We start from the raw sequence: 72,089 nt of genomic DNA on the forward strand, positions 1-72,089 counted from the left end.
ATTTAAAACTGGATATGAGCATGTCACTGAATTGCCACTCTCTTAAAAAAGGTCTGATTAAACGTGTTTTTCGTAGCATGCGTTTGGAAGTTATCATGTGCTGTCTCATCTTTTATCCCATCCATTTTCTTTTCCTTGTCGTGTTTTCCATAGACAGTTCTGTTTTACGCTAATAGTCGTGACAGTATCATTTCGCGGTAAAAAGATTTAATTTCTTTTTTTAGACTGCACCCAGCTGATCCGTAATCTGTTTAAACCGCCTCCGCTTAATCTTGAACTGACTGTAATTTCATCCTGTTATCATTGTCAAAAAAATTCGTGAAGATGATAATGATGTCACATAAAGGTTGAATATAGTCCATATCATGTTTCGAATAAGGACTTTGTTCACAATGAGGAAATTGAGCTATCATATGCAGGTGGATTTTCTCTGTTTTGTTTAAAATTACAGTTAAAAGCTTATAATTTACCTTAGTTAAAAAATACTTTAAAAAGTTGTAGAGACATTAGGTTAATTGGAAAAGCCTGAAAGATGAAAAATGATCAATCATCTTCGCCGGTAATCGAACCGCGTATCTCTAAACACCGACGTGCAGAATCACTACACAACGAAGGCACGCTAGAAAGGCGGGAGAAAATACCTTTTAAAGGTATAAATAATTGTCATGATTTACAGGAATTGAAGCGAATAACGATACTAATGCGTAGTTCGAAAGGCTAGTAATAACTTGACGATTCTTGTTCGAACGCTAATTTTGTTTCGACGAATTTGCATCAGTGGTAAATTTGATCTTGATTTGGATACAAAACATTCATGACGATATCTTTCATTTATATTTAATGAAAGCACCAAAATATATCACAGCAATACCCATACATCGCAATGGCGAACCACAGTTACATAATGTAAAAAAAAAAAACAGAATTCCTTTGGCGCAACAGCGCCCTCTATCCTATGAAAAGTTCCAACACACCCCACCTGTGCTCTTTTAAGAGCACATTAAATTTACATATGAATAATATATTTAGATATAATCAAAACCAATATGCACAAATTAATACTGAAAACTACATTGCAAATTAAATACAATACATGAAACAAACATATATATATAACTTTAAACTTCAAAAGGATAGATTAATTGGACGGGTCTTCGATAAAGTCCTTGAGAAGTACGAATCAAACATGAACGCACATACCCATCCCTACCTTTATAAACTTCTTCTATAATTCCAATAGGCCATAAAATTTTGATTTCGTCGACCCCTCCAGCAATACAACCTCACCCTTTTTAAGATTTCTTTCAGGAGATGGATTTAGAAAAGTATGCGCAGACCGTAATTCGAGGAGATAATTCTCCTTCCACTTTTTCCAAATTTGTTTCAAAAGATTAGTTTGATACAGTTTTCTCTTAGTCAAAGTCTGCCTGTTCAATGGTTCATTCCTGAAAAGGTCGGCGAAATGTACAGGATAAGAAATATTTTCTTGCCCTGGAAACAAGAAATGGGCAGGTGTAAGAGCTTCTGGCTCTTTTATTTCATTATGGACATAAGTAAGAGGTCTATGATTTAAAACTAACTCAATTTCTGATAGAATAGTCATCATTTCCTCAAAGTTAAGAGCCCTTCCGAGAACCTTTCTCAAAGGATCTTTGATACTTTTCATAAGCCTTTCATAAAAACCACCCCACCAAGGCGCGTGAGGCGCAATATATTGCCAAGTTATGCCGTTTATTGATATGAAATCTTTCAATTTTGAATCTATTATAATTTTTGCAAATTCTTTAAGAATTTCATTAGTGGCTCTAAAGCTCTTAGCATTGTCGGAAATGATAACTTTACAATTTCCTCTCCTAGCTAAAAATCTCCTTAATGACAAAATAAAATTTTTTGTTGACATATTTTTGATTAATTCTATGTGCACAGCTCTAGTAACACTGCATGTAAATAATGTTATGTAAGCCTTTTGAGGCGTATCCTTTCCTGATTTTATTAAAACTGGGCCAGTGAAATCTATGCCAGTTACAGTAAAAGGAGGGTTTTCAGTAATTCTACATTTAGGTAGTTGACTAGTTATTTGTTTAGCTGGTTTCAACTTATACTTTCGACAAATTAGGCAGTTACCTAATACTCTTTTTATAATTTGTCTACCTCGTGGAATCCAAAATCTAGACCTAATTTTGGCTAGCGTAAATGTAACTCCACCATGAAAAATTTTATTATGTTCTCGAATAATAATTAACTCTGTAAATTTAGACTGCTTAGGAAGAAGTATAGGATGAGCTTCATCCTTTGTAAACGCTCCTTGCTCTAACCTTCCTTTTATGCGCAAAACACCGCAACTGTCGAGAAATGGGGCTAAATTTGAAAGTGGTGAGTTTTTAGGAATCGATTTACCATTTTTAAGGTTCTGCAATTCTAAGTTGAACTCTATGTTTTGCTCATGTTTTATCCAGTCTATTTCAGCATTTTGAAGTTCTTCTGCTGTGAGGGGACCTGCAATCGTTTGTCGTTTTTGAAGTTTATTAACAAACCGTTTAACTAGTGCAGTTACTCTTAGTACCTTTAACAAACAACTATATTTCCCTAAATCTAAAATAAATTTTGAATTTTCTACCAAACAGTTATTTTGCACTGTACTTTCAAATTCTCTTTTTAGCTCTAAGTCTACGTCTGTAGATTTTAAGTTCTCTCTTTCAGTAGGCCAGTATTCAGGTGATTGGCTTAGCCACGGTGGACCGTGCCACCAAAGATGGTTTGTAGCTAAATTTGCTGCAGAAATTCCTCTGGACAAGATATCTGCAGGGTTATCCTTACCAGGACAATGAGCCCAATTATTGGTATCTGATAAAGATTGAATTTCTTCTATTTCTTGTTCTTCTTTCAACAATTCATCAATGTCACTATTTAGTATGTTAATAATTTCAATTTTACTATTCAACTGTTCTAAATATGAATCACATACATCTATGTCAATATCTGATTCATTCAAATATATGTTTATTTTTTCTACTAACTTTAATGTTTGTTCACGATGTGTGTCACGCTTAATTTGAAGCTTTAACAATTTAGCCATTTTCACAGTTTCTAGCAACAAATTTTACCCCTCAAATACTTTAACAATAAATTCTAATTCTAGAATTCTAAGAAAACAAACTGTAATTTTCAACAACAAATCACACTTCAAGCATTAACAACAAATTCTAATTCTAAGAAAGCACAACATTTTCTTATTTTCAAATACCAATGCAAATATTCAGTAAATGCGAAACCTAAAGTTGTAAATTTTTACCAAACAAGATCAACAACATCAAACAACCCTACTACTTCAACAATTACAAAATATTCTATTCAACCAAATTTTCAACAAAACTATTTACTCACCCCACCATTACGATAACTCCCGGCGACAGCACCACATGTTACGAAGCGAATAACGATACTAATGCGTAGTTCGAAAGGCTAGTAATAACTTGACGATTCTTGTTCGAACGCTAATTTTGTTTCGAAAATTCAAGAGTCAATTTTCCCGGCTGATGCACCACATGTTGCGAAGCGAATAACGATACTAATGCGTAGTTCGAAAGGCTAGTAATAACTTGACGATTCTTGTTCGAACGCTAATTTTGTTTCGACGAATTTGCATCAGTGGTAAATTTGATCTTGATTTGGATACAAAACATTCATGACAATATCTTTCATTTATATTTAATGAAAGCACCAAAATATATCACAGCAATACCCATACATCGCAATGGCGAACCACAGTTACATAATGTAAAAAAAAAAAACAGAATTCCTTTGGCGCAACAGCGCCCTCTATCCTATGAAAAGTTCCAACAAAAGGGCAACTGGGGTTTTTAGGGGACCCAATCGCCAAATCCTGGCTGAGGAGAATCATCATCCAATGGTCTTGTTTAGTTCGGACGTCACTGTAGAGACACTAGGTATTTCTGGGAAGCAGGAAAGATGAAAAATTAACAACGCCTTCGCCGGAAATGGAGCCACAGACCTCTGGAATACTGGCCCAACGTGCAGAACCACTACACCACGATGGCATGCAAGGAAGGCGGGAGAAAATACCTTATAAAGTGAATCAATTCATTAAGTTACAACACATTTTTCTCATTGGGTAGTCTCATTCATTTAGAGTAAAAGTGATTGTAATTGGTATCAGTAAATAATTATTCACATTTTCACTAATGAATTAATTTGTAACTTAAATTTTATTAAAAAGAAGAAAATTATGCAGTGTTATCTTCAATATAAAAAACATTTTTTGCTTTTCATTAAGAAAAATTTCAAATGCTTGCAAAAATATCATAATAATGCAAGGTTTTAAAAAACAGGGAACTTTTCTTACCTTCTCATCTATTGGCACAAATATTTTTAGACTAGAACTACTGTAAGGGAAACCAATTTAAACTATCACATTTAATATGAAACTTTTGTTTAATTTTGTTCTTATAAAGGGGAACAGCTGATTTAATTTTCCCTTCTCAGTTTTATATTTAAATTCGATTACATGAACAATTTTGGAGGTGATAATACAGTTTCTCTGAAACTTCACAGCAAAGATCAACAGTTTTAAAATTTACAACAAATTTAAAAGTATAAATTTTGTTTCGGGAACGGGAAATTCAGACGACAAAGTGTGCATGACAGTCGATTAACAGCAAACTTCAGCCTTTCCAAGCAAATATCAGCAATAAAGTGAAATGATTTAGAAGCAAATAATACAGTAAAGACTAGAAGACCAAGCTATTCAAAAGCCCAAAATCTATTTGGTGCTTAAACTTTTTTCTTGTGTTATTATGCAATATATATTAGGTGCTGGATTTTCCGCGCATTTTTCACTGCCGTATGTACATAAAATTCAACAAGCGATATCCAGACCTGTAACCTTGAAGAAATCTACATCACTTTGAATTACAAAAGTAATTTACAGTGATTTCCATTGCATTTCGTTGTGAGTATAAAGATCAACGAAGCGATGGATTATTCTGCTTTTACCATCCGAAAAGATTCTTCGAAAATAAATTGATAACCTTGTGTAATCTGTGCCTCTTTGGCTGTCCTGCTAGGATTCTGATGACAATAAGCTGAATTTTGTAAAACGCATCTGGCACCAAGGCCGTTTACGGGCATGTTTCTCCAGAAAACAATACTTTAATAAGACAGTTCTCTTTTTTACGCGAGAAAGTGCAATAAAACACCCGAAACAGGTCAAAAGAATTCTAAAATACTGTCAGATATATATGAACATACAAGATACGATTTAGGGGAGGAGGTGGGTGTATATTATACACCTATATATACAGTATCTGTGGGAGAAAGTGATCATTACGTTGGGGAGAAAGTTTATTTGCTTGTATTTGGGTTTTAATTTTTTGAAATGGCGAAAGCGGTAAGTAGAGTTCATCTAATTAATCTGCGTTTTATGTAAGGAGAAAGCTTGAAAGGCTATTACGTTTCAGTGAGAATTTTAGAAAATGTTAAGCATTTTCATTACAGTATCTGTTCACAAACACAGCTATTTTCGAATAGATATAAGAAAAGGATAAATAAGGAATATTAAATTTTTAATATATATATATATATAGCTTAATATTCTTTATTTGGGGAAAAATGTTCTAAATATTACAATCCATTAATTTTAAGACACATGTATGTATATACACACACTAAAAATCCACAACTATTCATTACGGGAATAATTATACTTCCCGATATTTTGTAAATATATTTCTATAACTCGTGTTAAATTATTATATATTTATTTGAATTCTGTTAAAGGTTTAAGAGTTTTTGAGTTAAGAAATCAGCTTTTATTTTAATTTTGGAATCTCTTATCTACGATGATAGCAAATAATTATTAAATACATAGTTTTTCATATTTAGAATGAGAACAAATAACTGTTCCCTGTATTTGTTTTACTGTGTCATTTATTTTCTCATGATGTTAAGAATTTATCTTCTGTCTCTTATGTTACCTAAATCATTGATTCTATTATAAATATATTTTGCTTTACCTAGGGTTAAAAAAATTCTAAAAATTTTAAAAATGCCCGCTTAAAAATTTGCTCTATTTTCAGACTATCAGTGCATAGAAATAGTATAATTGATGTTTCTTTGTTATTTTCTTTACATGAAGAATATAATAAGGCCATGAAATATTTTTAATACAACTTCTAAAGAATTTTGGTATGCGGTGAATCTATTTAACTTTAACCATTTATTTATTATCCAGGTTAGATTGTTTATTATGACAAAATACTTCCTAATTATTTACTTCAGAAAACATACCTTCATGGACGATCGTCTAGAGAAAGTTGACTTATATTAGCTTTGCATATGAAGAAGCTCTGTGTGCATTCGCTTTTCTTGTTTGAATAAGGCAAAGCACTCGAGGGATATCTGCTTAGACGGAGGAGTGCCTTCGTGGAGAATGTTTTTATGGAAACTGGCTCGTATATATGTTTCACATGGGGAAAATCATGAAAACGCACATACAGGCAGCTCATTCGTGGGATTCGAACCTCGGACCGAACTACCAGTGTTCAGTGATTTTACCGCTTGGCCGCTGGTGGGCACTCGCTTGTTATTACCACTGTTGTGTTCCTGAAACTAAATGGATAGCGGTTTAGTCACTTGGCGTACGGTAGGCTATTTATTATACAATCTAGTATGATATTATTGGAAAACCTATCTAATTGTAAGAGGATGTTTTTTTCCTTCTTATTAATAATGGTAATTTAATTAGAATAAATTTGCTTTTCAGTGGGGTTGCTGAATCTTTACTGCACCTCTGAAAGACTAAACACTATCCATTTAATATAGAAGTTCTATAAGCTTAGGTAAATTATAAAAAATAGCTCTAGTTTAATTATGAAGTTGTGCATAAGTTTATAGTCACCATACAGTATATAACGCTTATTAATTAATTTTTAGATTTTTTTAAAGTTTTTTTTATTACTATTGCTGTTCTCATTACGTTAATTATATTTCCTGAAAACGCTTCTTTATTACTGGAATTTTAATTTTAATTTATATTTATGCTATTAGACTATATTATAAATGCTATTCGTTTTTGCTATTATAAATGCTATTCGTTTTGTTTCAGAAAGATTGATTGAGAAAGTGTGATGGGCGCTTACATATTAGCTCAACCATCTTAGTAGAAGCCACCAAATTTTCAAAATAAACCGAACTCTGGCAACCATGCGCATAACAGTTCTTCAGTTTTAGAAAGTAATATCATAATTTACGTTTGCTGTTTTGTTGTTGTATTCCAAGCTACAACGGTTTTTAAAAGCAAATCGTGATATTTTTTAAACTGAATTTTAAAGTATGCGCTTGTGGGATTTGCCCATAATCGGGAAAAAAAAACGCAATAAAACATCTGCCGGAATACAAAATTTTGCCTCAAAATCACTAAATAGAGAATTGATTTGAATTTGTTCTTCAAAAGGTCGCAACGAAATTTCTACCAGAACGAAAGAAACACGCTCTTGACTATAAGTAATAGTTTTACTAATTGAATACTGAATTGAAACGTAAAATATGAATCTAGTAATACGTTATACGTGGTAAAAAATGGGAAAATATAAACCATTATTCTTTTTCTTAAAAAATGTTTCCAACTGTGCCAACTGTGCTAATACATACGTACCGACTGAATATGATCATGCGTCATAAATGAAAACCCAAACAAAATGCTTTCTGTCAAGCCTGTGGTAGTCTACTGGTATTTCAAACTCAGCCGGCATACAGTTTTAATACACTTTAAAATACGTATTTCGATATTATACAGTAGCTGATAAGGGAAGAAGTGTATTTGTCAGATAATTAGGAATAGGATCAGAGTAATGATGGGAGAATGCAGGCTGTTGCGCGGCTTAGAAACACATTTTTGTACTCATATTTAAATGTTTCATATTTAAAAATAAGCAGGTTGGTTAGAGTTGATTAGAAGGAAGGAAGATATTTCCATAAAGGAAGTAGGAAGGCTATCAAGAATTCTGAAACAAGTATACTTTGTTTGCTTTTTTGAATACAGAAAACATAGGAAGGCTCTCTGCCTAAGCTGAAGGATACTTTTCAGAGGATGTTTCTGGAAAAACAAAACTGGCTGGTATTCATATATAGAGAAAACCACAAAAACACTCATGCAGAACAGTATTTTCTCTAGAATTCAAATCCGGATCAAACTGCCAGCATACAGAGGTTTTAACCACTCAGCTACTAATGGCTGGAATAATTGTCAGCTAATTGTTTTTAAATGGTGCACCATAATGCTCTAGACACAGTGCTCATTAAAAATTTACCGCAGTTTTTTTAACAGATAATTTCTACAACGTGCAGTGCGAAAATTATTCAAATGTAAGAAAGCAGGCTTGAAGTGAAATGTAAGAAAGCAGGCTTGAAGTGAAATGTAAGAAAGCAGGCTTGAAGTGAAATGTAAGAAAGCAGGCTTCAGCTTAGGCAGATAGCCTTCCTATGTTTTCTGTATAAATGCAACTTAAATTTGACTTAAAATAAATTTAAATTAGGCATAATTTAAAATTAATTATAAGTTATGCCAAATTTAAATGCAGTTAATTTTGAACCGTAACTGCATTATGCGCTTTATCACAAAATAAGTACAAGGAGGAAATGAAGAACAGTCTTAGACTGAGCAAAAACAAGCAGAGTATTAATTTCTGAAGATTATATTTAAGATTTTTATGTTTAAAAGAAAATGCTATATTAAGAATTTGTGTTTAATTATGTTTATGGATATTAATTTCCGATGGTTAAAAGAAAATTGTTCTCGCTGACAGTCTTATCGTTTAGCTGCTGATCAGATTTGTAATATTATGATCTAGATGGGGTATACTGAAATGTAAATGACACTGAACAACTGAACTACTACCACCACCACCCTTGAACGAAGCTCAGATCGCATAAATTTACGAGTGTTAGAGAAAAAAACTTAATCAGGATGTTGGGGTTTTAATTTTTGAATTTAATAGTTAAAATAAAACTACTTTGCTTCTTTGCGTTTTCTCTTGCGTAAAAAAAAAAAAAAAAAAAAAAAAAAAAAAAAAAAAAAAAAAAAACCGACGCACCAAGTTATCCGAATGGAACGAAAATCGGTAGAAGTGATGTACATGTACAGAAAAACAAATGATTACAGTTTGAGAAAAATTGGATGATTTATTGAAGTGATAGAGCTTTACAAAGTGAAAAAGTCAGTAACGCGTTTGTCCAGGCCAGTGCGAATTTGGCACGATATCTCTCAGGATGTCCTCCTGAGAGATATCGTGCCAAATTCTGTCCAACTGGCGCGTTTGATCGTCAACATCCCGAGCTGGTTGGAGAACCCTGCCCATAACGCTCCAAACGGGCTCAATAGGAGAGAGATCCGCCGACCTTGCTGGCCAAGGTAATGTTTGGCAAGCACTAAGACAAGCAGTAAAAACATGTGCAGTGTGAGGGCGGGAATTATCTTACTGAAATGTAAACCCAGGTTGGCGTGACATGAAGGGCAACACAACGGGCCTTAAAACTTCGTCGACGTACCGCTGTGCTGAAAGTTTCCGACGGATGACAACCAAAGGAGTCCTACTATGAAATGAATTGGCACCCCAGACCATCACACCTGGTTGTCGGTCTGTCGGCCGGAAGACATATTGGTATCACACCGATGTCCGGGGCGTCTCCAAACTCGCCTTCGTTGGTCTTCGGGGCTCAGTTCAAAGCGGAACTCATCACTGAAAGCTATTATACTCCAGTCAGTGACATTCCAGTGCGAATGAGTCCGACACCACTGCAAACGGGCTTGACGTTGTACAGAGGTCAATGGCAGTCGGCGTGACCTCACCCCCCTTTTTGTTAGCCGTCTATGAATTGTCCTTGCGGTCACTGAAGCACTAATTGCACGTACAATCGATGATAATGGTGCATCTGGGGCTGTGAGTGCCGCTCTGACGATTGCTCGGTCCTCACGTTTTGTCGTTTCTCTAGGTCTACCGTTTCCTTCTTGACGCTGTGTGCGGCCATAGTTCACCCATTCCTGCCAACATCGTCTAATTAGTGGCATCTTTCCTGCTCAAATGCCGAGCTATTCGCCGATAAGACCAACCGCCTTCTCTGGGCCCAAGTACACGACCTCTCTCAAATTCTGACGTCTGTGCATATCGTCCGCGCACCTGTATGCGAGGCATAGTTACTCTCTACCAGAGTACACGGAATGAAATTCATGAAGAATTTATGACCTGGAATCGTAATTTCTCCTCTTAAATATCCTGCCAGTTGCGCAGATCAGATGCGTTGTATCGGCAACCGTTCATTGTTGTATTGGCAGCCAAAATGTAAAATTTTACATTTTCTGTCGAACCTGTATGCATATCAATTTGTGTCCAATTTGCTTCATATCTTCTCAGAACGTCGGGGCGCGTCTTTTTTTTTTTTTTTTTTTTTTTTTTTTTGTCTTAGAATGTAGTCGGTTAGAATGTTTATATTTTATGGATTATGGACAAAAGCAACTCCTAAATAGTGTGATATCATCTCCTATCACAATTAATATTATTTTTTGTATTTTCCATAAATATTATTTTATCCTCACGGTTGAGATAGCAATTTTTTCATCGTCCCGCAATAAGTTTTTTTATTTAGACAGACCCACCCCAGGTTAATCGAGAATTGAAAGCATATTTATGATAATTTCAATAATCTCTTTGTATTGCTGAAGAATTGGAAAATAATTTATCGTGTACAGACTATTGCAATTTTATTTTACACCGAGATCTATCAAAGTTTTTGACACATATGGGGTATTTCAAGAAGATTCTAATTTATATCAAGCACAAAGTTTTCGCTGAGGTTGCTCAAATTTCACAGGCAAAGTTTTCTTTTCCATCGTTTTAATTATAACTTGGTACAACAATCACTAATGAGTTTCTTTGAAAAAATTAAATTTATAACTATAGAATTTATAACTATTTATAATTAATTTTTACTAATATTATGAAATTTATAATTATAGAAGTCTGATTACGAAAAGTGAAAATAACCTGTAGGTAAAACTAACAGAAATTGTTACGCATTTTGTAAAGAGTGTACTAAATAAGCATTTTATGAAAGAGCTTACAAAGATAACTTTTCAAACTTAACTATTTTGCTAGTTTAGAAGCAAACTCATTCCACATTAAGAATAAAAAACTATTGAATTAGTAGAGAATCGCTAAAAAACTGTATTAAAAAGCATTTAATTTGGTGTTTCGTTTTATTAAAAGTAAAGTTGTAAGACTCTCCGCAGTGTACTTTAAGTTACAGTTTAATGTGAAGAATCTTATGAACTAGTAAGCGAATAATCGCTTGAGTTCGTGAGATAGAAAACAACAAGTGAGAAGGGTGAAATAACCCTTTATTATTCAAACTAAAGTTTAACAGAACTTCGTCTTGGAATTGTACAATAAAACCAACACTCGGGCTTAGGAAACTAAGAATTAAAATTTAACTAACCTTAACTAAAAAGATATAGCCGAAGCTATCAAGATTCTAACGGAGTTGGCCCCTTAACGCTAATTGACAGCGAAGCTATTAAGGGCTTAAAGTACGGCCGAGTGTAACAATAGCTTAAGAGAGAGTAGACTAAAAAGGCTGACGCGTGCTAGCCAGAATCTCTGGTTCTCTCGCCTAAGACAGTAATTAATAATGCAGAAAATGCTCCACCCTCATTTGATAGAGGCTTTGCTCAGGGCTGGCCTGACCTTACAGTCACGTCACTTCAGCTTCAATACTAGCAGACTGGCAAGTGGTCGATCAGGAGAGCTTGAGTGACCACAGGTTCATAACCTACACCCTGCAGCAAAGAACTTCCATAACTAAAATCAAGCGTTATAATCTCCCCGGGAGAAAGCTCCCAGGCTTTACACGAACAGTCAGAAGGCAGTTGGAGAATCTCGAATCAGGATTGGAACAAGCGAGCACAATGGAGGAGCTGGAGGCCTTCTCAGTCACGCTGCAGGATGCACTGCAAGCGGTATGCGACCAAACCCTTCCAAAAAGGAAACCACAGAGACTGCAGGAATTGCACTGGTGGACCGGTGCCTTGCGAACACAACAGAGCAAATGTAGGGCCCTCAGACGAAAGCTAAAATCTGAGAGACGTGCACAAGTAGAGTCAGACACACTTGTCATCTTCAGGAGAGAGCGAGCGGTCTATAAGAAAATGATCATACAAGCGAAAGTACAATCATGGAGAGAGTTTTGCTCCACAACCAATGCAATATATGGCCTGCATCATAAGATAGCGACGGGGAAAGTTTTTAAGCCGTCACAGCTGCAAATCCCCTTGTCGCTAGATAGCAGCCAGGAGTATACGGCCGACACACTAAGAGAAATAATGGGCACGGTGTTCAGTCAGGACACTCAGGACCAGGAGACAGACGAGCAGGCAGCTCTTCGTGCAGAGGCAGAACAACTAGAAACAGTTACAGACCCTGAATTTACAGCCCTGGAATTACATAGAGTACTGGCCAGTCTTTCCCGAAAGAAAGCCCCTGGAATCGACGGGATGGACTATGCAATAGTAAAGACTGTAATCAAGACCCATCCGAACTTCTTTCAAAAGTATTTTAACAAGCTTTTCACAATAGGACTCTTCCCCATGCCTTATAAAATAGGCCAAGTAATACTGTTTCTCAAAAAGAATCGTGATCCTTCGCAAGCCTCCTCATTCCGCCCCATCTGCCTTCTTTCGGCGATGGGGAAGGTACTTGAAAAGCTTCTGATGAATAGACTGCGCCACCATCTGCATGTCACAAATTTTCTCAGTGATCACCAATATGGTTTTAGGACTGGGTCGTCGACAGTGCATGCCCTTTATGACATCAAAGAGGCAATTCTTGAAAACAGACATAGCGGCCACCACACGGCGATGGTCAGTATTGACCTTAAGAACGCCTTCGACACGCTGTGGTGGCCGGCAATAAAATCAGCCCTGAGAAGATCTAAATGTCCTAATAATGTTTATGCAATGATAAGCAATTATCTGCAGGACAGGAGACTTTTAGCAGTACACAATGCCGGCATTATTGAAAAGACACAGATGAGAGGGTGTCCTCAGGGGTCGTGCGCCGGGCCACACCTTTGGAATCTTACTTTCAATGAAGTGCTTACTGCTCCATGGCCGGCGCACACCCGGATTTTCGCATATGCGGACGACGCCGGCCTGATAGTAAAGGGCTCAACACGAAGGGAATTGCAACGTAATTGTAACGAAGTGTGCACTCTCTTTCAAGAGCGGTGCAATAAACTGAAACTGATTATTGCAGAACAAAAGTCAAAAGTTCTTCTCATCCCCAAAAAAGGAGGCTCCCTAGTACGCAGGCCCACAATAAAAATTAATGGAGAGCGGATAAAGATAGTGTCAGAACTCAGATATCTTGGCGTCATTTTTGACGAAAAAATGAATTGGATCCCCCACGTGCAAAGCCTTAAACTAAGGACAACTGCAATAGCTCGACAAATGAAGATGTTCTATGGATTTAAATGGGGACTGAACCCCCACATACAAAAGGTGCTGTATTCCACAGTGGTAGAAAGAATAGTCACGTATGCTGCTGCAGTATGGGCCTACCCAATGCAAGGGAGAAAGGTTAAACACCTTAATGCCATTCAACGACCCTTTGCATTGGGTATTACCCGGGCCTATCGCACCACTTCAAGCGACGCCATTAATGTGCTGGCAGGCTTACTCCCTCTTCACATCCGTGCTGAGGAGGAGGCGGCACGACAGTAAGTATTACAACTCAAAAAAGTGGTCACATTTGATGAAGAAATTTACTCCCCTGAGGAGTATGAGGAAAGCTGCAACCCGTTGGATGTACACCCAGCGGCTAAAGGAAGAGGGGTATACGTCTCGGTGAAGCCTAAGGATAATAACCAGCCACTTGGCCTGACCGTTTACACGGACGGGTCAAAGTTGGAGGAGAAAGTGGGCTGTGCCTACGCCGCCATGAGGCAGGGGATCATCATAGAAAAATGGAAGGGCCGGCTCAGACAAAACAACAGCGTTTTCCAAAGTGAAGCCTTGGCCATATTGCAAGCAATCCATTATGTACATTCCATAAGATGCAGGCAGGCCACAGTAAAAACTGACAGCTTGTCAACATTACATGCGATTTGGAACCCCGACCATCCCTCTGAAATTATTCAAGAGATACAGAAGGCCCTTAGAAATAATCCAAATTTTAAGATTACATTAGAATGGATAAAAGCACACGCGGGCCATGAAGGGAATGAAATGGCAGATCAGCTTGCCAAGGAGGCCACCACAGAAACAGCAATAGCAGAGACAGTTATACCATGGCCGCGTTCTTACTTCTTACTTCGTACGCTGAGATTGAAAGCCATGGGGAAGTGGCAATGTGAATGGGACGAGAGCAACACAGGGAGGAGGACCCATTACTTCTGTGGTTATGTGGGCACAGACAGAAATATAGCAAACACGCAGCTCGCAAGGTTTATCTCAGGGCACGGTCCCTTTCCTGACTATTTCTACAAACGTGGTTTCTGCAATACAAGTCAGTGCGCACGTGGAGGACCGGGCTCGCCAGAGCATTACTTGGAGACATGCCCGCTGACTGAGGGTCTCCACATTAGACTACCAGCCAATAACAGACAGCCGTTCTGTAAATATCTGATTAAGCAACGGCACCTAATTAAAAAGATTGTGCAATTAATGGACAAATTAGCGGAACTCAATCTGGATTTGTGCCAAATTTAGCTCCGTAACATAAAGCGTATGTTATCCTCAAAATAAAATACCCTATGCAACTATAAGATTTAATGTCAGCAGTACAAATTATAGACCCAGAATCAATGAGAGTATTAAGAAAGTAAATATGTAAATAAATATAATAAGCTTGCGAGTAATACTATATAAATGTGCATGAGTCATACCTTCAACAAGCAATGCAAACAGAAATGTAGAGTGGTGCAAGCAAGCAATGTACAGTGCATCCCCCTCAAAGTACAACGCTATATACATGTAAATATGCTCAGTGCAAATGTGTTTATTAAGCATGCGTGTTAATCAAGTGTGTTTCCAAGTGTACTCCAATTTACTGGCACACAGCATTATCACATATGTACCCGAAAATGTGCACTGTATACTCGAAAATGTGCATATAGTGCACATAGGCCATCCTTAATATAAGAAATCTTATGCAATCATAAGACCCAATGGTATCAGTAAAGATTATAAATCTAGTATTTAAGAGAATACTCAAGAATGTAAATATGTAAATAGATTTCATAAGCATCGCTTGTAATATGTAATATGCTCCGCGTATGTAAATATGTAAATATGATTGATGCAAAAGTATTAATCGAGTGCGTCGCAAATTGATTTCAGCATAAATAGTGCAAATATGTAATTAAACCTCCTCAGTCTAGCAAGCAACATTACAAGTGATACCTCAATGTGGAAAGAAAGTTATGTAATGGTGTAAATATGTAAATAAGTTTCTATTGATAGCAAGCACCATTACAGGTGCAAAAGCAAACGTTCACAACAGGATATGAATATAAAACTGCAGCAAATAAGGGATGTGAATATAAACTGCAGCAAATAAGTTTAGCAGGAACCCGAGGATGGACGACACTATGAATGTCTCAAAGCTTATAACACATGAACTACTACCAATGAACCGAACTAATAAACAGAAATCCAATGACTGTACTATATGTATCAGTAATTACAGACACTCATATGTAATAATCGAATAACAAAGTAACAAACAGAATTATAATGTACTAGAAAGCAATATAATGTGCCAGAAAGCAAAATCTGTATGTAAAACCAGAAAATGCATGTAATCATATGAGTAGCCCTTATAAGGCCATCTTTATATTAATTCTATGATTTAATAAATACTGGGCCCGGGCGGTAGGATGGAGTGAACTCCCGGGGGCAGTTTTGGTCAGTAGGACCGCCACCGGGGTGAATTAGGCGTTGGGTTTGGGCGCCAGGTGTGGGGCCCTTGTGTGGCTTCAGGGGTTGTTTTAGATAAAGGTGGACGTGGTGCTACACCAATTAACCTATGGTAGAGGGGTGGTGCCCACGTCCTCCGTCGCATGTCGCATGTCGCCTAAGACAGTAGAACTTCGCGGTTAAATACCGCTCTTCCTCATTTTCCATCCAAACGTGATTCTAAAACTACGTTCTGGCCGGAGGTGGTAAGTTGAAATTAAGAAGCGATAGGAAAGGAACTTTAACTCAAAATTTAAATGTTAATAAAATTAACATAATCCTTACAAAGTTATTATCAAATAAGTTTTAAAAAAATTAGATAAATTTCATCCAAAATAGAACTTAACTGCTGTAAGCTCTACTGACTTTTAACGGAAGTTGTGTGCTCTTACCGCAGCAGTTTTCCTGGCGGTGAACTTTTCCCAGAATGTCTTAACAATTTGTTTGCTTTATTGCAGTCTTCCAGAATATCAATGAATATCTGTAGTAAAATCCTTTCTGTTGGAAAATTTCTCTGTATTCGAACTTTCTTAACATCTCATAGACTGGTTTTAATATTTGACGGTCTCCACATCAGATGCCAACTAATTCGTCTGTATCATCTTTAAGAATATTAAATTTCGTAAACCCTGAAAGGAAAGTGAACCCGAATCTTCATAATGCTATCTGAATATGCTGATTGCTCTATCACTATATCATAAAAATTTTATTTTTACACTCTATTTTTATAAATAGGCAAAAACATTTTGCCCATTTATAAAACTGACCAGTTATTAAATGGATCTAGTGATACATTTAAACCCAAGAATGATTTTATCGTCCAAATTCACTAGATTTGAGAAAGATATCTGTTGCCAGATCTAATCATCTAGACATGTTATAGTAGAAAACAGTTCGAAATATTGATTTTGGTAAAGCATTCTCTAAATTTATCAATAGGCTATAATGGCGTTATTATGGTAAATTCTTACATTACACAGTATACTTTCATGTACTGTTTTTTGAGGAAAATGATATCCAAAATTATACAGTTTTAGTATAAAACATAAACACGGAAAAATTTTGTCGCTCTTTGACTTTGAAAACTCATTATTTATTGGTTGGAAAAAAAGAGAAAAAGCGCATGCGCATCTAAGTGACACAGTTTAAACTAGGACATGAAATGGATAAATTGTATTAAATTTGGTTTAATCTTCAGTATGCCCCCTTGAAAAGCATAGAATCGAAACTTGTTGACGAGCGACTGTCTGAAATTTCTAGAGTTTAGAATCTTCTTTTGTTTCTTTTCAAATTTAAATGTAGGATGAATGATCACTGACGAGCGCATACTTGTTCAATAAATAATGCATCTTAAATCAAATGAAACGTTGAACAAATTGTTGTGGTTTTGGATTATATTTATAAAGGTTCCAAAAGCCAAATTACGCTATAATGTGCCACGTGGCACATATTGCATTAGATAATTTAAAAGAATGCCATACATAAAAAATACAATTTAATTACAATTAAATAAAATAGTATGTAAACACTATTTTTCAAATGTATTGCAAAATGAACATAAAGCTGAGATGTTCAAACATTTTGCCCATTTTATGAGCTTCGTATTCATCATAGGAATTGATCCAGAAGCAAAGAAAAAAATCAAAACGCCATTGACGGTGTTTGTATGCTAATCGCATTTGCGATTTTTTTGTTTCGTTAAATTTATGATCAAAACACATTCATGATAAACATAATAAAGTCATAAATATGTTCTCGCATTATTTAAAAGAGCCTTTTCAGTTGCTTTTATTTATTTATTTATTTTTTTGTGTATACTATATTAGCATATTTGCCTTTTGCTTTTATTTCTTTGTACTTTCAGTATGTTGAAATAATAGTTCTACGGCAAATAAAAAATAGGCAGACTGCGATAAGTTGACAATATTTTAGGAAATACGAATAGAAGATTCACACAATGAATTTAAAAAATGCAACAATCCCACATAAATGAGACTTGCAACACGATTTTTGTATTCCAGCTTAATACTTTCAGCAAGAAACTTGTGAATTCATCAAAATTCCAAAATTATTTTCTTATAATGGTCAGAGATATTTTCTTCTACGTATGTGTGGTAACATAAACTAAGTTGGAACGGAACTGGAGTCATAAAGATTTCGAAAAATTAGAATAGGACACTAGATTTGTTGGTTTGTAGGACTGCAAACCAGTGGGAAATCATACGGATAAATTTCTTTCTTTAAATAAAAATATTAATACTTATTGCTGGCATCCAGCCAAATCACTTATTTGGCTTTGAAATGGGCAGTGTCCAACATGAGCTCACATGCGTAAGGTTGCTAGATGTTCCGGTTTTTCAGGGTAGGCCAGATTTTAGTAAAAGCACTTACTGTCCCGAAATAACGTTTCCGGAATGACAGTTTATTCCATTTTTTAGTTTATATATATATATATGTATATATACACTGAAATGCCACTGAATTAGGGATAGCTAGTCAATAGTTGGGCCTCATCTCGCCTTTATAATGGCTGCCAAACGACGAAGCATAGAGTCAATAAGTTTCTGGAAGTATTTTGCGGGAATGTCTTGCCAAACATCGGATAGAGCTGTCTATAATTTAGGAAGAGTCGCTAGTGTTGAGTGATGAGATTTCAAACCTTTCTCCAAAACGTCCGAAAGATGCTTAGTAGAATTTAAGTCAGGGCTTTTAAGTAGCCAATTTAAGACAGAGAAGTTAGAAGAACGCTCATCCAACCAGGCAGTAACCACCCGGGACCTGGGATACTCCATTTTCGTGTGAATGACAGGACAACATAAATGGATGGAGATGATCGCCCAGCAACTCTACGTACCGAATCATATTGAGGGAGGTTGGTAAGCCACCATGGCCTTGTATAGTTTCAATTTGCCATACAGGGTTCATGGCTCCATGAGTCTGACGCCATATTCTCAACCTCCCATCGGTATTAATTAGTCGGAATCGAGACTCATCACTCCTTGCTACTCATTTAGCTAGAGTCTATTCTCTGTATTCTCTTGCCCAGGCAAGAAGTGCAGCTCGATGGTATGCATTCAGCAAAGGTACTCTCGTGGGTCTACGACTTCCGAAGCTATATGGTGAAGCGAGCGTTGCACGATCCTTTTACTGACAGTACGACTGTCGCCCTGATTCAGCTGCATGGTAATTTAAGCTAATGTTTGGCTTCGTTGACTATGTAAAATACGGATGAGCCGTCTCACACCACGCTTGTTCTAGGTTAATTGTCTTTCGCAATTTTCCCGATCGCTAGTTCTTTTTCCCACCATCCGTGTATTGTCGGTATACTCTTGACACTGTCGAACTAGCCCGCTGAAGACTTTGAAAATTGAATGGCCAATGCATCGAGTGCCTACTATCTGTCCGAGATCGAAGCTGTCTAAATCAGAAGTTTTACCCAGACTGGTAATTCAAACGACTGATTAACAACAACCATAATACTGAATGTATGTGCATTTACCACAACTTCCTCACGTGAGCACAGATACCGAAAAGCACTATAAAATTTGCATAGCCATGTCTATCCGTTAATTCAGTGACACTTCAGTGTATAACGGATGAAATAAGAAACGATGTAAATCTAAAGTTTCTGAGTTTCAGTTGGAAAGATTTGTTTTCTCAGATTTTGCCCTTAATGGAAGCTACATTCGCTAAGTGTCTGTTCTGCGTGAATGTTGACTTTCTTGTGCACGGTTGGTGGTCTGGCTTCATCTGGTACTTCTCGACACACTCGCCTGGTGAAAAAATTTTGTTACACTGTACCCAACCGTTTTCTCGATCGTTCCTCCCGAATAGGAATTTGAATGTACGTTCTTGTTTTCCTAAAGTTGTGAATCGAATATTACGCTGAACATGCAGGTGATGCTTTCTTTCACATTCTTTAACAGCACTCCTTGCATATGCGTGCACTGATTTAAAGTAGACCCTTTGAAACTTAGATGCTACGATGTTCAACACAGTAAAAGAATATGCCTCAAATATTCCATTAAAGTTCCGTAGTATTTCAATCATATACTAGACGTTCATTTGTTTTCATATGGCAGGAATATGCCTAGAAATATCCATGGGATAATTTTCTTCTAAGAATGTTTCAGAATTTTAGACTAACAGAAATCAAATCTGTTATTTTATCAATATCTAAAGATTTTCTCTGAGCTTCTATATAATAAGCCGTTACAAAACCACACTCTTTCAAGGTCTGGTAGCATTTAAAGAATATATCAAATATTTTTCACAATGTATAAGAATATTTCCGAAAAGACATCTGGAAAATTTCAGCCATATTTCTCCCTGTAAATTAGAAGTATGTTCCAAATTGGAATATGTTTGGAACATTCTAGGAATATTCCTTAAAAATCAAAAAATATTTTTTCATGATATGCCTAAAATATTTAAAATCGCGTGGTAATGTTATGAGATGGCTGCTTTCTGAAAATATGACTGCTTTCTGAAACCAACTGAAACCAGTCTTTAAGGCCAAAAACTAGTAATAAATTACCTTTAAAAATAGAAATTAATTTAATATTGTTACAATCTCACATTAAGGTTAACAGCATAACTTACTGTGGAATTCTGTGTAAGTAAATTCTATAAAGAACGAACATTTAGAAGTATTCGTTACCATTTCGTCAAGAATCTTAAAAAGTACAAGTAAATTTCAAGATTTTGGAAAGCATCAGTTGTATTTCAATGTATTTGTTGTTCCATATTTTGTTGACATCAGACTCACCTACCAGCCTGCATAAAGAATGTATGGAGATGCTCTGAGGTATGTTATGTAAAGAAAACTTATTTAACGAGTCAGATACTCTTAAAATGTAAAATTTAAAAAAAATATAGTATATTATTAAGCTCAGTATCTTCATAATTAACTAATTTATTGTCGGGAAAAGTTTGTATACTTATTTCGCTATACTTGCTATTGTGTTTGCTCTTTTACTTTATGTTCCAGGAATTAAAATATTTTACATAAAATAGAAACAGCATACGTTCTTCGTCTTCAACATAAAATAGTAATACGCACTGCTCGCAGCCTTATGGATAAACAAATTAATAATTTTCTCTTATTTTTCTTCCAGATTAGAAAAGTATTTTTAAAAATACCTGAATTATATATCTCAAAAATTTATTTTATTCTCAGACTTTCAAATAAAATATTTTTTAAGATAAAATTAATTTTTCTCTGCCCAAAGCATAATAATTTCTTCATTTTATATTCATATAAGATACATACAATTGGTCAAAATTTCTTGAAATTCTGATCATTGGTTTCAGAGAAATCTTGCGTGAAAGCAGGAGAATTGTAGTTTTGAGAAATCTTGAAGGTGTAATTACAAATCCTGTTAAAGTTACATTATTTTATCAATATTAAACCAGAAATATAAAAATAAATTTATAAGTATGCATAATTAAGTACTCAAAAATAACTGCATAAATAATCACCATTATTTAAATCAAAACACTGAAGAGTAAGGAGTCGAAGTTTTCATGCGATTTCAACTTCAATTATTGGTTTAAAAGTTTGTATATTAGAAACACAGTAATTAGCCATTTTATACACATGCAGTGTTAGCACAACTTATCCAAATTTCTTGAAACTCTAATCAGCCGATACAGAAAATTTATCTGCGCAAGCAAGGAAATTAGATACCTAGTGTTGAGAAATGCCCAGCTTCAGTGAGACAGCTTCCTCGCAAAGCGGAGTTGTGATTGCCTGAAAGTGGCAGGGAAAGGGCAGAGTCGCCAGGTTTGGAGATAAATAGCCCATTTGGCGACAAAATTGGTGATTTGCCATAGACCAAGCGAGAACATTCTAGAACGCATTCTCAGCGGTTTACTTCGGGAATATTCTCGAAGGTAGGTTAAAGCTAAATATATCCTGCCTGTTAGCGGAGAGAGTTGAGTAGTATCTTGAGTTCAGCAGTAGAATGGTAGAGTTCGGAGATTAACTTGATAGCTATCAACCGAGTCGGGAACTGTACTTTAGTGCTTTGCCGTGAAGCTGTCTTCAAAGTTATAGCCTGAAGGCTGTGTTGCTGATTGTTTCAGAGTGTTTATCTTAGTTTTTTGACGACTTTGAAAGTGTCTTTGGAACTCTCTGTGTAATACTGGCGAATAAATTGTGCTTTTATTGTTCATCAAGTGTCATTATTAATTACTCCAAATCCACGAACTCTTAGAAAGCAACTCTATAGAAATCAATTGCATGCAATTATAGGATTTGAAAAATAAACTATCTTGGAATCTTATAAGCACAATACTTTTTTAAAATTAGTAAATTTATAGCTAGATTTCCTAATAAGTTAATTTTTCTATCATGCATTACTAAACATTTGTAAAAAATTGCACAGACAAACAGTCTGTGTAGTTCAGGAGATTTCATACCAGGAATTTGTTGAAATGCATATATAAACAAACAATATTCCTCTTTAAATGGCCAAAGATTAGAACTACTTTTTACTATGGTTCTAGAGCAAGTTTTCATGTGTCAATTACTTCAAAATGATTACAAGAAACCAACTTTTAATGTAAAAGAATGCAAAACTTTACATTTTTGATTTATTTAAAGGTACCTGACCTTCAAACAAAACTTCTTATCTTCTGGAGAGTTTTTATTTATATGAAGATATTTTTTTCAGGTTTTCATGAAAATTCTGTGTTTATGATATCTCTTTGTAAAAGCATATTTTTTTAGTAAATATTCTGCCCGTATGAAGCGGAAGAAAAGTAAAATAAGAATAAACTTTCAGGCGAACAATTTGAATATATTCTTTTCAATCGCTACCGCATCGATCAAACTATTAGATATACGTGTTTCATAAATTTGAACACTTTTTAAGAAGTTATATAATCTGAAAACTTTTCCCAAAGAATTATTTTTTGAGAGGGGTGGGGTGTATAAAATAAATCATAGTTTAAATTTCACCAACAGAAAAACTGAGAGCTCAGGATGGAATGTTACATTATTAGTATATGCTCATAATATCAGATGAATAAATGCTGTTTGATCCTAATATCTCTCATTCTGTTCTTAAAACGTATCAATTTCTCTTAGAAAGTTCTACATAAAAGCAAGCCATCCTTTTGACAAACAAATGTTACATGTTTTGCCATAATTTAGTAAATTTTGGCACTGTGGTACAAATCTCACTATCTATTTATGAAAAATTTAACTAAAATTTATTCATATAGTCTTCCCCTTTAAAAAAAAATAAAAATAAAAAATAATAAAAATTCACATCTGTGATAAGATTTTAAGTTTAAACTGCATCCTAGTAAATGAATTTGTAGTTTCGTGGCTTTTTTTTAAAGTGCCAAATATGTGGGACATTCAATATATTCACTATTCACTATTGTATAAAAATAGGCTGACACCTATATTTTAAGTTTTATATTTTCCATAGTAAATGCGCTTTAATCTAGGAAGTAAATGCAATTTTATTGAATGCAACAGTAAAATGATTTATATTGCAATAGTTGAATAGTTGAATCGAAGGAGTTGTATCCGACTCCAAAGGAGTGACATCCCACTATCCTCTAATGCCAAAATGGCACCAACCTCGAAGGAGCGACTTTTCTCTGTAGTAAAAAGCGGTCCCTTCTGACACACAAAAAACGGAGTGAACCTTTTTTCGTTCGCTCTTCTCGATAGCAAGACATCGTCCGAGATTCACGGGAAACCACACACATTATAAAGAGTTATAATAGTCTGCTCACTCCTTGATGGTACGATTTTTATTTACTTATTTTATATTTATTTTATTTGCAAACTGAAAATTGGTATTTGCTATATGTAAAGTTTACGGCTGAGGTCAAATTTTAGATTTCTGGTTTTTAGATCTCTTGAAAAAAATTTTTATACTACTTTTTAACATGCTATTGTGATTTTAAATATCGGACATATGCATCTGTTTTAGATTTGCTACCTATGTACTTACAAAAGCATTTATTGATGATGAAGACGATTACGAATCAAAGTACACCATCACTGAAATAAAAAGCATTGTTTTAGGATCATCATATCGTCATTGTTTGGACATATAGTTTTTCTTTCCAAATCTAACGAAACACACACACACACACACACACACATATATATATATATATATATATAAATTACATCAACATTAAAATATTAGAAATTAGGTGCCATGGTACAATATTTAACATTCTGAAATATTTAACACTATCACTTTCTCACAGTACTTTTGATATGAAATTACTTTGAATACACAGAATATATTTTATTTTACAGAAACATGGTTTTTGTCTTTGTCTATGTGTAGTAAGTAAAGAAAATCAATGCACCTTATATATAAAAACTGGAATAGTAAGATATTAGGACTGAAAACTTTGTTTTTAAATAAAAAATAAGGTCTTTCAGGTACTTAAAACTTTCAAAATATTTCAGAAATTTTCAAGATTTTATTTGATAAATCAAAAATGCTTAGTTTCATAAAAAATTAAAAAAAAATCATTTTAGATGAATCGTATATATATATATATATATATTATATATATATATAGTGATATACATTCTAAGTTTTGTGTAAATATTTTAATTTTAAAAAACAAATTATGCTTATTCATAGTTTTTATTCACAAGATTAGAAAATGTAATCATGTAAATTGTAAGCTAAATTTTCTAATAAATAATCATAATAGTTTGAAAAGTAATTTATTAAAAATAGTTCTTGAAAAATTTTATAATCATGAAAATTTGAATGTGTTAAAACAACTGATCATATACATATGCCTCAGTAAACCTGCATTATAATCTACTGGATTTAAATTCTTAAAATGCTACTTATAAATGAATATTTTAATACAGTTTGTGAATTGTTGTTACTGGTAGTTTGTCTACTTGAGCCTAATATTCATAAAAAGTCGAATAATAAATTTTAATATACATTGAAATAGGAGAAAAAAATGTAAATTTAATTTCTCTTACATGAAAATTATTGAGCTTTATTTGCAATGCATGAGATTCAGAAAATAAGTAACCATAAAATACTCTAATGCTATTGTTTTTAACTTCAATATATTGCACAAAATATTGCGAAAGAAATGTTTCTATTTCATATTATAAAATTATGAAGAGCTTAATTAACCTGTTTCCCCAAATTATGAATAAAGTCTTCAGTTAGCTTATAACCCTTTTTACTTTTGAGAAGTTATATGCATACGAATTCCTATACATTAATAATTACAGGTGAGTAAAATGTTTACATATACTTTTAGACGTAACTTATTTTTATATATGCTAATTCTAATTTCGAGTCTCACATGCAAAGAATAAAGTAAATTTTAAAGTGAAACAATATGGATTAGCTCACATAGGTAAAATAAAAATTAATTTTTCATAATTCTGCTGAAAATTCTTATGTATTTTATTTATTGATTAAATCTGAGTAGGAATCATTAATATAGTTACAGAATTATAATAATAAATGGATGAATTCAAAAATATGTATCCATTTCATTATCGAATTGACAAGTGAGAATTTGAAAAATCTGTGATTATTTTTTTTTTCACTCTTTGAGAAATTTCTTTACTTTTGAAACGTTTTGGAGAACTTGATTTTCTGTGATGAACTTAAGAAAGTTTGAAAATGATTTTGATTAAAATGATCAAAAACATTGTTTAATTGCACTTACAATTAATTATGTGATATCATTAAATTAGTATAAATACCCATTTATTTTTTAAGTAACAATTTTTAGTAATTTTTCAAAAATCTCAGTGCGTTAATTATTACATAAAAACACAAAGAATACAAATTTCGCCAGAATAAATCGCTTTTACGCAGCATATTATTGTTATCAAGCAGTGTATAATAATTCGTCGTAACATAAAATTTGATTTGTTTCTTTTATGCATGTCAGTTTTATTTTGCTTTCAAAACTTGTTTTATTTTCGAAACAAACAGTCTTATGCTACTTCAAAGAACGAATTTTTCCTTTAAATTCCTTTAAAATCTTTCTTTCTCAGACTATGTGGTTTCCACATCAGATTTTTTTATATCTAATATTTAGGTATATCTGATATTGTCACACTGTTGCTGAATTACATGTATGTTACTGAATGTAATCCAGTAACAGTGTAACAGTACATACTACTATTGTAAAGTGATTAGGTTATTTTGAAGCAGGAAGACGTGGAAAATGAACAATGCCCTCGCTAAGACTCGAACCTGGACCTCTCGAATACGTTTCGAGGTTGCTAACCGTTACACCACAAAGGCATGCTGGCAGGAGGGACAAAATATCTTTTACTATCAGTTACATCATTTTTGTGTAACCAGAAATGTTACCTTTATACAATCTTTACAACAGTTCTTGTGGTAGACTCAAACTTTTATTGATAATTTTTAGTAGAGCAGCTTGTTATGCTGAAATACAATTTATATCAAATACTTGTTTCTATAAAAAAGAAATTTAGAATTGAATGCACCAAAATCTTAACATAAAATTTCTATCGTAACTTTTCATTAAGAATTTACTATGCTGAATCTAGTGCAAATAGCTATTTATGTTTAAAGACTGATTTCGGTAATTTCTCAAGAATTCTAATTCCTTACTATTCTTTACATACTTATCATGTGAAAAGGAGAATGTTAAAGAAGTTTAGATGGACAAATAGTCTTTTTAATATTTTTATTATGATAAAATTGTAAGCTATTATGCAAAAAAATCTAACTTTATAGCATTATTAAATTTGAATATTTCTACAAGATAAGTAATTTTAGCTGCATAAGACAGGTAAAAGAGTGAGGAGTCAGTCAAATGTAAACTAATTCACATCAAATGACCAGTAAAATCAGGCAAATCACTGACTGGATCATTTGGGTGGAGGTCAAGCTGCATTCACTTCTTCGAAAGGCGGAAGAATATTCCCCGATGCCCGAGAGCTTGATTCCGCCACAACTAATGTTTCTTTGTTGCTAATATCTTTATTTTCAAAAATTATTTTTAAGTTCTGTTATTTAAATTTATTATAACTATCATACTTGAAAAATATGTAGTTGTTACTTGAAATACTTGAAAAATACGCAGAAAAGTTGAATCTAATCTAAGTGACTCAAAATTAATTTAAAAATCAATTAAATTGAATTTGGTTTAGCTGTTGTACTACACAAGGATGTTTGAAAACACTGACTTCACACTTTCTTTCTTTAAATTTTGATGCTGAATACGTACTTTCATTTGCAAATTTTTCAAAATTTAAGGAGATAATTTATTTTTTTAAATAGCTTAAACACTAAGAAATGGAGGATTCTATAATCATGAAAGCTACTTTTTTTTATATGTCCTCTGTAGAGCAAAACAAATCCAATATTTAACATGCTCTAATAAATTAAAGGTTCCATATGTTTTAATGCGAAATTCACAGATATATTTCTAACTGATATTTTCAAGGACTGGCAGAATTTAGAAGAGAGAGCTATAAATTTGAAAGAGAGTACTGTTTACTCAACACGGAACCATTATTAACCGAAAAAAAACAAATATCGAATTTGTAGATTTTTCCTGTGGAAATAGTTTCAGCTTCGATAACCATTGAAAAGAGACTCAAGTCAGTAAATTCTTTCTCTAACATTTCTACAAAATTTGAGCTTGAAGAACAGAGGGGATTTAAATGTAATATAATAAATAATATTGGTACTTATGTATTTTCCCGTCAGCCGTAAAAGTTGGTTCTCGTCGATCATAAAACTGGCGGAAATCCCACTAAACTTGTGTTTTCAATCATTCTGGTAGAATTTGTAAAAATAGATGACTCATTATTTAATTAGATAATCACAGGTCACTCGCAATTAAGTCACATAATAAACACATACAGATTACGAATACAGCATATAAGAAACTTAAATAACTATGACCTCAAGCTTTTAAATTTGTGCAAACAAGTTCACTAAATTTTTCTCTAGTCATTTCGACGGTCAAAAAACCTGATAACATTTAAAATAGCAATTAAACAGTTATCTTGCAAGTAACTCGAGACTACATAAATTCGCTTACGAATCTAAGATGTATCCCACCTCTTAGCGAGATTCCTTATGGCGCCATTTTGCCGAAAACCAGAGTCTTTCAGTAGTGTTTTGAATGACAGTGTTTTGAGTTGGAATCTACAAAAATATTCTGGCAATTAAACTTTAAAACGTTCAAGTCCTGCAGCTCTAAATTCATCAGTTTTATATATGCCTTAATAAACGAAATGATCGAATGTATCCACGCTGGTTAATCGAGAATTAATTGGAATTTTATAAAATCAAAGTGAAGATTTTATGAGTGGGTTGTGACTTAATTTAACCTTAACCATCATTGGCTCTAAATTTGGACAGTTTGGTGATAATTTTGTTGAAATTGTCGACGGCAAATTACATAATTACCTGAAAATTTTATTTTAAATTTTACTCCGTAAGAATCATAAAATATTAGAATTTATATTTTCAAAATCTTCTCATCAGCACTGTTAAAAAAGTTTTTATAAAATTTTTTATCTCTTTTAGAGAAACTCCGTGTTTGGATTTAACGCGTATGGCATCAAGGATTTAAATAAATAAAGCTTGCCGTTGTGTTTTATTCTCTAATGTGTAGCATATAAAAAGTAAACAAAGTGCTTTAGATCATACAATTTCAATAAGATCAGAACAAGATTCAGATTTTAGGAAATGCCTTTTGACATTTGAGACAATATACGCTTTAAGGAAGGCTTTCAGTATGGATGGGGAAAAGTAGCCATCTTTTCGATGCCGTGTGTAGGCACACATTTGTTTAAAGAAGATTATAAAATTACTATAACTAAAATAATATCTATTTCTATGTTTATGGGAATACGAGTATTGCATATATTCTTGCATGCATAACATTAAAGAATTATCTTAAACACAGAATATTTTTTGAATTTTTGCATTTCAGTGGTGCTTATTTGTATTTCAGATAGCGCTTCTGATGTTCGTGACACTTGCTTCCTTACTGGAACAAATGAGTGCTCTTGGCAGCTATGGATACTACTGGCAAACTTACCCTGCGGTCCCGGGCACTTTGAGCTATCAGCCACTGGCAGACGTATCAGCTATTCTACCGCCAGACTGCGATAAAAAGAAGGAAGGCTCTGAAAGCAGCAGCAGTGAAAGTAGTAGCTCTAGCGAAAGCAGCTCGAGTGAAAGTGGAAGTAGCTCAAGTGAAGGTAAAATAAAAAGATATTTCAACTAATTTATTTTAAACATTTTTCCAGCAACTGCCACACGAATAAAACAAAGTATGAAAATATAAGGTAAGGCCATATTATGGCCTGGCATCACATTTAATTGCACATTTTGCAATTAATATGTGTTTTTCTTTCTCTTTTTCAACTACATGAATCAGTTGTTAGAAAAAATGTGAATAGGTAGTTATAAATTCAACCATACATGATGGCGTTAATTAAGGAAGTAAACTGCGTTGGTAGAAGTCGGAGACTTCAGTCATTCTGTAAGTCTGTAGAAGTGTTTATCATACGAAGGCTTTACAAATGAAGCATTTCGCCCCCTATTAGTGTTGAATTATTATCTGGTAAAAGATGTTGTTTAAAGAGTTAATGGCATTCTTTCCACGTATCGTTGTCCAACAGTTTCGAATTTGAGTTTTCAAGCGTCCAGCTTCGAAAAGTACTTAATAATCTACGCAGTAGTGCCCAAATCAAAATGTTGGAGATGATATAGAGCAGATAGACCTTCTATATTATATAGTCTATAAGAATAGACCTCATTCATTCTATAGACCTTTCTCACTTTTCCCAACTGTGTTGTTTCTCGTCAATCACCCTTTAGGGGAAGGGGAGGGAAATGTAAGGAATTAAGGGTTTCCTTTGCATGTATTCTCTTGATGTTCCAGCTTCGTAATGACATTACCCTTGTACAGCGTAATGTCCAAAACAAATAAAAGCCCAATGATGAAATACCTGGTAAATAAGAAAATCCGTTAATATCTCACAATATTATTTCAACTTGCCTGGAAACAGATGGTCAGCCATGAATAAATGTTATCCTGTTTTGTCACAGATTCCGTTCTGGAGATTAAATTGAAACATACTCCTGGAAAGTCCAATGATATATCTAGTTGTTTGCAATAAAGATCAATGCTGATAATTTATTTTGATCACAGGTTTATTGTAATGGATTGCTCTCTTGAAAAGAAATCAGTAACATATTCTTAGCTGTGTCTGGTGTAAGAAGGACTTCATAAGCATTCTTTTCTCTTCTGTACTTCTTTCTACTCTGTACTACCTATGTACATGATATTATTACTGTAAATGCGATGTACTTTTGTACTTGTTCCGTTATCTCAAAGTCAAGCAATACACGGACTGTAGACCAGCTGAGCTAACCTCAGTATTAGGCGAGAGAAGGACCTCCAGTCAAAGTCCTCAAAGAGAGGTAAGAAGTATGCCAATCATGCTACCATCCCAAGGGGTCCAATCTCAAGATGGAAGACTTTAAAAGAGAATTCTCTAAACCACTACTGCACTGAACAACCAGAGTCACCACTGCCGCCGACCAGAGACTACAGTGATGGGAACGATGGTAACCTGGATTGGTCGTCAAAATGCTTCCGCCAGTACTACGTCGACTATGACCCATACTTCTGTGGTCCAACCCCACCGGGCGGAGTACAGAGTCATTACCTATTTCCTCACCAGACGTTCCACCCAGCCTCTGGTGGGGGAATACAGTTATTACCTATTTTCTCACCAGAGGTTCCACACAGCCTCTGGTGGCGGAGTACAGAGTTATTACTTCTTTCCTAACAGATTTGGGTCTTCGCAACCCCCCTGGTCCAATCGTATGAAACGATCTTCCTTCGGGGTTTCGGAACCGCCAGGCTCAAAATCATTCCCCCTCCCCGAGTGCTACTGCCATAGTACGGTACTAACTCAGTGTGTACACGCCGGGGGTATTGTTACGGTCAAGAGTTAAATTTTTATTTTAGTTATTATTGTACTGTAAAAATTTACTTGTTTAGAATGTACGGGGAAAAAAAAAGAAAAAAACGTATTATTTGTAATGGCAAAAAAACTCATTGTTTGTCATGATTCAGATCTGAGACAAAAGCAACTGATAATATACAATGCTTCTTTATTAACTGTATGGATATCCATATGCTTAAATCCAAATTAATTTCATTACTAGCAATAAATGCAACTGAATTACTAAGTTTATATGCGTATAATGTTTTAGTCTTCATGGGAATTATTAATAAAATAGCAGATTAATACACATTCTTCACGCAGTTTTATGTTTATTATATGTTTATTCTTGTGAAAATTTTTAAGAGAGGAAATAAATAGAGATGAGAAAACAAATACGGAATACAATACCGTATTTGGTGCCTGTCTATCAATATTTATATCTCAATTGTTCTATAAGATATGAAACACTGTAGGAAACACACAATAAATAAATTCTAAAGTCAACTGGAAAAAATTATTTTTTTTTCTAAAAGAAAGAAATTTTAAAAAAGGACAAAAAAATCTGAAAGGTTTCAGATTTTAAATTACGTCCAAAGGAGCTTTTTTTAACGTTTTCTGTATTACCTTTATTTATTAAATATCATGTTCTACGTACTCAAACTATAAAATTCAGTTCAACAGCAATATCGCAAATGAATTTTAATGAGCATATCTTTAGAATTCCCGATATAGAGTCTTGCGCACTTGGAGATGAAAATGTATTTTTCTTTTTCCGTACAGTGTTGCCATTGCTCGCTTTGAAATCCTTTAGTTTTTCAATCAAAAATTCGTTGAAGTGTTACAAAATCTGAAATCGATAATAAAACAAATTTGAAATTCAAGTTAGGGCTTCCACACGCCCAAATTCTGTGGAAGATTACGTTATTCGAATTTTGATGGTTCTAGGTACCGTTGTTTTATCATATTGCGGGAAACATACATACATTTATGGAGCTTCTTCATTATTTAATTTCTTTAAATATAAGACAGAGCGATAATATAAGGTGGCAACGATTTTAAAAATGATACAGTCTTTTAAAGTTTTCAACGCACAGTGCCAAAACGAAATTAATAGTCCTTCAGGACAAATTACCCCTTTGGATTAATAATTTTAAATGCTCTCTATTCGAATTACATTAGTTTCAGATGTGAAAAAATTATACCATGCACCCAGAATACTGTAGGCTTCCTTAGCTTTTTGAAAGTAGAGTACTCATGGGGAAAACTTTCGTAAACAGATATGGCTTAAAGTGAAGATGCGATTACCACTTACTTATAAAAGAATTTTTTTATGCATTTTCATGCATTCAAAGAAACCTATCAAATCATATCAAACTACGTTCTAAACAAAAATATAAAAGAACTGATGTAGTAGTAAATATACAGTTCAACATATGAGCTGTGTAATTTCAGTTACGTGAGCTGAAAAGAAAGCAAACATATTGGAAGACTTACAGTTAGTGGCAGTGACGATGGTGTCTTTAGTCGTCAGAGATATAGTAGTGAATGATAAAGTTTTTAATGGGTGTAGCAAAAATAAAATAAAGATCAGCTTATCGGCATTGGTATCCATAAGAGTATTTGCGTCTACAATTTTCTCACCTGCTTGACGAATCTTTTTTTTTTTTTTTTTTTTTTTGTTGTTGTTTTGTTGCGAAAGTTGAAATAATACATGTGGCAGGTAAGACATTTTTTTCCAGTTGGTATTCTTGGTAATCTTGCAAAAAATTGCTTTATACACATTTGCTATGCAACTAACTTACTGTTTGGCAGTTGTATAAAACACTGGACAAATAGTCAGTTTACTGGCGTAATACCAAGGAGGACGTCGATTATTAACTCAAAATTACTGTTAATCCGACGGCAGTTAAAAAGAAACATTACAAAAGAATAACCCATATTATAATTATCAGAAAACATATTGCTACCGTTTGACAAAAATTTTCAAGCAGTTTAATCCGGAGAATAACAGACTCTCTGAGACTCAATTAGTTAACAAACTAAATCCATATTAAAAATTTAAAAAAAAAGCATAGGAAAACTAATGGAACATTAGACCTCATCAGAAATGAAGAAAGTAAAATACAAATGGGGTTAAAGATAATTCTTACGAGACGCCTTGATAAACAATATCACTGACTTAAAATTCACGTAAAATAATCAGATGGACCTTTTGATTCTAATAGTACAATATTTATAATTTTGGATTGTGCAAATAAATTGTGCACTTTTATGGATAAAAAGAAATCTCAAATGCTGTGACATTATATGCTGTCACTACTGCTATCTACATTTTACTTAGAGGTTTTGTTTTACACTCATAAGTTCAAACAGTCATTTTCCATAGTTCTGAAATAAATAACACCATTTTTCTAGGCAGAGACAGGTCAATTCGCAATTTGGTTAATCGGGAATTAATTGTACTACAAAAGCGAAGACTCCTTTCAGATATTTTCATTAATCGGAAAAAAGTAGTTTATGTCTTCGATAAAAGTGAAATTTCGTAAAGGGAATATTAGTAACGTAAGGTATATTTATATTTAGATTAAATAAAAAATCAGCGTACTAAAAGTGAAACACACCATTCACACCAAATGAAAGCATGACACAGCAGGTGATTTAAACATGAACTTGAAATCTCCAGTTGAACCAAAAACATTAATTTGAAATCTACAGTTGAACCAATAAAACAATATATCAGATATTATCTTAATTTGAATGAGAGATTCTGAATCATTGTTTTAATTTCTTATATCCGGAACAAATAAAAAACATTTTGGAAGCGCCCTTAGTTTGGGGGATGTTTTTAGTTTGTTATTTTTGTATCAGAATTTTTCTTTTCAAAGAAGAGTTCTTCAGAGAATATGCGATATTTTATTATTAATATATTTGTGTTACATGAAGTTGTGATTTCCAGGAAGCAGCAGCGCTGAAAGCAAATCCAGCAGCGAGCAGAAAGAAAGCGGCGAAAAAAGTGAAGGTAGTGCTGAGAAAAGCAGTGCGGAAGAAGGTAGTAAGGAAAGTAGCGGTGAATCAAAGAGTTCAAAAGAATCTGGTGAAAATAAAGGTAATTTCTGACAGATTCTTTTATATTATCATTTTCTGACTGAATTAATATACTTTAAAAACGATATAAAGGAGTGCAAAAACCATTTGGTAAATTATTAAACAGTGTCACAAAATTTCCCCGATAATAATAGCAAAATACTTCTCTGAGACTCTTTCCCTTAGTGTGTGTCTTTATAAAGCCACAAAATGAATAAAACAAAAGAGTAGTTTGGGTACTTCCTCCTTTAGTGTCCATCACTCCTAGTCGACAAAACTAACAAATTTAATAACCCACCTAATCTATTCAAATGTCGCCAAAACGCTTTAACAAGGAAATGCAATAATTTCTCAAGGTAACCTCATATCCTGGAAATTTTTAATTAATATCTTCTTATCGTTTCTCATTTCATTGAGTTATTCACAATAACGTAATATCTTTAAATGAATTTGTTAACATCATTACTTGAATTCGAATTAATAAATTCCAGTGTAATATTTTTAAGACTTTGAAATAATTTTAGAAAATTATGCGAAATATGTTATGATATTATTCATGCATCGTTCATGTGCGGTTAGTGTCCTAATCTGACTCTTTTGACAGGAATATCTATCAAATACACTTATAAATTCTTTTTGTTTTGTAGCTGATCAACTAGATGATAAATATAAATCTAGAACAGTTTTAATATAGTCAACTGATGCAGAAATTTAACTTACTGATATGCTGCTTTTTGTTATACATTTGCTGTAAATCTAAATTCGTCCTTTTTTATTTTTATTTATTTATTTATTTATTTTACAATTTTTCTATCGTTATATTGATTTCTATGGCGCAGGGAAAGTTTGTGATGAGATTTTCGAAGTCCATGAAGGTCCACATTATCAAAAATGGTAGCAGACTTTTCTAGCTGTAGAGATTAACATCTAGGCTTAACGAAAATTAATAATGTAAAATTCCTCGATAAAACTAATGAATTTTCCGTGAGTAATCATTATTTTAAAAAGGAAAATGTCTTTAGGCTTTTTTACATGACTTTTGCAAAAAATAGCGAAGATTGCTCTTATTGTTGTTTTATCCTGTCGATGCTCTTTCTTTTTTTTGTTTTGTTATTATCTTTATGACCCCATTCTTAGCCACCTCTTCTGATATCGACATTTCGTCATCTATTATTTCTCTTTGATGGGCACTCTTTGTCACCACATCCGCCCTTTCGTTCTTTGTCGCTTCCTAGTGATCTGTTATGAAATTCGTATTAATTTCGTTTTTTGCTATTTGAGATTTAAGGAACAATTTATATCGATATTTCTTCTGTGGTAGACATGACAGACAGAGTGTTTCATTTTTAAGAAACTTGTTCCCACATGAAATACTTTTGCATTGCTCGTAAATCGAGCTGTTTTTTATAGATATGCTGTAATTATGCATAACACAAGCTGCTCTCACTTCTATCATTAATTTAGTACTCTGTGGTATAAATACTACTCCGTCTTCACTTTTTGAGAGTACTTTTCTCTATCGTATGCCGCGCTACTGTAGAAACTTTTTCCTATAGTTCTTTAGGCCAAGCAGTTATGTCGCCTTTTGATATTTTTTTCTTCGAAAAATATCAATGTACAATATGGAACGGTAATTCGCTTCCAAATTTATTAAAAGAATATACTTTCCTTACTGTCGAGTGAGCGGTCATTCGCCAAAAAGGCGATAGCTGTCTTAAGATAAATTTTAACTTTCTTAAAGCTTCCAATGGGAATTTTTCTTGGAAGCATGGAAAAAAAAATCCCATTTTTAGGGAAAAAAGATAATTATTCCTTTCTTCTTGCATATTAAAAGTGAGTTTAATTTTTATCATTTCCAAACGTTTTTAAATATATTTTGTTTTCCAGAATTTATTCTTAGTTGTATATAGGAAGGAGGTTTTAGGAAATCTCAAAACTACTGTTGAAGAATTCAGTGCAGGGAGTTCGTTACCACTGCTCGTTCGATTCTTTCGGCTCTTCGCTCGATCGTCGTACTCTCAAAACTGATAGAATTTTATTCAGAATCTTAACTAATTTAATATTTTAAACCTAATTTAAAATTTTACATTGATGTGTTCTTTTTCTGTTTAAAATTTAAAGAGCTGATGATTATCATAACTATAATGAATTACAATAACAAAACCGCTATTTCTCTTTCAAAATTATTAGCTGATTGCCTTATTTATTGTTAATTGCAATATTTTGAGCAACATAAAATTTTAAATCATGAAGTCTGTTACATGAAATCTTTTAACTGCTTGCTTTAGATTGAAAATTATAGTATCAGCTATTGATTTATTTTTTTAATCATATTTCATTATTTTTAATATGTATGAATATAACCTAAAGTATTTGACTGTGTGTTGAAAGAGAACTTCTTTACGATCAAAATGCATTAAAACATTATCATGAAAAGAAGAAAGACAAGTATTCATTTTATTTTATTAAGAAAAGTTTTCGGCAGTCTTAGCAGTTTTCTATCTCCCTCTTTTCTCTCTCTCTTTTTTTTTTTTTTTTGGTTTTTAATTTTTTTTTATGATTTAAAACATTGCTTAATTTTTATTCATTTAAAGTCAAAAATTTTTTGAAAGAACTTGAAATAAATCTGATAACAGATATTTCGTAAACAGGATTCTATACGACTAATTTGATTCGTCGAATTTATAAGCACTGTCGGTACTTCCTAAAAGAATTTCACATTGAATAATGAAAAACACATGAAAAGAACCAAAAACTTACTTATTCACATTGCAAATTTCTATGTGATTTCAATTTTGATTGAATATCTTTCCTGCGGCTACATAGACACATATTCAAAGAAAGATGAGTTCTCCGAGTTCTACCAGTGTTGTTGCAGTTGGGGTATAAAGTAGAAAGTGGCTCTTAATTTAACTTCAAACAAAGAAATCACATGGCAGAAGATCTTGATAGTTATGCTTTAAAATATGTAGAATTAGTATGACTTCGCTTGGATGTGCGTCGTTTAATCAGTGGGTAACAGAATATGTGCAGTGTATAACAAAAACTGAGTGAGGTTTTAGTTTATTTCATGTTATTACTGTATTTATGATTCTTTTAAAAAATAAAGTGTTTTAAAATCCGATGAATTATTTACATTGGATAATACATAAACAGCAAATATTAATCACGTATATTTGCTAAAAATAATTAAAAAGATAAAATTTATATATTACAACCTAAGATTTACACATCAGTGGTGAACATCGACATAGACCGAATGCCATATCTGTATCTATATTTTTTCTGTTGAAGGGTGTTTGTTATATTCGCCTAAAAAACTGTTACTAAGGCAATTCAATACATGTATTGCTGGAAATGCTATTTGTTGTTGGAAATTCTGTTAACATTTCTTTAACCATTTCGCATACAAACTTCAAATTACTTACACTATAGATATAAAGACATATAGTGATATAAAGACATATGCCTACAATATTTTATTTGTTTAAACGATCTCTTTCTTTTTCATACTTTTCCACTGATATTAATGATTTGAAAAGTAACTATAATTATTGCTAATAATTGCAATAGTCGTATATTTTAAAATTTATATAACTAATACATTTATTTGCCTCTCCTATAGCATCCAAGAAAAAATCTAAGAAACCAAAATACCAGTTTCCTGCTTCCTATTCCTTCCCTCCAAGGACACAACAGCAGCTGGTTTACACAGCTCCTGCACCTTATCAGCCTTATACAGCTTCCTATTCCTTAGTTCCACCTTCTGCTGCTGCTTTTAAAACGAGCTACCAGATAGTGTCTCAAGTTCCAACAGGTTATGTAAACCCTGTTGTTAAAAGCGTCATTTCTGCTCCAGTGGCAAGAATAGTCTCGAGACCTTCAGTGGTTTACCAAGCTCCAGCAGTGGCCAAAAGTATAAGTGTAAATCCTGTATCTCGTCTTGTCCAGTCAAGCTACTGGGGACCTAGTGGAAACGTAGCTTATTACAAGGTTTGAAATATTTTGCTAAAGGAAAAGATATCGAAAACAACCCGAAGAAAATAATGACTTAAAACACTGGAACATTCACAACTCTAAAATTTAAAAATATCCCTTGTATATTTATTCCTTTATTATGCATATATCATAATTAACTCATGAAGATTTGTCAAAGGCTAATATCGAAGGGGAAATAAATGATTTTTTAGCACATATGTAGTTTTTTTATAAAGTTTAATAAAATACCTCAAAGAAGAGTGTTTAAGCTTCCTCATTTCTAAAGCATTTCGGTATACGTTTTCCGTTCAGCATTTCTGTTATATACATTAAAAGAATACTTTTTTAATTCTTTTAGTTGCAGCAAAAGAAAAAAAAAGTTATTTTCATTTATTGTTGCATGAACGCATGAGCCCTTATTGAATTTTTGTCTAATCAGTTAGTTGCTCGTTCTTTACAATTGGAACTAAGATACTACTGTATGTATGATTAAATTCATATGAATTCCCTGAAAACTACTTAAAAAATCAATTGTCTGCGTTTTGATTCTGTGAAATGAGTGCAAAATTTGGAAAACAAATCGGGAGTTGTAAACAAACTTGTATAAAAATTCCCTTAATATTGTAATTTGATTTTACATAACTCACAGTTTACAAATAGTATTAGAGGATTCGGTAATAAACATAATTAAATGAGTTGTATTGAAATGTTTTCTCATAAAAATTATATGCTTTTTATTACCAGTCTCCCCTTCCAAATCAGCAAGAATTAAATGAGAATGGCAAAGACTTATGCAGGTGTCAAAATACTAAAAATCGGCCAAGTGTTTTGGATCACGATGGGCAACAGGCTGTTCACGAGCGGCTTTTGCTGTGTGGAAAAATTATTCAGCTCAATGCAAGCATTTTACATCAGTCAAAAAAATAAAAGTATTTTCCAAATCGACTCCAAAATTTAGAATTTTTAAAAGTGGTTGATATCTTATAGAAATTGTCATACCTGATATACTAAGATTCTTTTTACTTTTTAAAATATCAACTATATTATTTGAAACAAATAATATAATAAATTGTATTTTCTGTTTTCGTAAAAAATAAAACCTCTCATTGAAATTTTATATTTTATTTTATTGGAATGAAGTGCAAGCACTTTTGTAAAATTTTATAGCTGACTACTGTAGATAAATATTATGAATAGTAGATAATTTACAGGATAAATGGAAAAATTGTATTATTTATCCTATTTACTCGCATTTTTCTTTCCTCTATCTTTAGCAGCATATGATTTAGTGAATTATAATTTATGATTTATAATTTATGAAAACAACGTAAAATCTATTCACTGAAAGGAAAGTTGATTTTATAAACAAAAGAATGTTTCTGAAATACACGTTACCGTAATATTAGTATGTCTGTTTACATGTCTTTTTAATGTGTTGTGTTCTCTATATAAATGTTCTCCTGAAAAATAATATATGCCTCTCAGTTTTTAAGTGTTTAATAGTAGTAAAAAAAGAAAGGAAGAAAACGTGCACGAGTTAATATGGTATTCATTGCATTTAGTAAACACGTTTTATCTTTAGGAAATGAGTTATACAAATTATTTCGATTAAAAGGTGGTAAAAATTATAATGCAATTTATTTTTAATATTCATGCAAGTATCATAAAGCTTAATTTTCCGTTTTCTTTTCCCGGTAGAATAATTAACAATTTTATGATTCTAAAAATTATAATCAAAATGCAATATGCAATACGTTTTTGTATATTGCTCAAATAAAAGAGGATGATCGAATTTCGAATCAAACCAACCGTATTCCGTCTCATGTTTGAAATATATAATAATATTATTAATTATCTGAGACTATTTAAGAAAAATTGTTTCTAAATTGAATACTTATAATCAAATTATAATGCTTTCAAATTAAAAAATTTTACATTTCAACTTTTAACCGAAGAGCTTATTAATGAGTTAATATTTTTTGTTATAACAGTAATTTCACAGATGTCTAAAATTTATCACTTCCCTTTTTGATCTGCTATGAAGTTAAATGAAATGTAACACTGACTGTTAAAGTTTTAAAGGAAAAATATCAAACGGACAATTTTATTAAAATGTATTTCGTGAAAGACGTATCTAAGCACAAGTATGGAAAGAAATAATAATTCAAAATTGAAATAGGACTTCAGCACATGCTGAAATATTTGAATAATAATAAATTCAGAGTTTTGCTGGAATCAAACGGAATCATATGTTACGAATGAGTCTGAAATAGAATTTTTATTTTTGGAAAAATTTCAGGAATGTTCTTTGAATTATAGATTACGTTATATTTATTGAACACTGAAAGGGAAAGTTGACACTCAGTGCTATAGTAAGTTATGCTACAGGTGAATTCGAAAGTAACTGAAATATTTTAGACACTGTAACATAAAATGTGCATTTCTGGAAATAAAATCCTGATTTTTAAAATTTTTGTTCCTAATTTTATTATTTTCCCAATAGAAAAAAATATGTATGAATGTCTGTGACGAGATAGTAAAGAAATATAAAATACTACTTGAATTTATATTTCAATATTGCAATTGAAAAAAATCTTACATATTTAAAATTAATAAAAAATTACTTTCAAGATGCAAAAATAATCTCATTAGACATTCATTTAGCTATAAATATTTGATTTAATTAATTAAAATATTTGTCAATAGAAAGAATACTCACATACGTATCCCTATGCTACAATTTTATCATACGTTATTGAATTACGGATGCATAATCAAGTACATTTATAGAGAAAAGTTTTCGCTTTTATATAATATATCAATGATTCTAAAAATATGCTCTACGAAGTCTTAAGGTCCTTTTGCACACTTCTTGGGCGCTCTAAGGCGGTTCAAAGAAGATAAAATAAATAAAAAATAAATGAAATTACAGTTGCATTATAGTAGTAAAATAAAAATTGGAGTCATTTTATTATAATGAAATTGGAATCATTTTATTGTAATGAATAATAAAATCTTTGAATAAGTTATGAATGATAGGAGAGGTAGGGTGCATCCAGACGACTAGAAATATCACCTAACGATGTAAGGTTGGAAATGACTTGTGCATGCGGTAGCACACAAAGAAAATACCAGAAATGAAAGTATACCGCGTAATTTTTTTCTTTAGCCTTTATTATGTAATTTTTCCTTCCAAGGATATTGGCATTATGCCTTTACTTCCCGGCAGTCTTTAAGAGGTACGCAACAACGATGGGCTCTGGTCGATCGTGATATTGGGTCAAAGATGAAAGAAAACTGCTCATTGCATGGATGTCAATAATATCAGCAAAAGCAAATTCGATGAACATTTATGAAGCATATCAACAAAAACTTGGTAAATGAGCTGGAATCTCAATGAATAAAATTTGGTATCGGTTGTTTAGTGTTTCTGTTAGGGATTTTTAAAATGCTTCATGGAATTAATAGCCCATACGTATATTCAAATGATTCATCGGTTAATATTAACAACTACCAAATAAAAGGCTTAAAGATAATAATGTATGAGAATTTATCAAATGAACTGGTTATTATTAGCATAATTCTCAAAGATGAACAATAAAAATAATGATTTTCAATGCATTCTGTTCTAACCTCTCCACTGTCCAAGTGTATTATATCGTGTATGCACAGATACTACAGAGTAAACGTGTTTGACAATTTAGATAACGTTAAACACTTTGTAGTTTGAATTTGTTGTTTCTTTCATTGTTATTACGTGCATAAGTAATTTTACATTTTCACAGCTACCGGCAAACATAACGAATGATTTAGAATTAATAAAGACATGACTTACCTGTCATGTTAAGATGCTGAAAATGAAAAAAGGAAAGAATTATGAGTCATTTATAACTTTATTCCTTTTTAGTGAAAAAGATGATGGAAATATGAATGATGATAAAAAGATTTCTGGCAAATTATCAGAAGACAACCAGAGACTACTAAGATACTATTTTGAAAGAAATGAAAAATTAAAAAAACCTCATAGCATTAGTTAACTCTGAGAAAAACTAGTTATCTATATTCCTTAATTATATCTCAATTTTCCGGAAAAGAATTTTCAAATAATTCATAAGATCCATATTGCAGTCTGACATAAAAGGACTATAAAAGAGATTAAGGAGAGGTACATTACAGCAGAAATGATTAGGACATATCTAAATCTTTGTGAGCCTTGTCGAAAGAAACAACATTTCCAGAAAATCCTAGTTGCTAAACCAATGAAAATTTGTGAATTTAAGTCTAGATATCAAATTGAACTCAATGATATGCAGTCACAAGGAGACAGCGATCATAAATTTTTAATTGCTTATCAAGACCATCGAAAAAGATTATAGATTAATTAAAGACCTTAAAAACAAAACTAGCCAAAAAAGTTATTTACTGAAGATGTATTCACAATATTTGGAGCACCGTTAATCTCGCATAATTGAAAAAAGCCGGAAATTCAAAACAAAATTATTGAAAAGTTTGCGGAATATAAGATGAGCTCAAAAATTGTTTGTAGAAATCCAAGATGTAATTAATTTAAACGCTGAATTGAAAGTGAAAACAAAGGTATTGAAAGTATTGTTGTGTTCGTAACCGGTTCGTAATAGATTGAATGCAAACAGAACCGTTGATAGGTTAATAAAATTTATTCTACGAAAAGAAACACTTCAGATTTCTGGAACTTTCCGCAAAAGTAATTGTACAACTCTTCATAATATCACAGAGAAAGTAGTAGTTACACTTCAAACTACCTTGAATATCAAACATAACGCAATGTAAGGCGCATCTAAAGAGCGAAATTAACTCGGGGATTTCTTAATACTCTTTCTCACGCTGAATTAACAACCGAGAGCGGATGTTCTCTCTCCAGTATAGTTTTCACCCGGCTGCCGAGCTATGCTGTTTTCTGTTTCTTTAAATTACTATGAGTCATATTATGGCATATAAAGGCCAAATTATGGTTATAGCTGCACAGAATATCAATTACAGTTTTTCAATTACGATGATACGGGGACTGAACCAAAATGTCACCAAATGGTCGCTAAGTTTGGCGTCTTTTCGCGACTTATCGCCAAATTTGGCAATAAAAATTACTCCCGAAGATTGCTGCCAGCTTGGCGATATCTCGCTAAATAGCGAGATAGCCATTTACTTTAGGTTAAATGAACTTTCCCCTGTATTCTTACTTTTTTGGCAAGGTTCCCTCCTCTACATTTTCATGCTACATTATACAAAAGAAATGCAACAATTTTAGATATAATTTGACTAATTTGACTATCCATGCACAAAATTCGTAACAATTTGTTATTTACACCCCCTTAATTAAATGATACAACAAAATTGTTAGAAAAACTTAAGTTTTTTCATTTATGAAAAGCAGAACATTTCACTTTCACATAACTAGCAGTCCATGTAAAACTTTGCTTGGCTGTAAAGTTAAAAATTATTTGAGAATCTACTTGCCAGACGATAGTCAAACTTGAATTACGAGTGAAGAAAGTGTTGATCCTTTATGAGAACACCCAGTTGTGATCATCTTTTGAGATCACAGAGTAATTTCAAAGGAGGCTGGCGGTACAGGTGAAGTGAAATTAATCATGAAACTGTAAATTGATTATTCGAGAGATAACATGTTGCTGATACATCTTGGACGTTCAATCAGATATAAAAATAAATGCACAATTTAAACAGAAGACGAACAATATGCTTCTGAAACAGAAAATAATCAGACGAACAAATTGAAAAGTAATACCAATGCTGAAATGGAAAATAGTGAAAAGCCGGAGGAAGGTTTTTATCCACTCAGTGAAACCTTTGAAAAAAATTCAAGTATATCAGAGGTTTGCTAAACAGTCAATAAACAAGTGAATAATATGCTACTGTTTTCGAAGTTTAAAATCGGATAAGGCACGTTATAGTTGTTACGACTTCTATTAAAAAGAAAAACTTATGTAAACTAGGAACAGAATACGGCATTTTAATCTAACTTTTTTCATAAGGAAGGAATTCGCCATTCTTGCGAAAACATTTATTTAAGTTAAGGAAGTTCTAGCCCTCCAATCGTTAAGATTTTGAAACCTTTCAACTTCTCCAAATGATACCGCGAATAAGTGGTATTTCCTTGATTATAATTCCAAAATTACCCTCAGACTTGGCATGTTGACTCCTTTTCTTCCAATATGCATCCAACCCGAAGTTGAATCCGTCAAGAGCTAGCAGAAGTTTTCATCTGTAACGAATAGAAAAGCCATCCTTCCATGCGAAATTTTACTCCACGATTGAAAAGCTAAATACTGAAATAAGTCCAAGAGAATAGGCTCGCAAAGTCTTTAACTTAGGTGGTCAAGTATTTCAATATGTTTTTTATAAGTGTGATTCTAAAATCAAAAATTTAAATTCCTTTGAAATTCTAAATACCTTAGAAACTCCTCCTTAATTTGCATAACATAGATTAAAGCTATATATATACCCTGCCAGTACACAGAGTAGAAGTATTTTCAGTAGTATAGTAGTTGTATTTTGAATTCAGTAGTACAGTAGTGTCTTGAGTTCAGAGATTAGCTTGAGAGTGAACAACCAAGTCGGAAGCTGTACTGTAGGTTGCTTTGCCGTTGAAGCTGTCTTTATCGTTATAGCCTAAAGCCTGTTTTGCTTATTGTTTCAGCGTGTTTATCGTAGCTTCTTGACGACTATACATATGACTATACATATGGAATTGTCCTGTGTAATACTGGCAAATAAATTCTTTATCAAGTGTTGCCATCAATTACTCCAAATCCACGATCCCGTAGAACGCAACAATATATACAGCAGAATTCTAGAATTCCTTATGCGGCCTTTATTGTTTCAATCGTTGGTCATATACATTTACTTGAGAATGTTTTAAGTAAAGAAAATATTTATATTTTAGCATTTCAAATCTAAAAACACATTTTATAAAAATTACGAAATCTTACCTTTTATATGATCTCTCCGTCTCTACAGTTATATTTAGAAAAGGTTTATATTCATTTCCACCAAACAAAACATTAAAAAGTTTGTTTCCAGTACGATAAAAATTAATAGAGATTTTAATTTCAAAATTTATGTTTTTTCTTCCACTAACTAATATGCATAAGTAAAGGATACATTCTTTACAGTCCGAAACTTCGATAGTAAGTTTTCAGTGGATAAGAATGATACTGGTATCCCCAAATCATGTTTTACTTTTTTTAGAATGATGCTTTGTCTGTCTGTGTGCATGCATGTAACGATTTTTAATTCCACAATAATACTTATACGAAATTTCGGAAAGTCTATGCTTTCCGTATTTAAGCATTCAACATTCATATAAAGAGTTGATTACACCCTGGGTAAAATTGTAAACTGGAAGTGGTATTTTATTTAAAGGCCCCCGGCTGTATTAAAACACTATATTTAAAAACTGTATGAAAACATAATCCAAAACTTTTCAATTTTAGTATTTACACTTTTATATCGATGCACTCTACAATCTATATTTTGAGTAAAATGGATAAAACGAAAATGATAATTTACTTGAACAGATTTTCGTGAAACAATATATTATGATATAATCCTAAACTTCTCAGATTTGGTGTTTAAAGCTCTCATTTACATATATGATATGCATATGCAATCGTGATTCAGAGCAAGTTGAAGATTTTGTGTATGATAAACATGAAATGGTACTTTACTTGGAGTTCTTAGCAGATTTTCGTGGAAAATACAGAATTATTGCTATAAGAGTTTAATCTAAAATAATACACCACATATCAAAGCTAATATAATATCTAATCATGAAAATTATTTATATCAAGAGATATAACAGCATTATTTTCGTAACAGCTTTTCATTTGCAGAATTTCAAAACTCTTGTAATTGCATGCATGTTTTCAAACCATGCTCTTGCATTGTGGTTGAAGATGAGGTATAAAAGCAAATTCAGTTGTAATTTGAAAAACTAAGCAATGTTTATTGATACCTAAATATTGGAGGGATATACGTGTACTATATACTAGATAAAAGTTACTAGATAAAAGTTGATATTACTTAAATATAAATAACACAGAAGAATATTAAATTTTGATATTCGTTTGAAAGTACTCATTTTAATTACATGGTGAGCACTTAATTTTTTGTAGTTAAAAATAAATTAAATTATATGTTATTCAATACAAAATAAAAGAGCCAATATTTGATCACGTTGATATAAATTTAGGAAAACCTGTTTTCAGCCGCAAGTTGAAATAGATCCTTCAAGCTTTTGCGGGTTACGGACTCCGAGGAAATCTTGAGCTGACGGTAATAGACGCGGTAGAATTACTTCAATAAGTTCATTATCGTGCCTTTTCCCGTGTAATAAATTAAAAATTTGTATTTTTCGTTGAATAAATTCCGTCAACTCATCGAAATTGCTTTGATATTTACTGTACAATTCTGATTTTAGCTTCGCACGATCCTTAACAACTGGAAATGCTTTCACTAATGCCGACTTGAAATTTTCCCAGTTGTACGATTTCGATCCTGCGTTCCCCAACAAGAAGTTTCCTATACCCTTATACCAGCTGCTACCTTTTAAGGCTGTAGTGGAGATTGTTACTTTCTGCATCTGGTTCACAGGCTGCAAGGTAAAATGCAAGTCCAATTGCTCCAAAATTGTCAGAGCTTGAGCCCTTGCCGTCAAATGTTACTGTTGGCTTCATGGAGGCACGCATCGCTTCCAAAATAAATCCAAACCCTTCCATAGGATTCGTAGATGTCTGAGGGACCTGAAAGGTCGGCGGGGTCAACGTAAACTTCCCGGATTCTAACGACATGGTACGTTGAAAAACTTTTCGAGCGCCAAATGTAAGATTCTCATTAGTGTATTTCTCAGTTACTGTAGAAAGTGACGAATCTTAAGAACTAGTTAGCGATAATCGCTTAAGTTCGTGTAACAAGAAACAGCAAGATGGAAGGCTAACTAACCCTTTATTATTCCAATAAGATTTAACAAAACTCCGTCTTGGAGTGTACTATAAAAGCCGATACTTGGGCTTTAGCAAAAAGCAGACGCGCACAAATCAGAAACTCTGATTCTATCTAACTCAGCAAGCAGACATTCGCGGTTTAAATACCGCTCCTCCTCATTAAGTATTCAGAGTGATTCCAAAACTACGTTCTGACGGGAAGTAGTAAGTTGAAGTTAAGAATTTGACAGGTAAGGAACTTTAACTTAAAATTTAACTGTTAATAAAATTAACATAATCCTTACAATGGACACAAGTTTAAGGAGTGATAGCACCTGGTAAAGTAACAATTTTCGTAATACAATGTGTTGTGAACACTTAAGCACAGTGTTACCTAAAACCACGGAACATATCTAGGTGGCAGAGACGCACATTAACACAAGACTAGATTTATTGACGACCACAGCATAGACTGAACAACTCGTGCATACGCTTACTCAACTTCGAATCTTATGTATGTACTTATTTTATGTACGCCGGATTTGGCGTGAGCGTAAAATAACATACATTAAATCAACTATCATAAAATAAACATCCTTAGCACACAGTAAATACGAAGAATAAGGAGAATGACTCCCCCTTTTAAAGGGCGACTGGGGTTTTTAGGGGACCCATTCGCCAAAGGAAGGCGAGAGAAATACCTTATAATACTTTATAAAAATTTTGGTGTTCAGTACCTTTTATTTGTAAGAAAAACATATTTATTTTTTTCTGATTTCTGTACAAAAGAAGCTGACAAATTTGGAACTATACTTGAGGCTACTACTTCTTATAACAACAACAAAAAAAAAAAAAAAAAAAAAAAAAAGTTCCGTTGCATTTTTACTTCTAAAAAATAATTTTTCGACCTAATCAATTTTATTTAAATTTTGTCTGTGCTTACAACTTGCAGATAATTAGATGGTTTTCGTATTTTTACCGAAGATAAGAAAGCAATAAATTTAATTACATATTTTATCGGATATATAGTGGTTTTACTTGTAAGCCAAAATTATAAGAATTATTAATACCACTTAATAAACTTTTATAACTGCTAAATAAAGAAAATTTATTTACGATTGAATCACCTTTAGGATCTCAGTGATTCAACCAACATTTTTACCTTTACTACGCCCTGCTCTTTTGTCAAATGTTCCATCATAAACCATTAATATGAATTAAAGATTAAAATATTTAATTGAATTAGAGTTTTAAAAATTAATGCATTATTAAAGAGAAATAATTTTAAAGAAATTAAAAATTTATACGCATTATCATTATTATTCATCTCCTCTCTAGAAATCCATAAACAAAAAAAATTTCTTTCAGTTTTAGTTCTGTGAAAGACTTATTTAAGTTAACACCTTTTTTAGTAATATTTCACTTGCGGGAATGAGGAATATTTCTTTTATTTTCCTCTTGTTTAATTTTTATTTACTGCCTCTGCAAATAACTACCTGAACAAGTTCATGTATTTTGAGCTTTTTTGAAGCATTGACTTGGCATATACTTACAGCATATACTTTTTTGAAGCATTGAAGCATTGTTTGCAATATTAGTGACTTAATACACTAATGTTGCGAACAATATTAAGCCAGATGAAACTGTTGTGCTTACTTTTTCAACTTATATATTCTATAACTACATCTTTTAAAATTATGAACACATACTGAGACATATATTATTTGCTGGTCATGCAGTCACACCAGTACAAAAAGTTGAATATTACTTAAGATTAAAAGCCTTTTTCTTTCGGCAGCATTATTCTTTCTTATTTAAAGGTCATATTGCTTTTGTGAATTATCCCCCCGCCCCCCCAAAAAAACAGCTGTTCAAGTTTTGAATTTGTTGTAAAACAGACCTATCTGTTGTTATTTCGTCGGAGGAAATATAAATCAATTGATTTCCAAAGTTGTCTGTTTAACAGAAAAATGCATTGAAAATCTCGTTGTGAAACAATAGTCTTTGTGCCAGTAGGCGTTTCTTCCCAATTCATTCACAGCTCTTCTTTTCTTTAACCTTCCGCGAATTTCGTTTCGAAAGGAAATGTTATTTGCTATGTCAGAGAAACAGAGCTTCTCATTGTTCTTTAAAGCCCTTATTGTGCAGAAAAAAGGAAAATTATTTGAGCTATCGTTTAGTAACAATTTGGTAGTTTTACTTCTTTTCAGGTGAAGTCAAATGACTTAAAATCTTCAGCATCTGCTATGAAAGGCCTAATTGTTTTATCAAAATTAAAGTGCCTCGCAGGCATTTCTTGAGAGTTTCATTTATTTTCATATATAGCAAATGAAAATAAATAAACCAAAAAGTCGATCAGCCAAGGAACCTTTTTGCATTTAGGATAAACCCTACCTCGCATTAGATAAATTCTTTATTTAACCTATTATTGGTAATGCTCAACTATGACTCAGGGGATTTTAACATTTGTGCTACAAACGTGTAAATGAATATGCATTATTAGGGTATTTTCATAAACTTCTCAATATAACTAAAGCAAGAAATATTTATAAAAAGAAATATTGAAATTCTAATTATTTTTAATTAAAAAATGAATATTCCGGGTCTTTTCGCAAAATAAAGCAAACGTTAAGGGGTTAAAATTATATTGCGGTGATTCGAATAATTATACAGTGTCATAATATTTGCATTAAAGTGTTCTGCATAGAGAAATAGGACCTTGCATTCATAAATATAGCACACGTAAATACATATAGAATAGCACATATAGGACTAGCACACACACAGACACACACACACACACACACATATATATATATATATAATTTAAAGTAAAGTAGAAAGAACAAATGATAAAAGACCTATGTGGTCAAAAACTTTGCGCATTGTGCTGCAAAATTAAAAAATTAAAAGATAAATTCTAGTACAAACGTTAAAAAGCTGCTTAAATAATGTGGTTCCGTGATAATTTTAATATAAGCAAAATAAGTTGCAATGAAATGTGTTAAAAGAGAAAAATATAACATTTGATTATTTACAAGTAAAAATCAATACTAATATTAAGCAATATGCTAAACTAATTAATGTATATTTAAAACATAGTAAAAGTATTAACTAATTAATCGAGTTAAAAATAAAAATTAAGAAACGGTAAATGGTCGATTAGCCCAATTCGAAGCTCATTAAGGCACGTCAGGGGACTTGGAACAAAGCTAACTCCACTACGCGTTTCGCCGAAACAGACAGTTGAAACTGTACGCGACACGTTTTTCAATTAATTCAATAAACTTTGTCAAAATCTTCAGTCTCAATTATATATATATAGTATGCTGAAGATAAATATATTTATATGTTTGTTGAAAGCGTTTCAGAAAAAAAATTAAAGGATCTTAATATCATATCTTGACGCAAAACCACGCAAGCATGTTATTTTAAACATAAAAAAAAGTTAAGATTCAAGGGATAAATTATCTAAATGCGTTTTTAAATCTTAATTTGACCACATATGACATGTAGGGTTTTCAGAATGGCAATTCAGGTGAGGAAAATTGTTTTATAAGCGGAACAATACGGCATTTAAATAAAATTAATTAGTTATATTTTAAAGGTAAAAAATATGAAAGGAAACATTATTGTGCTACTGAATACCTGAAATCTAAATAAAAAGGTGCTAACAGTGTGTGTATTATGACAATCAGGGGAAAAAGCGAATAGGCTCTTTTGAGTATCTCTAATCCCGAATATTTTTTACAGTGTTTTCGTGCAATAATCTGAATTAATAAATCTCTTATGCAGACGAAAATTAGTAATAACTCAATTAATCACTTTGTTTAGTATTTAAATAATAGCAGTTATTTGATACTTTAAAATGGAGACTTCTCGATGTTCATTCAGTATTTCAGTTCAAAATAGTTAAAAAAATAAATCTTGCTTTTTATTAATAATTATGTATAACTCAATATTTTGATCTCAAATTTGGTTCTATAAATTTGCTAAATTATAAAACTGGGAAGCAATTATCCATTGCCTCCTAGTTTTATAATTTAAATTTACAATTTTATTTAGCATTCTCTGTTACTTACTTAATTTCATTGTTTTACCCACATTTGCTTTTCTTTCTTAAGTACTTAAACTTTTTTTTTTTTTTTGTTTTGTTTTGCCTCCAGTTTGGCAACGGTTTATCTATTAATATTGTATAATACTTGGAGAAAACATAAAGGGCGGAATCTCTCTTGATTTCATTTAAACTGTCTTTCGTTTTCCAGACTTTGTTGGGTCTTGGTTTGTACAGAAGTTTAATTTAATGTCCTTCAGACCCTACTAAACTGACAGTCTGAGTTAAGATGACAAAAAATCCTATGAAGTTTAAAGTAACATTTTTATTAACTCTTCAAATTTAACAGAAGGCACTACTCGTGCTACAGAACGAAATTCCGCCACTTGCGGGTATTTAAAAAACATAAACTGCAATTCAAATTTAATTTAGTTTGTTGGAGACTACAAAGCAATTAAAATGTACTCAAGTAATTACTATGGCAAGCTTATAAAGTCGACTGGCAAAAAGGCTAAAGCCGGTAATATACTTTGGCAAAACTGGTGATAGAGCATAAACTGCAAGTCAGACTGCCCAAAACGGTAGTTGTAAGATATTCAAACCTTCGGCTTAACTACTCTACTATAAATTTGCATTCTGGTGAAGTCTACGGAAAGAAGAAGTTACAGTAAAGTTTCATATTATAATAATTGATTAACCAACATTAAAATCGTATAAATTCCGCTCTGTTTTTTAAAGAGTTTTATTGCATTAATAAATTATTTTTTCGTTGATGTGTATGTCTTTGTAGTGACCTCTAATTTAATACTATATAAGCATACATTCTATCAAGCGTAGTGTTCCTTATCAATATTTAGTTTTGATAGTTCGCTGTTTTAATGCTGTTACTGTGTAGAGACATTAGGTATTTTTTGGAAGCAGGCAAGATGAAAAATATGCAACGCATTCGCCGGGAATCGAACCGCGGACTTCTCAATTACGCGCTGAGCGTGCAGACTACTACACCACGAAGGCTTGCCAAGAAGGCGGGAGAAATATCTTATATTCTCCCCCTTTTAAAAGGCGACTGGGGTTTTTTAGGGGACCGAATAGCTAAATCCTGAGTGAGGAGAATCATCATCGAACCTCTGGAATACGCGCCCTGCCTGCAGACCGCCACACCACGAAGGCGTGCCAAGAAGGAGGGAGAAATATCTTATAACTACACAGAACATAATTTTTTCTCATAAATTTCTCATTTAGTGTTCGTTTGTTTTTATAAACATCACTTTTTCTTATGTATTTTTTACTTTCAATTTAATATTTATATCGGTATGATCTTAGAACTGATCAGAACTAAGAATTATTTTTTATAAAATTTGGCAGGTTATGCTTTAATAATATTAGTGTAAATATTTCAGAGTACTTCATTTTAAAACTTTCGAAGTATTAATTTTAATATTTGCTTTTCAATAATATACTTTTCTATATTTTATCTTTCTTCTAAAAAATCATTTTCTTTCGTTTCATTTGCAATGAAATTTGATTTTTTTAGTCATTTCATGAATTCATATATATTTGCATAGCACTATTTCATTCAAAAATTGATTTTATTAATTTTATTATTATCTATAACATTATATTTCGACCCCTTTCCAAAGGATGATGATTTTCACATTTAATGCTTGCTTCTTTCTATTAATTTCTTTTTTCGCTGTATTTTTCACTTTAGATTTACACTTTAAATTATTATACTCTTAAGAAAAGAAGCAATATAAATGCGCATTGAAAATGCAATGAACCGACCCTATTTAAAATGGTTATTCACAGTTCTGGATGATTTTGATTTCTTGTGAATATGGTCGTGCTAGACGCTAGAGCCGTCATTTTCAATTGACTGTTGCTAATTAGATTCCTCAAAAATTTTCATCAATTTCATAGATGGTCGTCTATGAGATGATCGCCGCTAGTGGGTTGGGTGAAATGTACCATGACATTTCATGTTTTATTCTTTGCTGTAGTAGTATACATTGCACTTTGTAATGATAGACCAAGAAATGTACCACAAGAGGGCGCTCGAAGGCAGAAGAGATTATGCTAGAGATCGGTGAACATGAAATTCCGACTAAAATATTGAAATTAAAACTAAAATATAATAATAGGAATGCTCAAAAAGCTGTCATTAAACTTTATATAATGTTGTATGATCTTAAATTATATTTACTTCTGCTAACTATAAAAGTTAATAAAAATTTTTACTTTAAACTTTTATAGAAACAAGTACCCTTTTTCTGACCGTGCCACAAACAGCATACCTGTGCTAAATAAAGAGCTGTGAAATAAGCGAGATTTTTTGCTTTGATTTGAAGCAACAGTTGATTATTCTACATTATAATGGAAACGACATTTCTAGTCTCAAGATCTCACTATCTGCATATCGTATTGGGAACGTACGTTGCATCCTGAGTCTTATTTAGGAAACAGCTAAAATGTCGCGTACGTATAATATTTGAGTAATTTCTACATCAACAGAAAGGATACATTATCAGCATATTTCATTTCAATGAGAAAGAACTAAAGGTGAAATTCTAAGTGAGTCAACGCATTGTATTATGAAACAACAATGACTCATTTACTATTTCTGTGACATTTACCTAAATTTCACATCCTTCTCTTCGTTTTTACGATGCCAGAATCATGTATCATTAAAAACTTTTGTAGAATGCAAACTGGTGGATAATGCTAACGTTTACTTTATGCGAAGATTTAGAGACTTAATAAACGAAGGGAGCAATTTACTTTGAATCATTCAAGTCTTAAATTTCTTGCATCCATATATGAAATTCTATACAGTTACCATGCAGTCTTCTTAAATGATCGTTAGGTTAAAAGGCCTCACGATAGCTTCTAGCTTTCAACTATTATTTTGGTATTTTAAGGTAGTTGAAAAAAGAAATAAAATACTATTTTGCGATAGGATATGATTAATACTATTTCATTACAGAACCTTTTACGGATATTAGAATATTTCAATTGGAATAATTTGTTTTAAAAATAAATCTTACAGTACTTATCTCTTTAAACTGTAGTTTAAAACACTATAAAATACTAATAAAATGCCTAGCAGTTAAGTAATTACTATGCAACCTAAGTTTCTCCCTACAAATAATGCAACTTTGAAATATATGTGCAAATACACGAATATTAGGATGCACAAAAAGATTTAAATAAATGTACGGACAAGCATTTGGAACCCCATATACAAATCATTGTCATCCTTTCATTCTAAATCTCAAACCATTTTCTTCCAATTCTATAATTTCTTGCCATTCTATGCATCGTAAAAAGGTTTATTTACCTTTCAAATGGCAAAAGTCAGTTTCTCCAAGCAATATACTTTTTATATACTTATAATATTTTTAATAAAATGCATTTGTAACATTTTATATTATAAATCTTCACACAAACTTTAACAGAATGTTTTTATGCATTTTAGGCAATTTTTATTAGCAACAAATTTTAACAACAGCTCGCTGTTTTGTACGGTTAATCATAGAGCAGCTGTAATATACAGGAAGAAACTGGGATACTTGCGTCTTTATTTTCTTCTCTAAGTTTAAAATAGCTGCTCTCTAATGTGATCCTAGTAAGATTTTAAAAGGAGTAAATTAGAAAAACAATTACGATTAAAAATTATTTCATAATCGATATTGAAAAATAAGAAATAGTTTTATTTATATAAATAGATACTAACGTAAGTATAATAAGCTACCTATCTTATGGAGAATCTTCTTTAAATATATTCTCAATTTCGGCAGATATTAAATGTTAAAACATTCGCTTTGAATTTAAGCCGCACCTTAATTTTACGTCTTTACGAAATCTCTGTTATGAAATAAGGAAGAATCTGAATGTAGGTTTGCTCCTGGTATTGTGGAAAAAAACGGTGGCGTCTAGAGCCACAAGATATTGAACCATAATCCTCTACTATAACATGTAGCCTTCGAAGTCCGAATTTTCAATTCAATTTTTATGCTTTTTCATATTTTTTACGTACTTAGCTAATATTGGGCCAAATAAAGATTCTGCGTTTTTTTTTACATTTTTGAACAAAAATTTTCTTTATTAAAAATCAATTTTAATCAAGTACATATTGACCATTATTATGTTTGGCATTTCGCCATTCTTCAGGCAGCTTCATGATTCCATCGGTGTAGAACTTCGGTGGTTTATCGTCGAAAAACGTCGCCAAGTGATTTTCAGCGGCGCTTCAGTCAGCCAATTTTTTACCATCAAGAGAGTTTTGGAGACCCCGAAACAAATGGTAGTCAGAAGGTGCAAGGTCCCGGCTAATACGATGAATGTATCAAAACTTCCCAATCAATTTGTTCCAAGTCATCGAAGATGTGCGTGGCCACGCATTATCATGGTGGAACATAACTCCCTTTCTGATGATCAATTCTGGTCGCACTTTCTGGATTGCTTCAATGATTCGCTTTAAAAATGGTTCGATTTCGTTGCCTTTTAGCAGCATTTCACTGATGATAATTCAGTCAATCAAATTTCTGTGCGTTAATTCATGTGGCACCCAAACATCGAGCTTCTTTTTGTAGCCTGCTCTTTTTAAATGATTCCAAACTGTCATGTGGTTGAGGTTCAGTTCCTCCGCTATTTCCTGACAACTTGCGTGCTGGTCTTGCTCCACCAGTTGCAAAATTTCCTCCACTTTTTTCAGTGACTGGCCGACCAGAACGAGGGGCTTCTTTGACATCGAAATTTCCGGAACGGAATCGAGCACACCACTCCTGGATCCTTCGTTCCCTCGCAGCATTCTCACCGTACCCTTCACAAAATTTTCGGCATGTTTTTGCAGCGTTTTTACCTTTTTTTCTAGTAAAAAAGTATCACATAGCAAATTTCTTCAGTTATTTCATTCATTTTCAAATCAATATAACTTTTTACACGAGCAACAAATTAGAAAATTATCTTCCCAAACAATGGAAGATGAATGTTACCTTTAAAGCTCATGTTTGTTGTTTGAGACAATTGGGTTGAGTCTTGCCGGATATAGGTATCAACACCGTCTAATGGCAAAAGCGAAACAAATCATTCTAAATTTTTTGTTATCATTCTGAAAAATGATAAATATTAAGCTTCCAAATTTTTCTAAAATTTAAATTCCCTTTACCTGGGCAGTACTGAAAAGGAGCGGTCACTTCCCACTACATCTCGTGCTCGAACATGGCCCATTTCCCCCTACTTTCTTAAAAAATGCATGGCACTATCAGATGGAAATGACCTAGAAATGAAATATATACATGGTGTATAAAAATGGCAATAGTGGCAAAAATGTGTCTATGCGGAGAAAAGGGTGGATCCAGACCAATACATGTTCCAGTGCTCTCCACAGGCAGCAACCATATTAGGCATTTCACAGAACCTAGCACTGAATAAAAGAGATCCTTGATTAAACAGCGCAATATTCATCACAGCATTAAAGTCAACATAGAAGTGCTCCAACTCCAAGACGTCCAACGTCTTGTATTATACTATCCTTGACATTCCATTCCTGGACACCCCTATAACCAGCATCATCTGATAAACTCGCCATCAATAATCTGTGTCTGTAAGCGATAGTGTAAAAATACTATTAAAATTCGTTTATATTGTTAGTACTTTATAAGTCTGAATGTAAACCAATGATAAACTTCTGAAACATGTTTCAGGAAGTACATACAAAGAACTGTAACTCCCCCTTCTTCTTCCTATACTCTACCCGACACTGAAAATGCAACACCAAGAAGGAGTGGCCCGAAAATTATGCAAGTATGCAAATTTCAGGGTAGACGCGTGCCACCGAGTAAGGCGAATGATGTGAAATGCGCAGCTCTCTAGCACACGTTGAAAAGTATATAAGGCAAGGAGCGTGCACAATGTTCAGTTTTAATGCCGTTATTTCTGCTAGGGAAATCATCGTAGAAAATTTGTTCTTGTCTTATATGGCGCGGGTAATAGCAAAGAATGCCAGGAGTCAGAGAATGCGTAGTCAACGGAGGCGATTCCAGCAGACAGACGATTTTACGAGGGGCATGGTGATCGGACTGAGAAGGGCAAGTTGATCCATACGGCAAATCTTAGCTGGCATACACCTAGACGCGTCCACAGTGCACCGGCTGTGGTGACGATGGTTGGAACAAGGCAATGTGCAAGTTCGACGGATGCCGGTGCAGCTAGAGTGACGGCAGCATGCATGGATCGACGCATCCGCCGACAGACGGTGGCGCACCCTGAAGCCACTTCTACCTGCATTCTGCATCGTGACACCCTGGTTATCATTACTATATCATTACTACCCAGCATAGCTATCTGGTTGTACCATATGTTCAAGACACCCTGGTTGTACCCATATCGGCTAGAACCATTTGCCGTCGATTGGTGGCTAGTGGCCTGCACTCATGGCACCCGTTAAGAAGACTGCCTTTGACCCCATATCATAGATACAACGTCTGCAATGGTGCCGGGCTTGAGCGATGTGGACGACGGAATGGCTCAGGGTCGTTTTCTTCGATGAGTTACGCTCCTGTTTCTGCAATGATAATCGCCGCACACGAGTATGGGATCGATGTGAAGACAGTTCCAATCCGGTAGCAATTGTGGAACGCCCCACTGCGCGACAACACAACATCATGGTTCAGGGCGCAATTGCATACGATTCCTGGTCACCTCTAGTTCGTATTTAGGGCACTATGAAGGCTCAACCGTACGTGGATGACATGCTGCTGCCGGTGACACTCTCCTACCTTCAGGGAATGTAAAGTGCCGTTTATCAGTAGGATAACGCCCAACCACAAACTGCTCACATCAATAAACATGCTTTGCAAGGTGTACTTCCCTGGCCACCGTTCTCTGCTGATCACTCACCAATCGAACACATCTGAGATGGTATTGGACGCCATTTGCAGACCCTGCCATTGCCGCGTTCAGAAGAGGAAATGTGGCAAATGGTTGACAGGAAATAAAGAGCCATTCCTCAGTACATCATCCGTAGTCTCCCTGGCTGCGTATCTAGACGTGTTGTTTCATGTATCGCCATCCAAGGTCCTACAACCACCAGAGACGACGCTGTTCTCGCTCCGTATTATTCATATCATTTCGAAATAAAGATCACTTATTGTCCGTTGCTGTATCTCTCTGTTTACGGAGTCTCATCACTTTCTGGCCACTCCTTCTTGTGTCTTGTCAGTCTTCTTGTCGATATGGTGTCATTTGTTAAACTGTAAGTTTCAAATTTAATTTATCTTCTATTGAATAACAAACTAAACGATTTAAAAGCAATAAAGCAGTTCTTCATAGCATATTTTTTACTTTCTGATATTACTGATTTGAAGAAATATGCATTTAGCTCATGATAAATTTAATTAATAATTAATGGACCCACTTCTATTTTTCAAAGATTTTTCTAAGGTCAAATGCCGCGTAATTAATACGGAACCTTTGTTTAAAATTATTATAGCCTTACATATTTTCTGAAAAAATCAAATCCTTCTTTGAGATATTACGTTGTAATTTGAAGACTTTGCATGCAATTGCATTGCTTAGTTGACTCTTGTTAATAGCTCGTACTGAAGTTCTTCAGCATTCATTCCGTGCCACTTGCGTATTAGCGCAACAATCTTGCCACAGCTGGTATTTTTTTTCCACAAGAAAACGAAGGACACTTCAGATTACAGAAAATTGTTTGTAACATACATACGCATTATAACACCTATGTTTTACGCTTTAATTAGATATTTATCTCGAAACTCGTACATTAGATCTACTTACAAACAGGCTATAGTGTAATTTTTATTATTTAAACTAACCATTACTTATAATTTTAGCCTTCACTGTACTTTCTCTTTTCCATTTCCTTACCAGAAATGTAAATGAGTTAAGAGAGTATTTTAACTGACGTACTGGGATTGTAAGACAGAGAGCATTTTATGCTTCTCGAGGCCACGCTATTAGGTTTTTCTAGCTCTGATAAGACTAATATTATTAGGCTTTGCGTTATAGTTGACGTCATTTAAATTGTTACGTCAGCTGAATTTCTGAGCCAACTTAGTGTTAGTTAAATTATGTAATTGTGACTACTAGCCTAAATCTGAAATTTAATTGTTACTTTAAATTGCACCACCACAAATTGTAGTTATATGATCACGAGACCTACCTTTTATTCTCAAGATCTGATTTAAAGAAAGAAGGTTATTTCAACCTTTGCAAGTCTCTTTAGTAATTTCAGATACAGCGATAATTCGCTCTAAGTGTCTTAAGGGTTTGAATCTAGTTTATGTTCCCAAAGAAATTCAAATTCCATAGGCCAGAACAAAAGTACGAACAATGGCTATGGAGAAGGCAACTTTTAGTCTGCCCTGTCGAAGAACACAGGCTCTATCGGCACCATTAAACCACATGGGAAATATTCGGGTTCATCGCACACACAACGAAAGAGTGAGCGAAACTCTGAGTGATTTTGTTGACGGCAAAAGATCTAGTGACTTTTCTCGAACAACTAAGATTCTCATTTTTCGCATTACCCAATTACAGAAATACAGAATATTATTATAGCAACCTCAGCACTGCAAGGACAAGCACTGAGAAGTGCAAGGGAATTTGTACATTTTTGTTGTGTGATGAGACCTATAAGTTTGACACTGAGACTTATGAGTTTGAAGTATTTAAAATCGTCCTAATAAAAGCATTCCCCATGTTGAACGAAAGGGCGAAATTGGAAGCAGATTATTTGGTAGATATCAGACTAGGGTGGAAGGACTGTCCAAGTTTATATCGAGGAAAGTTCAAGTCGTAAACCATCAGGAAAAAAAAAACCGATGCGGAAGTTATCCAAATTACATGCCTAGATTGTTGCCGCAAATTCAGGACTTTATTGAATTGCGAAACCTATAGCGACCTATAGCGCAAGGAGGCCCAAGGTTTGATGGCAGTAAAAGTTTCGATAATAGAAAGAAACTTTCATCCATGAATGGCGACCTACAAAATTAAATATAAAAGAGGTAGTCTTCATTAAACCATGTACATTGTGGTAATAAACAAATCCACCATCATTTCAAAAGTATTATAAAAACGCACTTTGGAAATATTTCAGAAATGCAGTCTTCATTCTAACAGATATCTGAAGTTTTTTGATAGTTCCAAATCATTCATTCATGCTGGTCAAACCCCTTGTGAAGGGAATCCTTCAATCGTTGTTTTGGCCAATTCGGTATTCATTGGAATCATATGCCTTTATTTCCAAAGAGGCTAATTCCTTGTTCGAAAGTGGGTAGAAATATTTCCTCTCGAAAGAGCTCGCGCTAAAATTACTCCAGATTCTTTCTTAAATGAAATGTTCGAGAATTTATGTTTAAAACTTGGCATGCAACATTTTAAGGCGGTTCCTCATCGTCGCCAATCTACCACTTCAGAACGGATAAAGAGAAATACAGCTAAAATAATTCGTAGCTATATAAAAAATTATCATAAGCTCTGGAATAGCTGCGTCAATGAATTTGCATTTGCCTTGCAGTAGGCTAAAGGTGATACTACTGGGAAGACACCGGCTGATTTATTTCTTGGCTGGAAGTTAATTACACCTCTTGATAAACTCTTTTTGGTTCAAAAAAGATATGCGAAAATTAAAAAGGCAGACATACAGAAACTAATGGTTGAAGCTGTGAAAAATTCGGATATGGCTAGTGCAAAGCAGAAATTTTATTATGAGAAGGAAAGGCCGGGAAGTTGATTTTAAGGTTCGATTTTAATGTTGATTATTACGAGCGCACTGATATGATTTCGATAAAACATGTTTTGTAGGAATTACTTAGTACGGCCAACGGGGGACCAGCGGTAATGACAGCAAAATCACCTCCAACTTCGAGAACGCGCGGTCCGCAAAGAAAAAGGAATGAGAACGAAACTGATGACAGAGAAAAGAAAAGACCAAAATGTGTCTAGTAAATAGAAAGTAAAGTCATTGAGAAAGAAGCGCCCAGACAAATGAAAAGAAAATGGTCCATAAAGAAAGGAAAAGTACAAGAATCCAGCAGATGTAGCGAGCAACCGAGTAATCAGCGACAAGTAGTGAAAGTCAACATACGAAGAATCGAGTGCTGAGAGAAAGTTGGAGCGATGGGGAGGAGGTATGGAATATTAAGGCAGATGTCACGTGGCAAGCGCCCGATAGAGGACGAAGCATAGAGGACGAAGAGTAAGAAAGTTCCAAAAGAGCCAAGGAGGTTTTCGACAACACAGCAATAGCCATCCTGGCCGATTAAGACCTGTGAAAATTAATGGAGGTCTTTAACCTCAAATCCAGGAGCGACAAAGCGGCTGGTATCCCCAAATTTCGCAGAAGTTGATCCGCACACGGAAAAAAGCTCAGAAGCGGGAAATTCCAGGCATATGAAAACAGAGCAGAGGCCTTGTCGAAAAGTACAACACACGAGAGCTTAACTGCCCTGGGATAACTTCGTGGACAAGCGAATGAGGATTATTATCGAAACAAAAGATACACGAAATTTATATCAAGTACACAGTTTTAGTTTATATCTAAATACAACAGTTACTGGTTATTTTTCAATTTGCCTCAAGTTAGGGCACTTTAGATTTGTATGCAGCAAGAAGCTTTTAATGTAATTATGCATTTATCTGAAGGATTTTAAGTTCTACTGCAAATATGATATTCTGACGTTAGTCCAAGAGACCGTTTTGAGGAAATTTTGACGTATTTGCAGAGTAGAGGAATAATGACAGTTCCAGCTCGGGAGCTTTAGGGAGCGGGAGTTGAGGGAGCTCCCGAGAACAGGAGGTAGATGCGAGTAGAATAGTTGCTACGTCACAGAAAAAGGACGTGTGCTTAGATTATTTTCTTTTTTTAATTTGGTGATTTAGGCATTTAGTAGTTATATGATAATTTGTAAACTTGCTTATTTATATAGAATTCTTAAAAACGTATATCAAGTAGGTGTTTTAGTGACTGATACAGTTATTATCTTGAAACAGATATTAGCATATAATAAAATGTTTCCTTCACAGTATAACCTCTTCCGAAGATAATTATTTTCTTACTTTTATTTATCCTATGACTGAATATCTGCAAAAATGCTACATGTCATCACAATTTAATAAGAGATTATATTTTACTGATTTATCGGAGGTGATTTCTCTTCGTTAATAAATTTTTAGCCTTTGTGTTTTTTCTTCGTATTCCAACTGTTTTACTACGTATATGATGATTATCTCCTAGTTACCCTGAACGAGGATTATTTTCGAATTTAATGATTGAGTGATTCCTATACACTCAGAATTTTACCTTATTTCTTAAATCTTCTGTTCATAATATCACATATACTTTTCGTAATCTTCATTACATTACTCATTTTTATTCTTAAATTCATTTTACCCAGAGTTTTTTCAGACTTGTTAGGCAATACTTTTAACTTATTCGTTATATTTTATGAGTGTAATTACTAAAACACGCATTTTCGTGTATTATATTATTCAATGTTAGATGTAATTTTTAACTTTTTTCGTTCTTTTCAACGTTAGCGATCTTCAACATATTCTGGATTTTAACTTATTTCATACATTTTCTAATCATATAGATGACTTGTATTTAATTTTAGATGTAACATTTCTAGCTTGTTTTGTACATTTTAACCTTCACACTATTTAATATACTCAAATTTTTAACCAGTTTATATTTTCACACTATATACATGACTTTTACTTGATTTCTCTCATACATTTTAACCTCCATGATTTCCAATATAGTCCTAATTTTAACATAATTCCTGCATTTTCATATCATATACCTGACATTTATTTAATTTTACGTGTAAATTTTAACTTATTTTCTATTTTTTAACGTTTTTAGTTTCCAACATACTCTGAGTTTTAACTAATTTGCTATATTTTCACACTACGTACATGACTTTTACTTCATTTCTCTCATACATTTTAACCTTCATAATTTCCAATATAGTCCGAATTTTAACATAATTGCTATATTTTCACATCATATACCTGATTTTTATTTAGGTTTAGGTATAAATTTTAACTTCTTTTCTATATTTTAACGATTTTAGTTTCCAACATACTCTGAATTTTAACTAATTTGCTATATTTTTACACTATGTACATGACTTTCATTTAATTTATAGCTACTTTCATACGTTTTAAACTTCGATGAATTTTGTTTAATTTTAGATGTAATTTTTAACTTGTTTCGTACATTTTAAACCTTCGTAATTTTTAAAGTACTCTAATTTTGAACTTGCTTATTACATTTTTCTACCATATACCTAACTTATTTAATTCTAGATGTAAATTTTAACTCCTTTTTTGTTTTTTATTGTTTTTAGTTTCCGACATACTAAGAATTTTAACTAATTTCTTATATTTTCACATGACTTTCATTTAATTTGTAACAACTTTCATACGTTTTAACACTTCTAATTTCAAACAGGCTCTTAATTTTAGCTTAATTCCTCTATTTTCTTGCCATGTATATGAGCTTTATTCAATTTTAGATATTATTTTTAACATGTTTCGTACATTTTATACCTTCGTAATTTTTAAAGTACTCTAATTTTGAATTTATTTATTACATTTTCCTACCATACGCATGAACTTTAGTTAATTTTAGATGTAATTTTCATACTTTTCTGGCACTGGGTTTCTTTCTAATTTCCAACATACTCTAAAGTTTAATTCTGTTTTATAATTTTTGATTGTAATTGCGCTTGTGATTTTACTATTTCAGCTAAATTAACACGCTTAAATTTCTTAAAAATAGAGATCGATTTCAATTAAGCATTTTATTTTACAACCTTTAACTGTTATCCATATCCAATTCGTTGAATAGCCCTTACTTAGTCCATATTTTATAGTACTATTTTAATTTGCCAATTCTACAATTTATCATTCTGTAGTACTCTTACCATGACTTATCCTACTACTTTACTTCATTATTAACTTCATTCGCATTTTCAAACTTTAACATTTCCTGCATATTCTGGCATTTTCTTTTAATTCTTAATACCCTTTCTATCTGAATATATGTTTTTAAGCTCTTCAGTGTTACCAATGTTCAGTTTTGAATCTTTATTAAGCTAGTTTGATAGATTCCGAATTTTTAGAATGAAATCTCAACTTTCATCCATAATTTTAGACCCATATTCATTCTTTCATGTACTCATACAAAATTCTTCGTTATTATTTTGAACGCTCAGTACCTTTAAATTCAGTAATTTGTACTAATTGAATGCATTCTACATCACTTTAAATGTCTCGATTATGTAAATTTTCACTTTATTACCTTTCCCTACACTAAGTACGGATATTTCTGCCTTCATGAACGGCTTTCATGTTAAATGGACGAAATTTGACGTTACGTGTGTAAAAGAAATTTCTAAAATAAACATTTCCAGTATTGAATAAGAGAAGAATGACCATCGATTTTACCCGCTGGTTACAATTTCATCTCTTGAAAGTTTGTTTTATTGATATGCATTTATTTCTAACGCATAGTGTTAATACATTTTTTTTAACTTAGCCCAGTTCCAACTTAATTCACTAGACAATTTCATATATAGAATATTTTTCAATTTCTTAGACTAAAATGTTCTTTTCGCAAATGTCAGTTTGCATTAATTTATTTACCAATTTATTTTCTGATGAATGAAATCTTTTGAAGTACTTTACAAAACATATATCATTACCAATATACCTATATTTACAGAAGGAACCAAAGAGTAAGAGACATTTTACCCAAATCTCCACTACAATTTCGAATATTTTAACTTTCATCACAAATCCGGAATTTTTTTTCGTACAATACTCATCATAGCAGTTAAATATTTCTTACTAATACACATTTAATAAGGAATAACTCATTTTCAATAAAAAAATTACACCCAAATAAGTATTACGTTTTCTTATAATTGTACATATATGTTTGCATTACAGGAACTTTCTATGCATTTTCGAGAACTGTAATTTGCTAAATATTACCTTTTTCTGAGTGAAAAACTCCAAAGACCATCTAAATCCTTCATCTTTTCCTGCAGTATTCCCACAGTACACAATAATTATCTTAGAACTATTTTCATAATATTAAGAACTAAATATGAAATAAACATTTTTCACTGTAGAATATTTAAGGTTTTACCCAAATCAGGATATAATCTTTACTGAATTTAAGTTATTTACGCAGAATTCCCAACAAATGTTTAGAAAATGTGCGATAGAAAGCAATATATTTACCTAAAAATGAGTCTTAATACATTTTTATTCGTTCCAGATTTACTATCAGTGGGAAAACCTGAGGTTCACTTTATATACCCTCGTCAGTATACACAGAAAAGTCATGAACCTTTCTGTAGTACAATTAGCCCTTTACATACATTTAATATTAATCTAAATAATTTTAATTAACTTAAGACTTTAATAAACTTTAATATTAATCTAAATAATTTCATTTTCATTAATAAACTTTAATATTAATCTAAATTTTAATTAACTTAAATAATTTTAATTAACTTAACAACTAGGATTTTTAAAAGAAAAGAATATTTGTGCGATGCATTATTAAATTACTCCCACGTGTTGTTAAGGAAAATGAAATTAAATATTCACGTACACACTAAGAAAATTCCACTCGTTAGGAACAGTAAAACCTTACCAATACTTAAACGAAATGTAAAATCGTGTAATGCATTAATATAAAACCTGAGTAACAAATCATTTTTTATAAGCAGTATACGGTAAAAAGAATTTTCTTATAACTTATCAACTTTTAAGAAGTAAGAGTAAGGTTAATGAACCAACTTTTTAGAAATGCTCTTTTATTTTCTAAATATACCCTTTTGTAGTAACAAGAAAATTCAGTGATACCCCTATTTTATTTTTATGTAGCATGCGCATTTCTCCTAACAGATGAAAATCCAGATATCTCACTTTTCCAAAGATTTAGCTTTAGACTTACTTTCATAGGAAAAGGAAAATAATTTTACTTAAAAAACAGGATATCTTCTACTGAAAATCGCGAAATTACTTGAAAAAATCGCGATCACATCTGTATGTAGCACTCAGTGATTTAGTTTCTAACCAAATTTTGATATTGTTTAATCCTGCAAGCAACAATTTTCACCTTCGAGTTAAATTTTATACGACTGCAACAGATTTTTCAATGACTTTCATACTCACATTGTGTAAAAAAACTTCTAATTTTGACTATTTTAATTTATAATATTGAGAAATACGCTGATTAGTTTCAGAAAACGCCATTTCAGAATCATATTTTACCACTCTGAAACTTTTGAATAACACTTTCCACCATAATAACAACCAGATACTTCATCATTTTTAACAAAAACAGGAATTTTTTTTTCTAATTCCTCTTCTAGAAATACTAATAAATTCTGCTATAGAAGGAAGCTTGAATTCCTATTGTAACTCTATACACTATTTGCAAAGAGAAAATACACTCTAGATGATAACATAGCATCATATCACCCATATACTTTTAAAAATTTAGAACAATTTCGGTAAGGCAAATTATCTACAGAGTTTTCAAACACGGATACTTTTCTGAAAGAAACTACCTAACATACCGCTCATTTACTTCTAAACCATTTAAATAAAACCAAACGATTAATAAAATATTTGAATTTTCGATAAAGTTTAGTACATCTATACAGTTATTTAATTCATGAAGTACCAAATTTTGAAAATAATAAGAGTAAAAACATCACTATTTTAGAATTTAGGAAGAGATCTTCAATAATGAGAGTGAACATATATCGAACTTTATGCAAGATTTTTATCGTTTCATATCAAACATTTCACTATTTCGTAGATTCTAAGAACATAGCCCAATCTTTTTCAAAGAATATATATCATTTCACATTAATTAGAGAGTGCCATACGAGTTTAATTGCAGGTGCTTACTGAATGATGGTAAACCTTTCAAAGAAAAAATCAAATATTTTTCATCTTTCATGAAAATTTGTGAATAACAATATTTCATAAGAGCTAGAAGACTTAGTGCAATGAAACGGTATCAAAAATAGAAAACTATTTTCCAAAATATGAATTCCCATTGGAAATTTTAGATATTCTTATGTAAAGTTATCAGGTTCAGTGTTCCGCCTTACTTGCTTTGGGAACATTCCAGAACCTGATAGTGGCGCCCGAACAGGGACTTCTGCCTATGCATTTGAACCAATTAAGCGCTTGGCTCCTCAAAGCGCTGGTAGCTAAGGTGAGTTTCTGGAACTCATGCACGGGGTAGAGCATGAAGTGGTCATCCAATTTTTCCAAAAAACTGGTAACCGGTGAGTTTCCATTAAATGTTGCTTCTGGTTTCATCGCTGCGCGCATGGTCTGGACGATGTAACCAAATCCTTCCAGGGCGGCAGCTGGCATTTCTGGATTCTGAGCCGCTTCTGCAGGCAGCACAGGTTCTTCTTGAAACTCGGCCATGGTTATTCTTCTTCGTCGGGCGCTACTATCAGGTTCAGTGTTCCGCCTTACTTGCTTTGGGAACATTCAAGAACCTGACTCGGAACAGGGAGCTTACTAAAGCTATGTTCAATAAATGTGGGAAGTAGACAAGATACACAGGAAGGGTATACGAAACCCTTTATTTTTCACTCTTTACAATGATTTCCGGACTTTGGAATACAGAGACCAACCACTTGTGGTCTGAACGTAAGAATATAAAAATATTAACTAAACTCTAACTTAACTTTGGAGTAACAAACAAGGGCCTCCGAGAAGATTGGCCGTATATTAACAGTAAGCCGTATGTAGTACAGAGAACTGCTAACACTACAATACGTTTAAAATTATTAAGAGGATTAAACCTCTGGCCTGGAAGGCAACCAGCAACCGAGTAAAACTGCTAAGGCAAGCGGCCTGCTTCTACTAATTCCTTCCTCTCTTGCTTGGCAAAAAGCCACAACTTAAGTACTTGGCGTTCTCCAGACAAATTTGCATAAATAAGTTAAAGCTTTTAATTCTGGCCGGAAGTAGAAAATAAGAAGTGATAGTAAAGATTTAAAATAAAATAAACGTTACTAAAACTTAAGATCCTTACAAAGTTATATCCGAAGTTATATCACTTCAGTCGAACTTGAAGACCAACCAGATTTATTACATGATTTGATACATTTCTCGTATTTTTTCCGAAAATAGAAGTTTATATTTTTCATACGCAAACTATTACAACGAATTACTGACATTTTATTCCCATATTACTTACCATTTTTTACTGCACAAAACTATTGTAAGTTCCATGTTCGAAGCTCAGCATCCATAAATTTCACATAATACTACAGTTATACAGTGCAAATTATAAGAAAAGCTGGATAATCTATATTGCATACAGAACATAGATTACAATACTCAAGGACCTAATTAAAGAATACATTAAACTGTTAAAAAATTAATCACATTTTATATAATTCTATGCATATTTCATATATTAAGCACATTTCACGTTTTTAGAAATGTAGCATTACGTTTTCCAAGACAATGGCCAATACATCCAACTTTATGAAAAGGAATCATCTAAAATAAGAAGGGGTAGTTTTATTATCTTAAATCGATAAACAAATGATTAGGAAAGTGACAGCCTGTTATACTTACCACTACTAGGATATGTACATATCCTTGTTTAACAAGGCCTCACTTCCCTAATCGCTTGTTTACCAGAGAGAGTTTAGTTAGAGAGTTTACCAGTTTAGAGAGTATTTAAGCTGAGGTTTTGGGGTTGTAAGACAGAATGTGTTTCTGCATCTAGAGGCCACGTTACTAGATTTCTCCAGCTCTGATAAGACTGAAATTATTCGGTTTTGTGTTATAGCTACCGACATATTAAATTATTACGCCAGTTGAAATTCCGAGCCAACTTAGTGTTAGATTTAAATTATGTAGTCTTGGGTACTAGATTACATTCACCACGCTCTGTCAACTACAAATACAGTCGCCTACAAAAGATTCATCGTCAAGCAACCTTTAATACAGAAGAAAATACGATTAATGATGCAAAAACTCGAAGCGCTAGGCACTGAACTCCTGCAGTGCGGAACACGGTCCCATCTAGCCATAGTGCTCCTAATCCTTCATGGATATTAATATCTTTATACCAGTTAATGAATGTCAATGCATAACTTTAATGCTCAATCTAATCGAATAGGGAAATGCACATTTTATCTTATGTATATATTAATGTAATGTATGTATGCATGTACTATTATTGTATAATGTACAACGATATATAGTTGTACAATTTTCACTTGTATATGTGTGTAGAATATAGAAAATTTTTATTATTGCAAGCACTAATATATCCAGTGCACCTATTAATATATTGAATGCACCTCTTATGTAACGTATGTTTTAATGTAATGTATGTGTGCCTGTATTATTTATGTATATAGTTATAAGCTGCGTAATGTGCATTGGTACAGCTTTGCAATATGCCTGTAAAGTTTAGCAAATTTTATTATAGTATGTATTAATATATCGAATGTACTATTAAAGTATAATGTATTATGTAATTATATTGATATATCGAATGCACGTTTCATGTTATGTATGTATCAATGTAATGGACGTGTGTGTGTGTGTTATTAATGTATAATGTATATAGCTATAAGTTGCGTAATGCGCATTGGTATTGCTCTCCAAAATGTCTGTAGAGTTTAGGTACTTTTTTTTTTTATTCTATGGCTTAAACCGAGTGCACTATTAATGTATAGGGTATCAATATATCGAATTCACCTTTTATGATATCTGTATATTAATGTATTGTATGCATGTATTATTAATGTATAATATATATAGCTATAGGTATTGTATAATATATTTAGCAATGCGCATTGATACCGCTCTGCAATGTCTGTACAGTTCAGAAAATTTTATTATTATACGTATTAATTTATCGTCCATGAATCGACTATTATAATAGTGCACTGTATAATGTAATACGATGTACTACTATTGTGGTAATTCTACATGGCAACAGCACTTTTTGATGTAAGTATCTTTATATTGTATAATAAGCGCTGTTATTGTAGGAAACCGCAATACCCCTGTTTTCCTCCATCTGCCTCTGTTTGCAATATTCTTTTTCTGGATAGTTGCGGGATTCGGACGATACCCGAATAGTCAGTGAAAGCCGCCCGTGTGTCCGGATCCTGCTCTCACCTGTCACCTGTCACCTGTTACACTACGTTTCATCGCCACAAGTGTTGGCTGATTATGTGAGCACTAGATGTTCATTTTATGTTCAAGTTCTGATTTAAATAAAAAAAAGGAGTTATTTTAATTTTTTCAAGTCTCTGTAGTAATTTTAGGCAGAGCAATAAATAGTTCATTGTACGTCTGTTAAAAGTTTGGATCTAGTTTATACTCCCAAAGAAAGTCAACTCTTTAATTGTTCTGGCGAAACTTTAACAATAGAATCACTTTAACAATAGAATCGTGGCAATCACTTTAACAATAGAATCAAAATATCTGTTTACTTTAAGTTTTTTGCAGGAAAATATCGTGTTTTTTAGTACGTAGTACGAATAGCTTTAGTACGTAGAACATAATATTTAATAAATAAAGGTAACACACAAAACGTTAAAAAAATGCCCTTTTGGACGTAATTTAAAATCTGAAACCTTTCATATTTTTAAAAATTTTTCTTTCTTCTCATTTTACTTTCGTGTGAATATAAAGAAAGAAAAGAAGATGAATCAGCCAGAAGGCACAGTACCGCAATGTATATACAGTATACATACGCATTTAAAGAGACAGAGAGATACCTTGTGTGAAGTTAGAATTTTATCCAAATTTATATTACGGATAAATAGAAATTTGTAGAACAGCAACTTTAAGTAATTCGTCACTTGGAGATAACATGATATTTTAGGTAGCATATCAATTTATGATGAGATTACAGATACAACAATACGATACATTACTGAGCATTTCTTACAACTTTCAAGCTAATCCTCGAAAGAACAATGATACCGAAACTAAATATGTTCAAAATATGTTTTTGAAAAATTTACGCAGTAGAAATTGTACAATTATAGATGATCCAATCTTCTTCTGTTATTGTTAACTCGGATTGCTCACTGACTCTTACTGTTAAGCATACACATTAAAAAAAGGTATAAAAGCTCCTATGCCAAATTCGTGACATCCTTTATCAGATATTGCTCAAAGAGAAGACATCGAAGTTTCCGAAACATCCTTATGTTTCTCACGGTGATTTAATGAAATGCTAACGACATTGTATCAAATAATAAACTAAACATACATGTCTTTTCGGTCCTAAAAAAGAAAATTTTTACCTTATTAATATTTCGTTACGTAATAGCAGTAAGGATGTCACGGTTCTGTTCCTGGACTGACAATCAATCAAAGGTACATACCTATATTGCCCCAACATCTGTACAGGGGAAGGGAAGGGAAAGTGGGATGGTATCACAATAGAAGGACGTATGGGACACTATGTGTTCTTCCTCGTTTTCATCTTTAGCTTAATGAAGAGTGGAGGGAGGGGCGGACATTTTCCATTGTTTACAATGCTGGACCATCGCAAAACCACGTGTTTAATCCTTGACAATGTGTCGTTCAACTATAAAAAGAGTGAAGTGGTTGGATCACTATCAAGTTTGTCATCTGACAAAGTTCTCATTTGAAGCAAAAGATTTGTTTGGAAGAGAAAATGGGTAAACTTACGGTGAGAACTATTTTTTTTTTTTTTTTTCATTCAAAGTTTCTGTAATAAAAGCAAGTGAAGAAATCGAAATTATAACATTTCTTTATTATTTAGAATAGTTTCATTGTAGAGTTTCTATGTTACTGAATATGAAATGTGTTTCTAATTTTCACAGATTTTATGTTTCGCATTTTTAATGAAATGTATATGCAGTTTATACACATCATTGTGAAGAT

The 72,089-nt window shown here is 32.9% G+C and overlaps 2 protein-coding genes across 2 annotated transcripts in view; both read left to right on the top strand.

Moving 5' to 3' along the window:
- The first annotated feature begins 5,253 nt into the window (after window positions 1–5,253).
- LOC118185789 (uncharacterized) lies at window positions 5,254–38,341 on the top strand. Its single transcript, XM_035355696.2, has 4 exons — window positions 5,254–5,407; window positions 29,006–29,255; window positions 33,973–34,122; window positions 37,726–38,341. Exons 1-4 carry the CDS (start codon window positions 5,396–5,398, stop codon window positions 38,097–38,099), a joined length of 786 nt encoding a protein of 261 aa, XP_035211587.1. The 5' UTR covers window positions 5,254–5,395; the 3' UTR covers window positions 38,100–38,341.
- Window positions 38,342–71,716: 33,375 nt separating this feature from the next.
- LOC118185788 (uncharacterized) overlaps window positions 71,717–72,089 on the top strand; it is a 9,710-nt gene continuing 9,337 nt past the window's right edge. Inside the window, exon 1 of the mRNA XM_035355695.2 lies at window positions 71,717–71,874. Coding sequence (XP_035211586.1) covers window positions 71,860–71,874 — 15 coding nt within the window. The 5' untranslated portion in view covers window positions 71,717–71,859. The remainder of the gene's footprint in view (window positions 71,875–72,089) is intronic.

The sequence above is a fragment of the Stegodyphus dumicola genome, chromosome 7 (genome assembly GCF_044657685.1).
Source record: "Stegodyphus dumicola isolate Sdum_Otavi_A_Nest chromosome 7, ASM4465768v1".
In the NCBI taxonomy this organism is placed as follows: Eukaryota; Metazoa; Arthropoda; class Arachnida; order Araneae; family Eresidae; genus Stegodyphus; species Stegodyphus dumicola.

Coding starts and splice junctions, on each gene's coding strand:
- LOC118185789 (XM_035355696.2), top strand. Junction 29,256..33,972: donor TGGAAGTAGCTCAAGTGAAG/GTAAAATAAAAA, acceptor TGTGATTTCCAG/GAAGCAGCAGCGCTGAAAGC. Junction 34,123..37,725: donor AGAATCTGGTGAAAATAAAG/GTAATTTCTGAC, acceptor CCTCTCCTATAG/CATCCAAGAAAAAATCTAAG.